At 41.7% G+C, this 72089-nt stretch overlaps 1 protein-coding gene across 2 annotated transcripts; it reads right to left on the bottom strand.

The window, feature by feature from the left end:
* Window positions 1-15688: 15688 nt before the first annotated feature.
* Rab18 (RAB18, member RAS oncogene family) lies at window positions 15689-52344 on the bottom strand. Of its 2 annotated transcripts, XM_045150675.1 has the most exons (7): window positions 52211-52344; window positions 45682-45737; window positions 35505-35566; window positions 27914-27986; window positions 24109-24227; window positions 23763-23829; window positions 15689-17409 (listed from the first exon to the last, which is right to left on the bottom strand). In XM_045150675.1, the coding sequence occupies exons 1-7, from the start codon at window positions 52276-52278 to the stop codon at window positions 17234-17236; spliced, it is 621 nt and encodes a 206-aa protein (XP_045006610.1). In that variant the 5' UTR covers window positions 52279-52344; the 3' UTR covers window positions 15689-17233. The 2 variants fall into 2 exon arrangements, with proteins under 2 accessions (XP_045006610.1, XP_045006611.1); XM_045150676.1 differs by lacking the exon at window positions 23763-23829 and having other exon boundaries at window positions 52211-52317.
* Between the last annotated feature and the right edge of the window lie 19745 nt (window positions 52345-72089).

Raw genomic sequence — 72089 nt, 5'->3', positions numbered from 1 at the left:
AAATACATTACACACATGTACAAAAATGGGAAAATTAGTTAATATTTAAGAAGACGCACCTAGCAGCATGGCAAATATGCCCAGTAGTGACAATATTTCTTGATGGTGGAGTCTGAGCTTTGAGGACTCTCATCGCATCCCCCACTGGTAGGAATTCACAGGGTAGCGAGCCTAGTATTTCCCCAAATCAGTTAAAAGCACAAGCTTGCTAATGGGTGTCTACGGCAGCTTTCTTCAGGATTGTTAAATTCTGGAAGCACACAAGCTGTTCTAGGGGTCTGGGAAGATGGCTGATTGAATAAAATGTTTGCTATGCAACCATGAGGACCTGAATTCGGACTCCCAGACCAATTTTGTTTTAGGCCAGAAGCCATGGTGGACTCCTGTTATCCCAGCATGCATGCAGCAAGAGGGGAGGCACACAGGAGAAATTTCCAGAAGCTCACAGACCAGATAGCCTGGCAAACAGAGTGCTGAATGGGACGCCCTGCCTCAGACCAAGAGGAGAGAGACCAACAGCCAGGAGTTGTCCCGTGACCTGCACACACGTGCTGTGACACACCTGCCCCTGCTCACATACATGCACACGCACGCACACACAATGTTCTGTCACATGGGATCAGACATGTAAGTATGCAGTAGAGAGAAAGGACTCAAAGGCACACACTACAGGAAAGAAGCCAATGAGAAGACTACACACTGGGCCGGGAGAAGACTCCGCGGTAAAAATGCTTGCTGCGCGTGATGGCTGAGTTCGGATCCCCGGAACCAACATAAAGCAGGACCCAGGAGCCACGGCTGGAGTCCCTGCCCCCGTACAGTGACACAGGAGCAGTGAGGCAGAGCCCTGCAGCGCCCGGGCCGGGCAGCCTGGCGAACAAGAGACTGTGCCTCAAACAAGGTGCCAGGTGAGGACCAGCCCTCTGACCTGCACGTGGGCTGGGCACTGTGGGCACCCACATTCACACACACAGACACACATGCGCACAGGAAAAAGAAAATGCTATATACTTTTACTCTGACATTTTGGGGGAAAAATTATGGAGACAGTTAAAATATCAGTGGTGGTCTGGAGAGATGGCTTAGCGGTTAAGCGCTTGCCTGTGAAGCCTAAGGACCCCGGTTTGAGGCTCGGTTCCCCAGGTCCCACTTTAGCCAGATGCACAAGGGGGCGCACGCGTCTGGAGTTCGTTTGCAGAGGCTGGAAGCCCTGGCGCACCCATTCTCTCTCTCCCTCTATCTGTCTTTCTCTCTGTGTCTGTTGCTCTCAAATAAAAAATAAAATAAAATAAAATAAAATAAAAAGAAGTTACCACAATAAATTAAAAAAATAAAATATCAGTGGTTGCCAGAGATTTAAGGGGCAGTGGCATGAACGGGCATGGAGAATGTTCAGGGCAGTGGAACCATTCTGCATGAAAGCACCATGATGGACAGATTAAACACTCCTCCAAACCCACAGAAGTGCAGCAGCAAAAGAGAAGCCGAGCACACGCTACAGGCTCTGGCTGATGACGAGTCAGCATGGAGTCATGGACTCTCACCAAGGAAGCACGCTGGCGGGGGTGCTGACAATACGGACGGCAGAGAAATGTAGGACTGTTGACTGCGTTCAATTGTGCTGTGAACCAAAAAGAAATACATTTATCTGTTAAAATAAAGTAGAAGGAAGAATCATTGTAGAGTAAAAAGTCAAGACAATGGATGGAAACATCAATGATAACAATGTTTTATCAGTAAGCCTTTTTTTTTGGTTTTTCAAGGTAGGGTCTCACTTCAGCTCAGGCTGACCTGGAATTCACTACGTAGTCTCAGGCTGGCCTCAAACTCAATGATCCTCCTATCTTTGCCTCTCAAGTGCCTGCATTAAATGTGTGCGCCACCACACCCAGCTTAAAACTATGATTTTTAAAGTGGGAAATGTGATTGTGAACTTTAACTGAAAAGACTTCCAAGCCTTCTAAAATGATTCTAACATTGCAGACATATATTTAGAATGTCTATCATTGCCCAGAAATAGCATCATTTAAGCAAAGAAAGGAAGAGAAAGGGCGGTAGTGCCGAATTCTCAGGGGAGTAAAAGGGAAGAATTGTCTTATAACTTGAAACATTTGGAAAATGAAGACTATTGGAATGAAATATATTCAATATACCAGAGTCAAAAAAAATCATTGAACAATTTAGTTTTAAAAGTTTGGTAGGGAAGTGAAGTATAATTTTAAAATTCTTGATTTTAACTGCTTCCAGAAAACAGTTCTCTCTTCTGAAAGAAGTCTGGTATAATCATATCTTTAATCCCTAAAAACAGGCTTACTGCAAAAATATAATAAGTAATTTCAAAGCCTTAAAGTACCTTGGGTTTACAAAATGCTGACATCACCCTCAGTAGAAGTAATGTCTGCTGAGTCCCTCAAACTCGCCTTAAAAGTATGTCGTAGGAAAGAACAATCTTGTCCATAATTCAAGATCAATGATGCTTCCATTCACTTAAGTTGATCTCAAGATACTAAACTACATTGTGACCGCACAACTATTGTCAGGGCCATTTAGTGACTTTAGCATGTGCAGCCCAGAACAGAAAGACCAAGATCTAATAAAAATGTGATTCATGGCTAAACTTTGACAAAAAGAAACAAAGCCACAGAAGAAATCTGGCAAAAGAAAGCATGCTCTGTAGATTCTCAGATAGACAGTGTCTGAGGCATTGTTTTGAACATGGCCTTTACCACAGGCTGACTTAGGTTACTGAAGAGCTGCTGCCACCTTGTGGTCATCTAGAAGATCTCATTTAGAACCCTTGATTGTACAATCACTTTTTAATTAGAAAAATCAGAATAGGATAATGACATGTCCTTCTTTGGTAAAGACCTCTCCTCCTGATATGTAATCTTTCTTTAAAATAACAAATTCAACATTACATGGTACCACATTAACAGACCCAAGTGAGGTCAGGGGAAGAGATTGAGTAAAGGAAAGGTGGAGGGAGGGCTAATCAAAATCTAAGAGGACAAAAATAAGTCATATGGTAACCTACTTTTTTGGACAATGGAACACTCAGGAGCCATAGATTGTTACTAGAAAATTTTCAGTTCCAGGGATGGGATACCTTCCAGTGAGTTGTTGGCCAGGGAGGTCCCTGACACCCCCAAAACATTATAGGCCATTGCCGAGGCCCTTGGTTTCCCACCAGGAATAAATGGTAAGACCTTATTGCTGAAGACTCCACATACTTGGGCTGCAGGGCCACTGAGAAATCCTGCTGGAGCTGAGCTGAAAACCTCCTCCATGTAGACCTGCTGACAGAAGGTGGAAAAAGCTACACTGCATGCAGTTCAATGGGAAAGAGAAATCACCAGTGGAGATACTCAACAGTGGACACTGCAAGCCTTAGATTTGGCCAGCCAGGCCAAATGAGCCAATGGGTGCAATAATGGCACGTCTGTTATGAGGAAACCAACCACTCTAGCTGGACTGGAGGCCCGCTCCATGGGAGAAAATACATCCTTATACTGAAAACCTACAACAGGGGTAGTCATGGGCCCTACAGGTGTAATGTCTGCTAGTGTCTGGCTAAATGTATATACTATGCTCACCAAACTGCCTGGTAAGCACTTCTGTTAATGTTCGTACCCATATATTAATGCGACTCTCACTTTTGGTTAGAGAAACTTCTCTTTTCAGATGACAGTGACCTTGGGATGACTCAGAAGGCACCATGATGCTGAGAAGTAACAGAGGAGCGCTGAAATATTTCTAACACATCTTCCAAGGCTTAGAGTCCATTGCGGAAGAGGTGGCAGAAAGAATGTAAGAGCCAAAGGAAGGGTAGTTCTTACAATGTGCTTCTCCAGACACAAAATGGCCTAGATAACCATGACCTCACAGTGCCTGACACTACCTACACAAGACCATAATTAATATGAGGAAAAGATCATGACATCAAATAAAAGAGAGACTGATTGAGAGGGGAAGGGGATATTATGAAGAGTGGAGTTTCAAAGGGGAAAGTGGGGGGGGTGAATTACCATGGGTTATTGTATACAATTATGGAAATTGTCAATAAAAAAATAAAAATAAGCCGGGTGCGGTGGCGCACACCTTTAATTCCAATTAGTTCAACGTATAATTCAGATAGCATTTACATGGGAAAGGAATAAAACAATCTCTGTCTAGGTGATTATTACATGAATTTAGGTATATAACCAACTTTGCTTCCCAATGTGCCTTGCAAAGAAATATCCTGACAGGTCAAGGGACAATTCTGCCCTTAATACACACTTTCCAAAGCTAGTAGGTGAATTTCACTGTTTGGAGAACAGAAAAATTGAAATTGATTCTGATACTTCCTGTCTATCTTTCCTGCAACATCCTGTCAAAATCAAAAGCCAGGTGTAGTGGCTCACGTCCACAATTCCAGCAGGAGAGATGCTGAGGCAGGACAATTATCACAAATTCAAGCCAACCTAGGCTACATCAGAAGACTCTGTTAATGGTTTTTTGTTTTGTTTTGTTTTGTTTTGTTTTGTTTTTTTCCCGAGGTAGGGTTTCGCCCTAGCTCAGGCTGACCTGGAATTCACTATGCAGTCTCATGGTGATCCACCTACCTCTGCCTTCCAAGTGCTGGAATTAAAAGTGTGTGCCACCACACCCAGCTAAGGGGATTTCTTTCTTTCTTTTTTTTTTAAGATGGAAAACATCCAAAGGAAATGAGCATTAACAACAAATTTAGTAAACTGTTTATGAGAAATATGCAAAATGGTACTTTTTGTTATAGGGAAAATCCAAACATGAATTCTCTCTTTTTTTTTTTTTTTTTGAGAGAGTTTTCTGTTCTTATGTCTACACTCTTAGAGTACAGGTTTACCTTTGAAGACATAGGCAAGTTACTGACCATGCAAAGCTAAAGTGGCCCTATCTGTACAAAGAGGAAGTGGATACTGTTAAAGGTTCTGGTGGAGTCCACTGGTTGTCCAGCACTGTGACGACACCTGGTAAGCCACCACCATTCAGTAAGTGTTGCTCATCATCACCCCTGAATGGTTTTTTCTTGAAACGAATACTTCACTATAAGATATCCTTCAACTTTTGAGATAACATACACTGCTAATGTTGGCTTGGAACGCTTCAGTCACTGCTGGCTGCTTCCACACCTGCTCCCGACGGTCAGTGATGCACTGTTTTAAACAAGCATCAGATCACACTGTTTCTATGGCCCAGTTGTCCTCTGCTCAGCTGCCACTCAGTAATGCTTACAGAACTTCCATGCCACTGAGGACCACAGTGTGCCCTACCTGTACTTTCTAAGTCTTCTTTTATTGTTAAGGTATAGCCAGGAGACTACATTCCAGCCACTGAAATAAATGGGAACAGACGTTTCTCTGAAAGGAGCTGTTAAAACAGTAAGGCACCCTGAGCTACTCCTTCCTGCTGCATAGAGCATGCATGGATAAGCAGATCTCTGTCGTCTGCAGCAACGGGAACCATGAAGGCACCCTGGGGAGGAAAGCTTCAGAAACGACCAATGGAGTGCCACCAAATGACCATGTCTGGCCTTCTTTCATCTACGATAACCTTTTACATGTTGAGACAAATACTTCCTTGAATCCTGTGCTATAAACAAGGCTCCGTTACTCCCTGGGATCCCCAAACTGGATCTGCTCGGTTGGGCCTCTCCTACTTCAGTCCCTCTACCTAGAATGCTCTTCTCCCGGATTTATGCATAGTTTTCTTGTGATTGGCGTCTCAGCTCAACTGTCTCTTGGCTGGAGGCAGGCTGTGCACTGTGGTTCTCTCCCTGTCCACTGCGGCTGCGTGTGGCTCACACAATTTATCTTCCCATGCCTTCTCCATGCCACTGCACAACCACCGGCACCTAGATGTGCTCTCCACTTGAATTCTAGGGCCAACAACGGCGTGGGGCGAACAGGAGGTGAGTAAACCAATGCAGAGAAGAAAGTCACTAGATTGGGCCGAATGCTTGCTAGAAGCCTGGAAAAAAATAAATACAAAAAAAGTCAAAAATCAATAAATTCCAGATAGGTTACTTACCTTGGGGTACTGTGGCAAACACCAGTAAACAGAACTATGATAGAAAACTCATAAGGATGTTTTTCTAATCTTGGATGGGGCTGACGGAAACAACATGTGTTCACCTTCAAAGGAAAAGATCATAAAAATGACTGCTGGGCACGGGCGCACACAGTGCGTGGCCCACTCTGCTCTCCCAAACACGTGACAAGAGCGCCCGAAAAGGACTGAGGAGCCCGGAGCTGTGAGGTGGGTGAAGCAGCCTGTCATGACCTCCCCAGTCATGCACACGGAGACAGGAGGAGAAGGAAGGTGAGATGTATAAGCGAAGACTTCCAAAGTGCCCGGTGGTGCCAGGTGATGTCCGTGTGTGGGCCTAGAACACCAGAGCAGGCAGATGGATTGTGGGCTTGAGGCCAACATGGGCTTCTCTCTTGAGGCGAGATCCTCTTTAAAAAAAAACTTCATCAAGAGTGGGTAATGAAGATGTGGCACATTTATACAATGGAGTTCTACTCAGCGGTAAAGAAAAATGAAATTATGAAATTTGCAGAAAAATGGATGGGCCTGGAAAGGATTATACTAAGTGAGGTAACCCAGGCCCAGAAAGCCAAGCGCCACATGTTCTCTCTCATATGTGGATCCTAGCTACAGATGACTGGGCTTCTGCATGAGAAGGAAAATACTTAGTAGCAGAGGCCAGTAAGTTAAAAAGGAGATATAAAGGGAAGAGAAAGGAAGGGAGGAGGGTACTGAACAGGTTGATATTGTATATATGTAAGTACAATGATTGAGATGGGGAGGTAATATGATGGAGAATGGAATTTCAAAGGGAAAGTGTCAGGGGGAGGGAGGGAAATACCATGGGATATATTTTTATAATCATGGAAAATGTTAATAAAAATTTAAAAATTAAAAAAAAAAAAAGGAGAAGGACCACTGAGATGACCCAAAAGTGCTAAGAAGAAGGGATGGAGGAGTGCCCAGCACTGAAACATCTCACACCCTCCAAGGCTTAGGGTCCATTGCAGAAGAGATGGCGGAAAGAATGTAAGAGCCAAAGGAAGGATACCACTCCTTAAATACTACTGTCCGGACAGAAATTGGCCTCGATATCCAAGACCTCACAGTGCCTAGAAGTATCTACACAAGACCTTCATAATAGGAAGAAAAGATGATGACATCAAATTAAAAGAGAGACTAATAGAGAGAGGGAGAGGATATGACGGAGAGCAGAGTTATGAAGGGGAGGGAAATACCATGGTTTGTTGACTGTAAGTATAGAAGTTGTCAATAAATATATATATATATATATATATATATATATATACAAAAAAAACCTCATCATCAGGTCAATGTTAGGTACAGAAGGTAGGAAGAAAAAAAAGAAAAAAAGAAAAGAAACCATACACAAGGAAACTTCTTGATGATGGGAGCATCCTGTATCTTAATTTTAATAGCACTTATACAAATATATATTTACCTAAATGTCTTTAAATATGTGTATTTTATGTAAAATTTATCTCAAGAAAGTTTTCTTTTAATTACCTTAGAAACTTGTTTACAGACACAGCACGCTCTTAAGGTTATTCCCTGGACTTTGTCATTGAAAAGCAGTAGAAAATATTCCTGGGTAGCTGGCTGAATCAACTGTATAATTCACACTTTAATGTGTAATACAATTTGTGAAACCACAAAAAAATTAAGAACTCTACATAATAATGAATCAATATTCACAGAATGTATATATACCATGTTACCTTTTGCTAATTTTCATTTTTGAAGAAAAAAAAACACTCCAAATAAACCAGGGGGTACACAGGGTGGGTGTGGGAACGCTGCAGGCGAGTAAGCGGGTGGTTATGAGAGCAGACTAGGGATAATGGAGGGGGTGTGATAACAGAGGGGATGGAGCATGACCTCCGTGACTCAGCTCTTCATACAGTGACTTTGGAGCCCTATCAGAGTTTTAATCATACAAAAGATTAAATTGTAACGGATGAAAAATTAAACCCTCTAGCTGAACAGCAGGATCAAAGCACCTAGTTTCTATCAAACTGATAACAGAACCGCATGGGTAAGAGCCTCCAAGCAACATGAACACCTGAGATTCGTGGTGAGATAACCTAAGGGAACAGAAAAGAATACAGATGTCAACATTGGGTTACGTTGTGGCTGCTGGCGGTACTGGTATTGGTATTGTTTCCAAGTTAATATTAAGTGAGCTGTCCAAGAGAGAGCAAAGCAGACAGACATGCTTGTAAACACCCATGGCAATGCTCTCTCCACTTGCTGGAACAGTATTTACCACTCTTGTCTTAGAGAAAATTTGGCTTGTTTAGCCTTAACAAGCGGCACAAGTGTGACTTGTGGGAAGATTTAACTAACAAAATTCCTAGTGAAAGCCGGGCGTGGTGGCACACACCTTAATTCCAGCACTCAGGAGGCAGAGGTACGATTATCGCTGTGAGTTCAAGGCCACCCTGAGACTACAGTGAATTCCCGGTCAGCCTGGGCTAGAGTGAGACTCTATCTCGGAAAAAAAAAAAAAAAAAATCCTAGTGAATAAATATAGCAAAAAGGGCGAATGTCTTCTGGCCTGCAGCCTACGCTCTTCCGACGCCGGGGAGCTCCAGGCGCCCCGTTCCTGCCACGCAGCTCTTAGAGTGCTCAACACTTGGGGTGTGTGTAACTTCAGAGGCTATTGGTTGTCAATACCCAGGTTTTTGCAGTGACAGAAACCTGGCAGTGTTTTCAAGATTTGTTGCCTAGTGACAAATAATATTGTCAAAAAGACCAGATACCTTGCAAAAGGAAAAAAAAAAACCATAGATATAGTAATATGTGCTGAATTCACAAACTGTACTTCCAGAAAAAAAAATTGTTTTCCCTATGTGAATTATGAACATTGACTTATGATGCCCCGGTCTGCTGATGCCAGTAGTGGCTACACACGCTCTCCCTCATTTCCTGCCCACAACCCTATGACATTACTGCGCCTATCGTTACACCCAGCTTTCACTGTAAAGAAATGGGGGCTTGGAGAAGCTAAGAAAGATTAAGTTAAACTAGCGCAAGACTTTGCAACAGTCAAGCTTTACCACCCTGGAATACAGGCCCAATCTGCTTCCAAGAGGACATACCGAGGCATTTGGCTACACTGACTGCTAGCAAACTTGCAACAAACTTATATCCGTTCTTTAAAAATCACATATTCTAACATGCAGAAACACAGAGAAACCTCTCCATGTGGCCAAACATGGGAGCTACAACAGCAGGAAGACAATGACTCAGCCTCCCTCGGAGTAGTAACACAGTGATAGACACCGCAAGGGGCACTTCAGCCCTGAGGCAGGACCCAGGCCCAGCCACGCAGCAGGTGGTACTTGAGAGGTTTACTCCAAGTGCTTATCATAGACCTGACTCAAAATGGTATCAAAGAAAATAGTTATAACTGCTTCTATATAAATAGCTAAATATTTTAAATAGAGGTCACATGCTTGGTATTTTACTGAGAAAAATTTTTTTTAAAAAAACTAGTTTAAACCAAAATATCAAATTAATCTATGAGGTGTCTGGAAGGACCTAAGTCAAAGGCTCTGAAATGAAAAAGAATCTTCATTGTATTCCCACTCATGATAAATTGTTAAAAACAGCATAGAATCCAAATAAAAACAGCCATGTATTCGAATCATAACCCTAGCCATTAAATTAGTAGTTTTGCATAATTAATGGAGAAGCTTGTGATTCCAGTTTGAATGCCAAAATTAAAATGATCACATTTTATTTTTAAAACTTTTGTAGTATTTAGTATTTCAAAATAAAAGTAACAGGGCTGGAGAGATGGCTTAGCGGTTAAGCGCTTGCCTGTGAAGCCTAAGGACCCCGGTTTGAGGCTGGATTCCCCAGGACCCACATTAGCCAGATGCACAAGGGGGCACACTCATCTGGAGTTCGTTTGCAGTGGCTGGAGGCCCTGGCGCGCCCATTCTCTCTCTCCCCCCCCCCCCCCCCCCCCGCTTTCTCTCGCTGTCTGTTGCTCTCAAAGAAGTAAATAAAAATAAATTAAAAAATTTAAAAGTAACAGACTGGGTGAGGATTATCAGAAATACTTATAAACAAGACTATACTCATATCAGATCTAAGAAAAGACCTCTTTCATGTAAATATACTTCAAAAAGACTCAACAGAAGGGAACACGAGTGAAAGTAAAGTCGTATCGAGAGCCCCACCACAGGACAGTCATTACAGCACTCCTGGGATCTCATCTACATAGATGCAGTCTTCCAGCTCAATGGGAAATGCAACTGGCTACTGATAAGGAGAACGAGATGGATCTGCATGCACGAGAGGGAAGTACAAGTTATTACAGCATTTGAAAAATATAAAACAAAAATCTCCAAGATTTGGGAGACTCCACGTATTACAGTAGAAAATCTAGGATATGAAAACCTTTCTTGAGGCTGATGCAGGGAAAATGATGTCAGATATTGCTCGCAGAAATGTATTGATGTTAGGCAAAGTAGTGCACCCTGTAACCTAGGACTTGCGAGGCAGAGGCAGGAGGAAGCTGAGTATGAAGATCAGTTGGCTCCACAGTGAGGCCTGTCTCCAAACAAGCAAAACCCAATAAAATGTAAAATCACAGACTTTTGGAAAACTACTGGCAAAATTAAAACACATACACAAATCTTCTTTTGTCTCATGAATTCAAATCTTATATATCTTACAGAAATATTGGTACAGGAGTATTTGCTGAGGTTCCATCTGCAGTAGTGAAGAGAAAGTAAAGCACGTCAATGCCTCTTACTAAAGGGAAGATTTGATAAACTGCGTGACATCCACACAGAATATCAATAATGCACAGTGAAATGAACGTGTGGTGCACATATGTGCCAGAAGGGAGTTTCACAACCTGAATTAGTAAGAAAAGCAACATGCAGGCTGGGGAGGTGGCTCAGCAGTTAAAGACTACATTTTTACAAAGCCTGACTTTGTAAGTTTTTCTTTTTCTTTTCTTTTTACAAAGTTCCATTCTCCAGCATCCACGTGAAGCCAGATGCACAAGGTGGCACATATGTCTGGAGTTCATTTATTATGGCGTTAGGCCCTGGCACACCCATTCTCAATCTCTGTCTGCTTGCAAATAAATAAAAGAGCAACATGCATAAAGAAACCTCATTTTATAAAATAAGCAATATAGCCTTTGAGTAGAAACAAAGCTTTAATGTGTATAAGATATATATGTAAAAATACATGTTTATCATTACAGAAACATGGAGAAATGCACAGGGCACACATAACAGGTTCTAACCCTGGTGCCTTGAAGAGGGAGAGGAACAGCAAATTAAACAAGCCTATAAATCTAACAGTCCTTAAAATAGCATGTATAAACTTCACAGTTCATATATATCTAGAAAGAAATACATGAAATAATTTTACTGAAACATTAATACACACTTAAGATTCACTTTTTGTGTTTAGGGGTGCATACATGTGTGGATATGTGTGCATATACACGTGTGGAATGAAAGAACCTTGAGTGTCGTCCTTAGGTGCACCTTGTACACCACCTGCCTTCTTTCAAGACGAAGTGTCTGCTTGGCCTGTGCTCACTGTTAAACTAGATGGGCTATCAAGAGGGCATTACACATCTGCCTTCCTGCCAAGCACTGCAACGGCAGGTGCCCATCTTCATGCCCACCATTTATGTAACTATTAGGGATCAAACTCAGGTCCTCGGGATTGTGAGGCAAGAACTTTACCAACTGAGCCATCTCCCTGTTTGTTTTTTCAAGGCAGGGTCTCACTCTAGCCCAGGCTGACCTGGAACTCATTCTGTAGACTCAGGCTGGCTTTGATCTCACAGCAGTTCTCCCACCTCTGCCTTCCAAGTGCTGAGATGCATTGATTCTTTTTACACGATATTTACTTAGTTCTTCCTAATACATATAAATATCAGTGCACTGAATATGATGTATAAAAGCCTTAACAATAATATACATATTATTTAATATATAACGTTATATATTATCTATAACAATACAACCACACATACACTTGTATTCACATAGCACACATTTACTTGCCAAAAAGAAAATACAAGTCAAACTGGCTTAAAGAGGGAATTTAATTTGTAAACATTATCCAAAGTCTAGAAACATATTTCACTTCAACTCAACTGGATACGGAGGATCCAGACTGCCTTGGGCTCCAATCTGGACTCTGCCATTCCCTGACTGCTACTCCATGTTGGCTTCCCTTTCCTTTTCCAGAACATTATCTGAAGCAATAAATACTCCTCCTTAGGGAGCTCTAGCTTCAAGAAGGCATCCTTTCGATACCGAAGAAGTGCAGCAGATGTTTCCTTGCATCTCAGCAGCCCAATCTGGGTTAGATGCCATCCTATACCTTTCCTTTTGGGGAAGAGAACACTGCTTAAAAGTAACTGGGCCAGTCTGGACAGCTGAGGGGTAACAATGTCTCCCAAACATGGGTGACTGTTTAAAAGCAGACACCTAAAGAAAAAGCGGGTGCTGGTGTACAGTGGTGAAAGGTGGAAGCAGACGCGATGGGTAGCCACAATGTATATGAACAAAGGCTAAACACAACATAAATGTAACAGCAATCAAATAAAATGGCATCATGTGGTTAATAGGTTAAAAAAGAAAGAAAACCGCCTGTGCGTGTGGTTAAGAGACAAGTGAGGAGGCAAGACTTGGATTAGCACTCACAGGACTGCTCAAAGTAAGTGAGTGCGTGTTCACAGATCCACTTACGTGCCGAAGCTTCCACTGAGAAGCACATCAGCAACCTGCACCGCAGCCAGAACATTATCTCGTGTGTGTGTGTGTGTGTGTGTGTGTGTGAGAGAGAGAGAGAGAGAGATACACGTTTATGGGTACTTCTGTGAGGTGTGCATGTGCCATGGCATGAATGTGGAGGTGAGAAAACAACGTTGGGTGCCTTGTTTGAGGCAAGGTCTCGTTTGGCACTGCTTATGGCAAGTCAGTTGGACCACACCCTTCCCTCTCCACCTCTCCGCTCCACACCGTGGAATTACACACGTTCGTGCTACTGTGTTCAGCATCACATGGGTTCTGGGGATCCAAACTCAGGTCTTCACATTTTACTCAGTGAGCCATCTCCCCAACCCCAGATACATTATTTATAATTAAATATAGAACTAAAACCAGCAACAAAACAGTAAAATTTCAAGGCCAAGGATAGAAGCTGAAAATCCTTTTTTCTTCCAACTAAGTAGAACATCCCATTTCTACAAAGATTCCTCAGTGATTTTTCATACTTCATCCCCATATTTTGCCTCAGTCTATTTATGTTCATATAATCATCTTCAACATTTTAGACTAAACCTAAGGTAGTGTATCACTGACCACCTGCGGCAGAGTTGGCTTGAGTTAGAACCATAAAAATGTCTTTGGAGGGAGCTGGTGATGTAGCTCAGCTATTGGAGGGCTGGCCTGGCATGCTCAATGCCCTGAATTTGATATTTAGCACTGCACAAACCAAGTATGATGGCACATACCTGTAATCTCAGCACTTGCAAGACAGAAGCAGGAGGATCAGAAGTTCAAGGTCATCCTTGGCTATAGGGAATGTGTGAAACCAGCCTAGGCTACATGAGATCCTATTTCAAAAAGAAAACAATGGGCTGGAGAAATGGCTTAGCGGTTAAGCGCTCGCCTGTGAAGCCTAAGGACCCCAGTTCGAGGCTCGGTTCCCCAGGTCCCACGTTAGCCAGATGCACAAGGGGGCGCACGCGTCTCGAGTTCGTTTGCAGAGGCTGGAAGCCCTGGCGCGCCCATTCTCTCTCGCTCCCTCCATCTGTCTTTCTCTCTGTGTCTGTCACTCTCAAATAAATAAAAAATAAAAATTTAAAAAAAAAAAAGAAAACAATGTATCTAAGATATTAAAAAAATAAAAACAAAATCATCTTATAAAAACTGGGCACATATTTTACTCCTATACCTAACTAGGAGAAATATGTGGACAAAAGAACATACTAAGAATACTACTGAAATGGATTCACAATCAGAAACCTAACCTCGACTACTGAAAAGACCTTTAAATCATAACCATAAAGACAAAACTTGTCCCAACTCACTTAGAAACTACACAGAAAGGGCTGGAGAGATGACTCAACAGTTAAGACGTTTGCCTGCAAAGCCCAAGGTTCCAGGGAAGTCAGATGCACAGGTGACAATGGTGCAAGGTCACAAATGCCCACAAGGCGGCACACACGTCTGAAGTTTAATCGCAGGGGCTGGAAGACCTGGTGCACCAATTCACAAGCTCTCTCTCATAAAAAAATAAAAAATACACAGAAACATACAAACCTAAACAATACTTACAGATAAGGCCAACTATGAGGTAAGTCTATCCTTCACACCATTAACACATAAAGGATTGTTGTCCTACCTCATTTAATAAGTACACAGAAGGGCTGGAGAGAATGCTTAGTGGTTAGCTTTCCTGCAAAGCCAAAAGACGTTCCCCAGGACCCACACAAGCCAGATGCACAGGGGAGTGCATGCATCTGGAGTTCATTTGCAGTGCCTGGAAGCTCTGGTGCACCCAATTCTCTCCCTCCTCTTCCCTCCCTCTCACTCTCCTTCTCTCAAATAAATAAATAAAAATAAAATATTTTTAATAAAAACACACAGAAAATACCTAGAGTTAAAGGAGATCTATGAAGTAAGTCTGTCCTTTCTTCCTGCTGACATGACAATGTGATGCTAGCTTCATGCACCTGCCAAGCCTTCCAGCTATGATGGACTGCAATCTAGAAGTGCAAGTGAAATAAACCCTTCCTCCCTTTAACTTATTTTCAGGTATTTTTGTCCCAGAAGTGAGAAAGTATTTGCCATGTCAGCCTAAGCTACACACAGAGACTGTGTTTCAAAATAATATGGGAGTCAGAAGGGTACCAAGCCAAGGAAACTTCCAATAAATGTTAACAATGAGTGGTTTACGTCTATGCTGGTACTCCTGGAACTCAAACTACTTATTCTAGTACCATTTGCAAAAGGCTCAAGGTTCCTTCAAATAATTCTGAAATTAAAAAATCTTGCCGTGTGTGTGGCTGATTTTAGATACCAAAGTGATCAGTTACAAAACCTCTACTGGGAAACAGTAAGCTTACAACAAAATAGTGCAAGGAAAGCCACAGCAGAGAACTTGAATAGAACTCCACCACATGCTCCACGGCGTCGGGAGAGCAGCAGGAGGCACACAGCATCACCTGCACGCATCCAACCAAGGCAAGCAAGCTGCAGTTATCTGAAAACCCTAAGTCGTTATAATATAAACCTATGAAAAATTAACTTAACTTTATATAAGAGACAAAAAGAGATGGAGAGAATGGGTACAAAAGGACCTCTAGCCACTGCACATGAACTCCAGATGCATGTACCACTGTGTATCTGGCTTTATGTGGGTACTGGGGAATAGAACACAGATTATTAGGCTTTGCAGGAAAGCACCTTAACCACTGGGCAATCTCTTCAGCCCAAAAATAAATTCTTAAGTTATATTAGAGTTATATTAGAGTGACTCATTTGTATTAAATTCTTCCAAGTCAACAGACCAATGCACACAAAGATGATACAAACTCAGAGGAAAAAAAGAGACTCTAAACAGATACACAAATCTAGTTTAATGTAACATGAACAAATCATAAGTACATGTGTGGCTACCTTTTTCTATTATTGAAGCAAAAGTTTTATATTCAATAAAAATATACAGAATGTATAAAATGTTTAATCACATGTCACTAACAAGTGTAAACAAAATAGAATGTGAGACTTTCATATGTGAAGAAACACATTTTGGAAGGAACCCAATTTGAAGTAAATCCATTAGCACATATATTGCAAGGGTACACAAAAATGTTTATCATTTGCAAATATACACAGAGAATAAATGTCCAAAAGTTAATACTGGAATCTAAGTGAGAGGTATTAAAGTGACTAGCCTCAAAGGATAAATTATTTATTTGGGTTTAAGGTAGCAGAGGTCCATGTAAATTAATTAACAACTGAGTGAGGAAACATACAATATGCCATAGCAAGAAGTTAGAAACCTGAATACTGTGGAAAAGATTAGTCTGTACAAGTTGGTTCTGATAAACTATTGACTATTTGTTACAGTTAATTATTAGATTTTCGTTACAACATATTTCCCACACATCAAAATTTGGAAGCAATATGCCTTTCCTTAAATTATCAGTTAGTGTTCTCCCCCCACCCCTCAAAACAGAGAAACGGGTTTCTGAATATCAACTAGCCATTTATGGAAGCCATAGATACAGAAAATCATAAACATCACACAAGCTACAACTGAAGTATATGGACAAACATCACCAACATTTATGACAAAAGATGTTGGTTTAAAAGTGGGAGTACTAAAAGAGTTACTATGATCACACCATTCATGTCCTTCCGAAACCAAAATGAGGGAAAACTTTATTGCCATTCTGCCCAACCCCACATAACTAAAAACAGTATCAATGGATCATGAATCCAATGTACATATCACAGGATTAAAACTCCAGTTAACTGAGCTAAGCACTGAAGTGAGTTCAAAAGTAATACTAAACTTTGTTAACATGTCACTACCATTTTAGAGCATCATCAGAACAAAGAGAGTTAATTATGAATTGGTCTGGCTACATTCTGTACTGAGAATTTTGCTTCATACTAAGAGAATCCCAAATGTCCCAGGAAAGTGTAAAATCATGCTTTGTTACTTCTCAAAGGAAATCTGACCTGTTTGATGATACCTGAATACCTCTCCATGGTTCTAGGAGTTCTACATGCCAATTCATTCAGCAACTGATAAGAATATTTAAGCAAAAAGGAGACAAAAGGCAGACCTGTAGCAACATATACTAGACAGATGGATGTTTTTTAAAAATTACATGATAAATGTAAATCATAAAACAAAATGTACTTATAAAGGTACACCTATTTTATGTTACATAAAAACCTATAGACTGCAAACTGTGCATGCTTACCATAACATTTACCTGGGAAAGCCAATGAGTGGGATTTCTTGCAAATATTCACTGCCATGATAAAAACAATTCTGTGCAAACTGCAAGGTCCCTAAGATAGCAGTTAAGAGTTTATATACAGAAAGATGTCACTATCTGATGAAATATGCAAGAGATGGAATTTCCCAGAGTTTATAACACAGAACAGTAACCACCGCAGGCTCCTCCTCCATGGCTCTCATCCCTGTGTGACAGTTTGACTCCTTTACTCTGGCTCTCGCTTTCCCACAGTCCCGGCGTCTGAATGATCTTTTCAACAAGCTCTTCAAAGGCACACTGAACACCATCGCAGGTTTTTGCGCTTGCCTCTGCAATTGAAGATGAATTGAAGATCATAGCACATTCCTTCCAAACATGCTCCCCTGTGTTTCTAGGATTTGATGTAATACAGGCCTATGAGGTACTGAAAATCAAATCAGCAATTTCTCCTTAAGGATTACTCAATTTCTTCTAACCCTGCAAACTGAGCTACTTAAATTTGATCCATTAAAATATTGGGGGCTGGAGAGATGTCTTAGAAGTTAAGGTGCTTGCCTGTGAAGCCTAACGATCCAGGTTTGATTCCCAGTACCCATGTAAGCCAGCTGCACAAGGTGGTACATGCACCTGGAATCCATTTGCAATGGTGTACCTATTCTCTATCTGCCTCTTCCTCTCTCAAATAAATAAATAAAAGATTGGTATACAAACCCAAACATCTGTTGTAAGGATTTTAACTTGTAAGGACCTAATCAAATATCTTACCAGGTTTTCCTAAGATTTTCAGTTAATTTAAAAAATATGCCCCCAAAGAACATATTATTCCTATTTTTAAAATAAGGAAATCCACACTCCAAGTTAAAATTTTAACCTAATTGTGGAGGTGGAGAGATGGCTTGGTGGTTAAGGCGCTTGCCTGAAAAGACTAAGGACCCAGGTTCAATTCCCAGAACCCATGTAAGCCAGATGCACATATTGCACATGCATCTAGAGTTTGTTTGCAGTGGCTACAGGCCTTGGCATGCCCATTCTCTCATCTCAGTCTTTCAAAAATAAATAAAAAGTAAAATAAAATTATTCTAAATATGCAAGTAACACAGGTGACCGAATAAAATGACAGGAACCATGCCCACTGGTGTAGCCCTCGTTTTCTCAGAGCTTAGCTTTCTCACTGTAGGGTAAGCCTCACTCCTTGTACTTTATCTTAGCGAGGAACTACCTTTATTCTACTTCATGCTTGGTGTATGGTAAGTGATCTGCCACAAGACCTGGTCTAGCTTCCTGCTGAAGACACAGAAGAAATCTGCCAAGAACCAGCGGATCAGCCACTGTCACGTCACCAGCTGTCTCCTGTACACCCTCACGCGCTGCCTCCACTCGCGTTCAAGAACTAGCGGATAAGCCACTGTCACGTCACCAGCTGTCTCCTGTACACCCTCACGCGCTGCCTCCACTCGTGTTCAAGAACCAGCGGATCAGCCACTGTCACGTCGCCAGCTGTCTCCTGTACACCCTCACGCGCTGCCTCCACTCGTGTTCAAGAACCAGCGGATCAGCCACTGTCACGTCACCAGCTGTCTCCTGTACACCCTCACGCGCTGCCTCCACTCGTGTTCAAGAACTAGCGGATCAGCCACTGTCACGTCACCAGCTGCCTCCTGTACACCCTCACGCGCTGCCTCCACTCGTGTTCAAGAACCAGCGGATGAGCCACTGTCACGTCGCCAGCTGTCTCCTGTACACCCTCACGCGTGCCTCCACTCGTGTTCAAGAACCAGCGGATCAGCCACTGTCACGTCACCAGCTGTCTCCTGTACACCCTCACGCGCTGCCTCCACTCGTGTTCAAGAACCAGCGGATCAGCCACTGTCACGTCGCCAGCTGTCTCCTGTACACCCTCACGCGCTGCCTCCACTCGTGTTCAAGAACCAGCGGATCAGCCACTGTCACGTCGCCAGCTGCCTCCTGTACACCCTCACGCGCTGCCTCCACTCGTGTTCAAGAACCAGCGGATGAGCCACTGTCACGTCACCAGCTGCCTCCTGTACACCCTCACGCGCTGCCTCCACTCGTGTTCAAGAACCAGCGGATGAGCCACTGTCACGTCGCCAGCTGTCTCCTGTACACCCTCACGCGCTGCCTCCACTCGTGTTCAAGAACCAGCGGATCAGCCACTGTCACGTCGCCAGCTGTCTCCTGTACACCCTCACGCGCTGCCTCCACTCGTGTTCAAGAACCAGCGGATGAGCCACTGTCACGTCACCAGCTGTCTCCTGTACACCCTCACGCGCTGCCTCCACTCGTGTTCAAGAACTAGCGGATCAGCCACTGTCACGTCGCCAGCTGCCTCCTGTACACCCTCACGCGCTGCCTCCACTCGTGTTCAAGAACCAGCGGATGAGCCACTGTCACGTCACCAGCTGCCTCCTGTACACCCTCACGCGCTGCCTCCACTCGCGTTCAAGAACCAGCGGATGAGCCACTGTCACGTCACCAGCTGTCTCCTGTACACCCTCACGCGCTGCCTCCACTCGTGTTCAAGAACCAGCGGATGAGCCACTGTCACGTCACCAGCTGCCTCCTGTACACCCTCACGCGCTGCCTCCACTCGTGTTCAAGAACCAGCGGATCAGCCACTGTCACGTCGCCAGCTGTCTCCTGTACACCCTCACGCGTGCCTCCACTCGTGTTCAAGAACCAGCGGATCAGCCACTGTCACGTCGCCAGCTGTCTCCTGTACACCCTCACGCGTGCCTCCACTCGTGTTCAAGAACCAGCGGATCAGCCACTGTCACGTCACCAGCTGTCTCCTGTACACCCTCACGCGTGCCTCCACTCGTGTTCAAGAACCAGCGGATCAGCCACTGTCACGTCGCCAGCTGTCTCCTGTACACCCTCACGCGCTGCCTCCACTCGTGTTCAAGAACCAGCGGATCAGCCACTGTCACGTCGCCAGCTGTCTCCTGTACACCCTCACGCGCTGCCTCCACTCGTGTTCAAGAACCAGCGGATCAACCACTGTCACGTCGCCAGCTGTCTCCTGTACACCCTCACGCGCTGCCTCCACTCGTGTTCAAGAACCAGCGGATCAGCCACTGTCACGTCGCCAGCTGTCTCCTGTACACCCTCACGCGCTGCCTCCACTCGTGTTCAAGAACGAGCGGATCAGCCACTGTCACGTCGCCAGCTGTCTCCTGTACACCCTCACGCGCTGCCTCCACTCGTGTTCAAGAACCAGCGGATGAGCCACTGTCACGTCGCCAGCTGTCTCCTGTACACCCTCACGCGCTGCCTCCACTCGTGTTCAAGAACCAGCGGATGAGCCACTGTCACGTCACCAGCTGTCTCCTGTACACCCTCACGCGCTGCCTCCACTCGTGTTCAAGAACGAGCGGATCAGCCACTGTCACGTCGCCAGCTGTCTCCTGTACACCCTCACGCGCTGCCTCCACTCGTGTTCAAGAACCAGCGGATCAACCACTGTCACGTCGCCAGCTGTCTCCTGTACACCCTCACGCGCTGCCTCCACTCGTGTTCAAGAACCAGCGGATCAGCCACTGTCACGTCGCCAGCTGTCTCCTGTACACCCTCACGCGCTGCCTCCACTCGTGTTCAAGAACCAGCGGATCAGCCACTGTCACGTCGCCAGCTGTCTCCTGTACACCCTCACGCGCTGCCTCCACTCGTGTTCAAGAACCAGCGGATCAACCACTGTCACATCGCCAGCTGCCTCCTGTACACCCTCACGCGCTGCCTCCACTCGTGTTCAAGAACCAGCGGATGAGCCACTGTCACGTCGCCAGCTGCCTCATGTACACCCTCACGCGCTGCCTCCACTCGTGTTCAAACACCCCACTCCTGGGACCAATTTCTGTTTAGTCAGCATCCTCACTGCTACCTAAAGCCAGCCCCTTTGGGAGCTCCCAGAACACTGTCCTTCTCAGGGTTTATTGAAGGATAATGTATTCTATCTCTACCAATCAGCCTAAATGCCAAATTATTTTCCATTTTATTAACAAAATGACCACATATGCCCTATATCCCACATATTTTCACATAACCATCCAGTGTTTCTTGAAAATTATTTTATGGTAACTTATATATGTCAATTTCACTGTGTTATTTGACATGCTCTCTTCAAATGGCAGCAGCCAATCTCCTCCAATGGCCATATGAACCAAAACATCCCTACAAATATTTTTTATGTATCCATTTTTTAATAAGTATACCTATGATAAAGTTGAATTTATTAATGAGCATAGGAAGGGATTATAAATAAAACAAAAATTAAAATAATATACTACAATAAAAATAATTTAGGCCAGGTATGGTGGCACACACCTTTAATCCCAGCACTTGGGAGGCAGAGGTAGGAGGACCGTCATGAGTTCAAGGCCACCCTTGGACTATATAGTGAATTCCAGGTCAGCCTGAGCTAGAGACCCTACCTTGAAAAACCAAAAGAAAAAAAATTATTTAGAATAATGGATTATTTCTAAATCTTCGTTGTCCATGGGGACTGAAACTGAGAATGGAAAAAAGCATGTGGAAGTGGTGGGTATTACAGTTAATTAGGCTTCTGTCCCCAGCACTCTATTAAAACCATTCAAGATCATCAACACCCTTTATCTTGTCAAGCACCCTGCCCTCACCTGGCATCTATGGCATTTGATAAACTAGACATTTTAAAAATACTCTTGTTCCTTTGTCTCCCAGGACAGGGAACATTCCAGTAATCCTTCACCTCATCGGCAGGTCAATCACAGATCTATGTGCTTGCACCTCCTCTTTCTATTGATCTCTAATCACTGAAGTACCATCCATTTAGCCTTTACCCTTTCTCAATCTATATTCTTTTAATGACTACTCCCATCACAAGACTTTAAATGGTACCTAAATGACCAGTGTGACTCCTGAATAGCTGAAAAATATCTCATTCCCCACATCTTTACCCCAAACCTACCTTTATCTCAATCTTCCACACTCCAATTAATGCTGTGGAATCCACCTGCTTGTGTGTGCTAGAACATAGAGTTGTCTTTGTCCTCTTTCCTTAGATTCTTCATTCAATTTAAACACATATCTTAACAGTTTTACTTCTACAGAATCTCCTAGAACTGTCAACTCTCCAGTACCAACTACTGCTATAGTCAAAGCTACCAGCTTCATTCAAGTGAGCCACGGCAAGAGAATAACCAGCCTCTTGCGTCTACTTCTCACAGCTCACGTATTCTTTCTACACAAATGCTTCTAGCAGCATTAGTCTTCATTCTCCCCAACTCATGCTAATTCTCTAGCCCACAAGCTTCCTCCTTGTCCTCCAAATACTAAGCCAGTTCCTGCCTTTAGAAAGATTCACTATCCTCTTAGCCTTTGGATCCCCGCACTGACACATTTCTGGTCAAATAGCAGTATAGTACTTCCAAGAACGTTTTTCTATTTAACCAGCACACACATCATTCACTCTCCTCTTACATTTCTTTCCTTCATAGCACAAATATTTAAATCTGCAATGCTAGAGCTGGAAAGATGGCCTAGAAATTAAGGCACTTGCCTACAAGCCTAAGGAATTGAATGTTGAATTCCCCAAGTACACAAGATGTGGCATGCACAAGATTATACATGGCACACAAGGTGGCAAAGGCATCAGGAATTCAACTGCAGTGACTTGAGGCCCTTGCATGCCAATTCTTTTTCTCAAAATAATGTTAAATCTAAATATTCCATAAAAAAGGGGGTTTGTTTACTTTTCACACTGTTCTTATATTCTATGTTCAAGAAATATGGTATATGTTAATGTGTAGAAAGGAAGAAGCAGTAAGTCAACAGTATATCCTTTCTGAAAATTCTCATATTTTCACCTATACTGTTTCTGTCTATATATGATATTTTCTCAATTCCTTCTACTGATTCCTAAAAACGTTTAATAACATGGGGTAGTCAAATCAGTAATTCCCAAAGTGGCTTCCATACCAGAATCAGCTTAGGTACATCTAATGAACTGCCTTTTAGTCTGATGATAAAAACACAGGGACCAGTCATTTTAAAAAGGGATTCAAGGATAACCACTTTTCCAGATAAGGGCTGGCAGTGGTTTTCTGTAAAGGATCAGAGTAAATAGAAAAGGATCAGAGAGTAATTATGTCAGGCCATATAGCTTAGTAGGAAGTACTGAACACTGCCATGTAGCCCATGAGCAACCTCAGGCTGCATGTAAATGAATGACCATAACTGTGCTAAATGCAGTTATAGGAGACAAATCTGATCTATGCTTTGACAACCTATTGTGTTATGTGCCTCAAATATCAATACACCATTTGAAGACCATGGTCAAATGCAGATTTCAATTCATAAAGTGTAGGAAGGGTCTGAAGTAAAGCATTTCTAACCAAGTACCAGGGGTGCTGATACTACCAGCACATGGACAGCCAAAACTTCACTGGGTAAGCTGTGCTGAACGCCCTTGCGTACTGAGGGGATAATCCATTTGTACTCTACATGGCTCCACACATCCTGTAATCTTATTCCTACAAAAAGAAAAGGGATCTTATTCTATTTAGATTTGGTAACAGAAGAGAATTATAAACTGAATATATTTTATAGGCCCTTAGGAAACAAGTTTAGCAAAACTTCCATTTTAAAATCCTACCTTAAGACTGAAAGACTCATTTCACATACTTACCTATAAATAACATGGAATGCTTCCGTGCAAATTTCAGACCTTCATTTCTATCAACTTCACGATTTTCCTAAAAGATGAGTGCAGTGATTAAGAAAAGCTGTCACTTGAGCATGGCAGTACATGCCTGTAATCTTAGGATACATGCCATAATCCCAGCTACTCAGAAGGCCAAGACAGGAGGATTTTAGGTCCAGGATCAGCCTGGCTAACTTTGAAGCTGTCTCGGAATAAAAATGAGAGCTTCGGGATCTAGTTCACATGCAGCCAGTATGTGAGAGGAGCTACATTCAAGTCTCACTGATGCCATACTGAGAGCACTGCTAAATGGCAAGTGTTTGCTTCTTACCTTATCAATTTTATTTCCAACTAGCATGTTTACTATGTCGTTTCTTGTACAGTATGTTTCCAATTCATTTAACCAATTATCCAGTTTAACAAAGGTGTCTCTTCTTGTGACATCATAGACTAGAATAAAAGCAAAGCTATTCAAGTAAAAAGCATTCAAAACCAAAGGTAATGATTTATTTCTGATATGCACCTAGAAGCTAACCTTACTATTTAAGCAAGTGTGCTTTCTGTTAAGCCTTCAATGCTTATGAGGGTTTAAAATAATCTAACAAAAATTTCAATTTTATTAACATATGTAATAGGAAATTATATTTTGTGTGATAACTTAAACTCATATATAGCAAACAACAGCTTCATCATAAGACATCTGTCCAAACATGAGCAGAGTCAAAATTTGACATGTATTTAACTTTAAACATATACGACCCTCTTAACTTGTTTAGTACAAGGACGAACCAGAGTCTGCAACTGTGAAAAAAAATGGCAGTCTAATTAGTAGATGAGTCCTGTCAGTTTTCCTGTTATTACTTTCCTCTTGCATCATTTTGTATTATAACATTGTTTGCTAACTTCAGGACATACTGATTATGCAGACTTACTATATGTGGTGGTTTGATTCAGGTGTCCCTCATAAACTTAGGTGTTCTGAATGCTAGGTCCCCAGCTGATGGCAATTTGGAAATTAAATCCTCCTGAAGGTAGCGTATTATTGGCGGCAGGCTTATGGGTGTTGTAGACAACTCTCACTTGCCAGTGTTTGGCACACTCTCCTACTGCTGTTGTCCATCTGATGTTGGCGAGGAGGTGATGTCCACCCTCTGCTCATGCCATCGTTTCCCCCTGTCATCATAGAGCTTCCCCTGGAGTCTGTAAGCCAAAATAAACTTTTACCCCCACAAGCTGTTCTTGGTCTGGCGTTTTATGCCAGCAATGCGAACCTGACTGCAACAATAAAGTTGGTACCAAGAAGCTGCTTGAAACCTGACTGTGTGGCTAGGCCTTTTGGAGCTGCTAAGCAAGAGGAATGTAGAAATCTTGGCCTAAGAGACACCAAGTACAGCTTGATGGACTATTCTGGTCAGAGTTAAAAAACCTGAATGCAGTAAGAAGTATGGACTATGAGATTTGGCTTGTTATGGTGAGAAAGAACTTTGCTTAGACTGGGCTATGAGAGGCTTGCTGTTATGCCCATGTCCTGAGAACTTGTGCAAGGTTACACTGCATAGAAATGGATTGGTGTGAACAGAGGAATGGGGTACAGTAAAAAAAAAAAAAAAGAAAGAAAGAAATCTTTGGGCTGAACCTGCTGCCTGTTCAGCTCCAACTGTATGAGAGATTATAATCACTGAGATTGGGCCAGCTGACCTGCATTGGGACAACAGAAAGAATACAGTCTTTTGAAAGGGGCCTGAATACTTAAGGAGTGTCCTATTCTTCAAAGTCAACTTTATTCTGCCCTGTATTAACATATTGGCACCTCACCTAGTATTTTGGAGTTTAAGAAATGCAGGAAAAGACCAGGTCATTAAATTTGCAACACAGATTTGTATTTTGTAAACAACCACAGGCATTGTGAAAAGCAGGTTTGCTGGAGGCCTGCATGAAGATCCCATGGAGCCATGAGGATGGACTATGGGTTGTAGTGGAGACCCAGTGGAGATGCTGGGGCCTCGGGATGGTTGCTAAGGAGAGCTGTTAGCCCCAGATGAAGCATTACAGAACTGAGTAGCCTAGTTGGAGGGGCAGAACTAGAACTCCAGAGACTTGTTGCTGATTAGAATTATTGGACTTGGAGACTTGTCACTGGCTAGAGTTGTTAGACTTGGAGCTACAGAGTCTGATGTTTGCCCTGGGTGTTTTAAATCTTGTATTGGTTGAATATTTCTTTGCTATACCCAATGCCATCTTTTGCAGTGTGAATGTTTATTTTATGTCATTATGGGTTTTGGTTTTGGTTTTGTTTTGGTATTATGGCTCAGTTAAAAGATCTTGGAATGCAGACTAGCTGACAGAAAACTGGAAGAAGCCATTGTGCATGCAGTTCAATGGGAGGAAGAGATACCACTAGTGAAGACACTCAACAGTGGACACTGCAAGCCTTGTAATTGGCCAGCCAGGCCAAATGAGCCAACGGGTGCAATTGTGGCATGTCTGTCAAGGTGGAAACCAACTGCCCTCCAACTGGACTGGAGGCCCGCTCCACGGGGGGAATACATCCCTGATACCGCAAACTTAAAACAGGAGCGCTAAGGGTGTAACATCTGCTGATGTCTGGATAAGTATATATACTATGCTTACCAAACTGCCCAGTAAGCACTTCTCTTAAAATTTATACCCTTATATTAACACTACTCTCACTTTGGGTAGAGAATCTTCTCTTTTCAGATTGCAGTGACCTTGGGATGACTCAGAAGCTATCATAGTGCTGGAAAGAAGTGACTGGAGTACTGAGTAACATCTTGATCACACCTTCCAAGGCTCAGGGTCTAATGCGGAAGAGGTGGCGGAAAGAATGTGAAGGGTAGGACTCCTTACAATGTGCTCCTCCAGACACAAAATGGCCTGCATATCCATGACCTCACCGTGCCTGACACTACCTACACAAGACTATCATAAGAGGAGGAAAAGATCATGACATCAAAATAAAAGAGTGATTGAGATGGGGAGGAGAAGGAGAATGGAATTTCAAAGGGGAAAGTGGGGGGGAGGGAGGATATTACCATGGGATATTTTTTATAATCATGGAAAATGTTAATAAAAAATTGAGAAAAAAAAGATCTTGGACTATGAGGATGTGTGAACATCATTAGGGTTGACAAACCTATGGGGACTTTTAAAGTTGGACTGAATACATTGTATTTTATAGCATGTATGGTTATCAGTTTACGGGGGCCAGGGGTGCAATGTGGTGGTTTGATTCATGTGTCCTCCATAAACTTAGGTGTTCTGAATGCTAGGTTCCCAGCTGATGGCAATTTAGAAATTAAAGCCTTCTGGAGGCAGTGTATTGTTGAGGGTGGGTAATGGGTGTTATAACCAGCTTCCTTCTGCCAGTGTTTGGTACACTCTCCTACTGCTGATGTGCATCTGATGTTGGTCAGGTTATATCCCCTTCTGCTCATGTCTTAATTTTACCCTGCCATCATTGATCTTCCACTTGAGTCTGTAAGCCAAAATAAAGCTTTTTTCCCACAAGGTGCTCTCAGTCGGATGTTTTCTGCCAGCAATGCGAACCTGACTTCAACACTATAAATTCATGATACAACTATCTACAGCTGATCGATATTCTTTCCAAACATTTTCCAGGAGTATGAAAAACAGTATTTCTCAACAAACCATACTGATTTAGTTTTCAAATTTGATCTTATTATGAATCATCAGAGTTAAATATTTTGTGCTATGTTATAAGATTACTAACTCTGATCTCATATTTAGTAATAAATACTATTCTTGATTTACAAATTAAAGCAAATATTAATTCATGAAGATGGGTTTACTATACAAAGACAGACTAAAGCATGCAGATTTCCAGTTTATGTCTTCATCAATACGTACTTTCAAACCATTAACAATTTTATTTTCACTTTTGAATTTCCAGGCAAGTGGTTAAAAATTTATAGTTATAATATTAATATTCAATGAAGTCACTGTAAGTTTAAAAACCATGCATACATACATACGGACATACACACACAAAAGTAGCACTAAAGAAAATTAAATTTAAATATTGACCTTCCTAGACTAAGAAAACAAAAATTCCAGTGAGTACTATTTTACACAGAATATCCAAGTAAAAAACTCACCTAATATAACACCTTGTGCACCTCTGTAATAGCTGGGAGTTAATGTTCTAAACCTCTCTTGACCAGCAGTATCCTAAAAGTGACAATTATTATTAGGTAAATCAAAGTATAAAACATCTTTCAATGCAGTAATTAAAGAGAAGAAATTTAAATCATATTATTGAAATAGTACCAGTCTACAAGCTCATCAAATGACCTGGAATTTAAATGATGTATTTTATTGGCAAGCGTAAGATAAATAAAATTAATAAATACTATATCATCTCAAGAAATATGAACTAAGTAAAGGCTTTATATCATTTTGGACTTAAGATTTTCATAAAACACATTTCTTCAAGGCCATAAATCTCAACTTCAGCAACACAGTCAAATTTTGAAATCTTTGTGTCCAATTCCCAAAGATTCTGACTTAAGTGATCTAGGTTAAAAACAGGAATTTAAAAAAGAAATCTTCCAGATTATTCTGAAGAGAGAATGAAAGCTGAAGACACTGATTTAAAGAAATACAGAGGTGTCTTATTTTAGGGAAGAGTATGTGCAAGCAAGGGGGAGGGGGAGAAAAGAAGGGAGCGAGCTAGATGGAGCCTGTGTGTGGAGATCAGAGAACACCTAATGTTTTCTCCTCTATCACTGTTAGCCTCATTTCCTGAACCTGGAGTTTATGGCTTTTCAGTTTGACTGACTGGGCACTGTGCCTCAATGATCCTCTTAGTCTCCCTCCCTACCCCAAGCGCTGGGGTTACAAATATGTGCGGCCATGCTTGGCTTTCTAGGTGAACGTTGAGGGTCTGAACCAGGTCCTCATGCTTGCACAGCAAGTGCTCTTAGCTGCTAAGCCATCTACCTAGCCCCAGGGAAGAATTGGGCTTTTAATGTATCTTCTTTTAGAAAAATGCAAACTACAAACCTACTACTTTAATAAGAACAGAAAGAAGAGGCGGGAGTAACAAGTGTGAAAAAGAATGGAAAAGAAGGGAGGAGGAAGGAGAGGAGAAGGAACAACTATTAACAAGCCTCTGCCTGCTTCTAGGCCTGGGTCCTCTGTCTTCCTTCTAGCACTGTAGACTGGGCTCCAGGGCACCTAAGAGCACAGAGCAGCATTTGGCAGGTTGCTGCTTCAGCCCATCATCACCTGTCTTACTCTGCAAGGGTTTACTGTATAAAGTTGAAACACACCCAGGCCCATTCATTCACACACTACCATAGGACCCATTTAGGCACTGGCCTAAATATTTACTATGTGGCTTTTGACAAAATGTTTGCAGTCCATTGATGTAAAGTAACCTATATACACCAAATTTCATCTTAGCTACAATTGCCACATGCTACTGAAAAGTTAGCTGTGGGAAAAGCAGAAACTTCTGCAGATAGGTATCAATTACCTCTAGGAGGTTTGTAAGACTGGAGAGGAATTTTAAAACAGTGATGAGGGGATCCAGCAACAGGGAGTTTCTTTGTCTGGCCAAACAAGGATGCCATAAGGCAATAGAGTAGTGGAGGGGATTTATAGCCCAGAAGGGAAACAAGAAGAAAACAACTCAATGGGAACTGCCCTGAACTTCCTGCACAGAGGCAGGGAGGCACACAGCCCTTGCTTCCAGACTCCTAGCACCATAGAGACTAACCCCAACTGCCTCTCACTGACAATAATGACTCAATGTGCACATGAGCTCAACTTTTCAAGAACAGTGTAAATTAAAAGCTACATGAGACAGGCTTACTGCTTAAAACAGATTATAATTAATATGAGCCAATATTTTAATAATCATGACACGACTATAATCAAGAGATCAAGACTCAAGTCTGTAGAGAAAGTAAATCAACTGGAAACCATAATGATATAATTGCAGTTAAATTTTGTTACCACTTTGGAAAGCAACTATCAATCCATATGTTAACAATGAAATATTTTCTACCATTTTATATTTAAGATTTTTAATCAATCATGAAATATACTTCATTAAAAGCTATGAAAATGTGTTCATAGTATTAAACCAGTATCAAATTGAAAACCCCAATTCATAAATATTAAATAAAAATGATGTAAGAGATGAGTCACTGTAAGAATCTTTCTAGTCATTTACTTACATGTAAATAAATGGTGAATTAGCATTTAAATTACTAAGTATCCCCACATATTATAACTGAGAATTCCGTCATGGGAAGCATTTGAAGACTATAGCTTTGTTTTGTTTTTTAAGAAAATGAGAAAAGAAGGAAAAGCTATTATTCAAAGATAAGACTCAGTTGTAGAACAGAAACTGGATATTTAAGAAGTTGCTGTTTTAGCCAGGCATGGTGGCGCATGCCTTTAATCCCAGTACTCAGGAGGCAGAGGTAGGAGGATTCCCGTGAGTTTGAGGCTGCCCTGAGACTCCATAGTGAATTCCAGGTCAGCCTGGACTAGAGTGAGACCCTACCTTGAAAAAAAAAAAAAAAAAAAGAATTTGCTTTTTTCCCCATAAGTGGACCACTGCTCTAGTTTATAACAAGAACCACAGGCAAGGGCCAAATCTGAAATAACTTAGTTCTAAGCATTGTTGTTAGGGCAAGAAAGAAGTCAAGTAATTTGTGTAATGCAACTATTTCAGTACTTTCGAGCTAGCAGAAAGCAAACGAATATGAACTTTTGAGATCAACTTCAAAAACCACCTTAGTTGAGCTTAGCCCCAGTCACTCCAGGGAGTAAGGCAAGAAGACTACCAATCTCAGTTTTACCTGGGCTAAACAGCAAATTCAAAGCCATTTGGGATAACTCAGGACAACCCTAAAAAGAAAAGTCTCTCTCTTGGTCTGTCTCTCGAGCTGGGTATGCAGCTCAGCAGTAGAGCACTTGCCAGCATGCATCAGGCCCAGGTTCAATCCCAGTACTGAAAACGACAGCCGTCTTGATGAAATACAAAATAAAAAACAGAACTATAAACGCAGTTACAATATCCATGAAGACTATGCTTTAAAAGTGAAGACAGGCCTGGGAAGCTGGCTCAGTGGCTAAAACCCTTGGCACAGGCATGAGGCCTTGGGCTCGGGTCCCCGGCACCTGCACCTACACTGACAAGCGGCATCTGTCATCCAGCTGCACCTCCAGTGAGAGGAGGGAGGAGACACAAGCCACAAGGCCGCCAGCCTGGGGAGTGCAGTGGAGAACGAGGGAGCCCGGCTCACACCAGGGGAAGGCAAAGGCCAACACCCAGAGATACCCTCTGACCTCCACAGGAACACCACAGCATGTGCACCCCACATGCATACACCTGAATACACACACAGTTATCATACACAAACACACATACATGCATACATACATACACAAACCAGAAAAGACATGTGCAAGAAATGTTTTCATGTTAAAATGTTGAACATAATATTGATACTTTACATGTGAAAACTTAATTAAACAAGTTATTAGTCTTGATATTTTAAATTTTATTCATTTTTTGAGAGAGAGAGAAAGAGGCAGAGACAGAATAAGCACACCAGGGCCTTTAATAACTGCAAATGAACTCCAGACACACATGCCACCTAGTGCATCCAGCTTTACGTAGGTACTAGGGAATTAAACCTCGACCCTTAGACTTTGCCAGCAAGTGCCTTGACCATTAATCCATCTCTCCAGTCCAGTCTTGATATTTTTGGTTGACTCATAAATGTTTAGATATGATAATTTTGAAAGAAAAATTCCAAGGTTCTGTACCATAGCATTGGAACAGGATTTACAATAACTATACATCAGACATTATTATTTTTTTAAATTTATTTGAGAGCGACAGAGAGAGAGAGAATATGGGTGTGCCAGGGCCTCCAGCCACTGCAAACGAACTCCAGGTGCATGAGTCACCTTGTGCATCGGGCTTATGTGGGTCCCTGGGAATTGAGCCTCGAACCAGGGTCCTTAGGCTTCACAGGAAAGCACGTAACCACTAAACCATCTCTCCGGCCCCAGACATTATTCTTTTGCTTGTGTTTGTTGTAAAAACCAGAAATATATGTTAAATATAATGATATCTTTATAAGATGAAACAGGTAGGTCTTTTGTATATCTTCTGTAGTTTCAATTTTTTGATGGGGTAAGTAAGGAAAGATTACTGAACAGTTATGGACATACTAGGTGCTAAGGAAGATCTAAAAAGGCTAAACAGCAGAATGCAGGGATTAGCAGTGAGGCTATGATGTAAATCAGGCACAGAGGCAACCCACCTCACAAATTCTGTGTGGGTGAGATGGGTGTGCACCTTCAGAAGGCAGTGGAGGTGGGGCTAAGCTCAATTACTCTACTTGTCCTAAGAGCAGCTTTCAAGTGGGAGAGGAACGCATGGTGTTTCTATAAATAAAACCACAGCAGAATTCAGTAAACTCTGCACATGTATTTCTAAAGCTGATGTGAAAGGCCCTCCTCTACATACATGACAACCAGATGCCATGAAGAACGTCCATGACCTAATCTTTAAAAAAAACTGTGGTATGGCAAGAATATCCCAGCAGTAACCTTCCCATCCACCTCACCTTTAACAAGATTTAAAAGTCTGACAAAGTGCAAAAAAAATTGCAGCACAACGCAAGAGGTAATATTACACATGACAAGAACACAAATACATGCTCATCTTAAGCAAAATTTTAAAGATAAATGATGGAATAAAAAATGTAACAAGATGAACTAGTATCAAATAAATACTGCTCATGGAAAAGATGAGTGCTAATATAAAATGGCTATGTATATGAAAATTCACTTACAAATACAATCAATGAGAAAAATTCAAAATACAAGTAAGTTAAAAAGTTATTACATGAGCTTGAGGCCACCCTGAGAACACAGTGAGTTCCAAGTCATTCCTGGGCTAGAGTGAAACCCTACATCGATAACCAAAAAAAAAAAAAAAGTTATTACAGATACATAAATAAGAAAGGCCAACAATATTCAGTACAGATTAAGATGCTGGAATATGAAATGAATAAGAAAATACAATTGAGCATATATCTGAAGGAATCATCTCATTTCCTTAGAGGTATGTGTTCAACTATGTTTATTGCTGCTGAATTGATAATAGCTAGGAAATGGAACCAGCTTAGGTGTCCCTCAACTGATGAATGGATAATGAAGATGTGGCACATTTATACAATGGAGTTCTACTCAGCGGTAAAGAAAAATGAAATTATGAAATTTGCAGAAAAATGGATGGACCTGGAAAGGATTATACTAAGTGAGGTAACCCAGGCCCAGAAAGCCAAGCGCCACATGTTCTCTCTCATATGTGGATCCTAGCTACAGAAGATTGGGCTTGTGTGTGAGAAGGAAAATACTTGGTAGCAGAGGCCAGCAAGTTAAAAAGGAGACATAAAGAGAAGAGAAAGGAAGGGAGGAGGGTACTTAGTAGGTTGATATTGTATATATGTAAGTACAATGATTGAGTTGGGGAAGTAATATAATGGAGAGTGGAATTTCAAAGGGGAAAGTGTGGGGGGGAGGGAGGGAATTACCATGGGATTTTTTTTTATAATCATGGAAAATGCTAATAAAAATTTAAAAAGAAAAAAAAAAGAAAGAAAATATAATTGATGAGAAAAAATTAAGACTTTGGGGATTACATCAATTCTTCTGGTTTATATCACTTTCTTTAAGCCAACATTTCTCCTCTAGACACAACCTAATATAATCAGGTAAGTACATGCAGATGTATAAATCGGGATACTTATGAAAACAATATTTAACCTGCAAAATTCTGATGTTAATTTAAGCACTTTTATTAAAACGCAGCCATGAGACGGAGTATCCGAAGGCCACAGAAGCTGATGCACCTCTACACCACTGACACATTCACATGTGAGGGGTATGGGAGGAAAGAGAAGCGGGTGGAAAAAGAAGGTGTAACTTACTTCTTTTGAAAATAACATATAGACATGTTTATAACAGTGTCCATATAGATGGGTTTATTATTTTTAAGTATGTTCACTAAAAAAGTACACATTAACTGAAGATAACCTTTTGTTCCTACCAATTTCTTATTCTGTCAGCTAGCGCTGTTAGAATAAGCCAGTGTTATTTTGTCAGAGAGAAACCTCACATTAAAAAATATCCATAAGCCTAGGGTAAAAATGCCTCTTCAACAGTACCTGCCAACCTTTTCAATAAGCAGGAAGTAGAAAGAAAAATTCAAATAAAAATAGCCTTCCTGTATAAGAGAAAATCTCACTGCAACCATCAATGGTCACATCCCATTCTTGTCCATGTATTTCACAAAGCAGTATTCAAGGGCAGAAAGAGACCACAAAACAACCATGAAAAGCATGTAGAAAGTTAGACTCCACTTGAGTGCACAAGCCAGTATTCTTAAATTGTCCAATATACTTCACTATGGTCAGTCTAACATTTTCCAAAATTACTGTTTGCATTGGCACTAAATATATTTAGGAGGGAGGGACAAATAGCCTAACATTTATTTAAAATATTATATGCTAGAAAGAAATGAGGAAGAAACCCTGAACACACGTTGTAGTGAAACATACCCTAGAAATTCGGCTCCATTCCGAGAATGTGAAGAAGGTGAATGCCACCATCCACATAACCCATGAACACTTGCTCAATCTGCAGCCGCTATGGAGGCAGCATTCACCGCTTAGCCATCATGTGCAGGTAAGTCTCAATTTCATGACTGCTCTGTGTGTGTGTGTGTGTGTGTGTGTGTGTGTGTGTGTGCGCGCGCGCGCACAGAACATCTGGGCTGTTGTTCAGACACTATCTACCTTTCTTGAGTCAAGGCTTCTCACTGACCTGGAACCTGCCAGGCAGACCAGGCTGACTGGCCAGTGAGCCCCAGGCAGATTCAGCACTGGACTGCAAGTGCGGATCACCACGGTTCTGGGGATCTCACGGAGGTCTTCATGCTTATAAGGCAAGCACTTTACCAACTGAGCTATCTCCTCGGCCATACTTAACAGTTTAATACTATTCAACAGTATTTATTATGTCATAAAACACAGGCGTGCACTTGCCATAGTTTCGAAATTAACATGTATGATGGTGCATTTTATGAATAATAGGCATAATACATATTTATATATTAGTAATTACATTTAGAGACTAACACACACATTTGGCAGCAATACTGCCTTATTCAGCATTAGCACAAAGTGGTCTAGTTAACACAGATATGAAGATCACAATGGGAAAAATTATACACAAATGAACAAACAATAGTAAGGAAAGACAAGGAATTAAAAAACAAATTCCAAGTTGGGAAATCTAGTTTTATAAATGTCTGTAATAAGAGAAAGGAAAAAGAACTGGTGCCCTGAGACAGCATATCCAGTAACAATAAATTTTTCTGACATATTAAGTAAATTTTTTAATACTCCATTTTAAAATATTCTGAAAGGATTATACATATCAAAAACTTAAGGAAAATAAGCCTCTGCCTAATTACCCATTTGTAAGATAAGCTACATACTGCATATCCTTGGAGCAATATCAAATCTCCAAGAAAGGTAAATTACAAGTACTCATTTAATACAAGTTGCTCTCTCACCTCTAGAACGCAATTAATTTCTGCTTTGCTTTTAAGTTTTACATTTGTAAAAAATACATATCAAAAATGCTTACCCATATTGCAAGTTTAGCCTTATTTCCATCCACAGAAATTGTTTTCACCTTAAAGTCAACACCTTGAAGAAATAAAAATTTGGTAAGTCGTTCAGTAAAACAGACTTTTAAAATCCACTATAAAGCAAGCTAGTAAAAAAAGAAAAGCTACTTAATCAAATGTCCAAATTCATACCCAAAATTCTTAGAATTCTCAATGTGAAGATAAAATAGAAAAAGGAAAATTCAATTTAACTGACAACTAGGAATGCTGAGAATTCAGCGTGGAAATAAAAGTGCTAATGAGGAAAGGAGTCCTTCTGGCTCGGTGGACCCCGGCACATTCCCAGGTGAAGCTCCACACACTGTTAACACTGTCTACCTTGACACACCTGCTGAGTAAGAGCTTGGCTGTCTGTAAGTGGCTACCGAGACTAATCAAAATTTAAAAGAACTGTTCATACCTTGTCTTATGAACTATTTGTTTTTAATCCTAAAAAAGTGTTATTTTACATAACTTGTCCAATGAACACTTGCACTACTTCAAAAAGTTTACATATAGTCATTTATGCCCAATTCTCTATTAGTCTTGATAAATAAAACAGGGATGTCCAGCATTCTCTGAAAAAACTTCTATGAACACTAAAGAGAGCTCCATATAAGAAGTCACAGAAGGTTTAATTACAACAGGTCACAAAACCTCCTCTCCTTTCCAAGAAAAGAAGTTGACACAGCCATCTGGCCTAAATGACCAGAACTGCCCACGTGTTCTTCAAAGCGCCTCAACAATGATGTGCAGTCTATTCCACCAGCAGACGGAAAACATTAGCTCAAGAAGTTTGGAAAGAAACTTACAAAAGATCTTATTAGCTTGTCACAATTAATTCAAACAGTTCCAACTAAAAGAAACAGCACCCTCACATACTAAATGCTTTCTAAAAAGTACAAATTTAACATTTATAAAAAGTATATCTGTCACCAATATAGAACTACATTAGTACTCTTTGGATAACTTCTGGTAACCCATTATATATACAACTTAGGTCATGAAAGTATACATTCAAAATACACATTATACCTTGTCTCCCTGTATGCCAAAGATGTGTGACACTTGGTAGGTTGGGCTACAATGATAAAGGTGATGAAGCTATTCCTAGAATGACAGGCGACTATTAGTGACAGGAACATCTAATCACGTAGTCTAAGGAAAACCCAACTATAAAATTTCTTTGCAGCCAACCAAACAAAATCCATATCCCAAATATCTTTAATACACTAGTTCTACAGAAGCAGTATGCCCCTTTAAAGTAGAAGCAGTGATATAAACAATATGAAATTACTTTCATTTTCTTCCTATTCCTTTTGTAAAAAGATTAAAATTTGAGAAAGGAAATGGTTTTGATTTGGTTCAGGTACTGAGTTATGACAATTACTAGACACTGCACAGAGATAGCCTGTTGTGGATATCTTTTTTTTTTTTTCTTTTTTTTTTCTAAAAATAATATAGTCTTCACTGACATGGACTGTTGTGGATATCTTAAAGTTAAATTCTTAAGGTTTTTCAAAAAGTATATAAAGATTTTTTTAAATATAGAAGACACAACAGAGAAGATTCAATCTGCTTTGTCTGATAGTTAAAAATACAATGGAAACAGCAACAAAAATAATAAACTTTAATTGTAAAATATGAAAAAGTACAAAAAAGCCAAACTGATTCTTTTTAATATTGGCATATATTCATTGTACATAATACTGGGCTTCAAGGATATTTTCATATAAGTATATAATGTACTTTGCCCATGTTCCCCTTGAGGACCCTCAACCCTTCCTTTCCTCCACCCCTTCCTGCTAATCCCCTCTGTTCTCCTAAGACAGCTTTTTATTAACTGCCATGCCACACACCATCTACGTATCACTAAGATCTACAAATGACAAGAAAACATGCATTATTTGTCTTTCTTAGTCTGACTTAACGTAGCATTATAAATCTGTTGTATCCATTTTCCTACAAATGACATTAACGTCATTCTTCTTTAAGACTTAACATTCTGAGCCGGGCGTGGTGGTGCATGCCTTTAATCCCAGCACTCGGGAGGCAGAGGTAGGAGGATCGCCATGAGTTCGAGGCCACCCTGAGACTACATAGTTAATTCCAGGTCAGCCTGAGCTAGAGTGAGACTCTACCTTGAAAAAACCAAAAAAAAAAAAAAAAAAAAAAAAGACTTAACATTCTAAAGGAAGGGAGGAGGATACTTAATAGGTTGATATTGTATATATGTAATTACAATGATTGTAATGGGGAGGTAATATGATGGAGAATGGAATTTCAAATGGGAAAGTGTGGGGGTGGGGAGGGAGGGAATTACCATGGGATATATTTTATAATCATGGAAAATGTTAATAAAAATTTTTTAAAAATAAATAAAATAAAAAATAAAAATTGAGAAAAAAAAAGAATGCTCACATTTAAAATAAATAAATAAATAAATATACACCAAAAAAAAAAAAGACTTAACATTCTATTGTTCACATGCACATTTTCGTCATCTGTTCTTCTGTCGAAGGACACCTAGCTATTTAATAATCTTTTAGCCACTGTGAACAGTGCTGCAATAATAGTGTTACACTCAATACTCAAGGATCTCTTTGATATGCTGACTTGGAATCCACTGGATAAATTCCGAAGAGTAATACAGCTGGGTCATATGATAGATCTATTTTCAGTCTGAAGAACCTCCACACTGACTTCCATAGTGGCTAAACTAATTTACATTCTCGCCAGCAGTACACCAGAGTTTCTTTCTGTACCACTATTTGTTATTTGTTCTTGTATTTGCTGTTCTAACTGGGGTAAGTGGATTCTGTGGAATAAACCTAACCAAGGAACTGAAAAAACATCTATAGTGAAAATCCAAAACGCTGCAGAAAGAAATTGAAGACATCAGAAAATATAAACACTTTCTACACACATAGATTGGCAGAATAAATGTTATAAAAAATATATTACTGAAAGCAATATACAGATTCAACACAAACCCCATCAAAATCCCAATGAAAGGCTGGAGAGATGGCTTAGTGGTTAAGAGTGCTTGCTTGCAATATCTAACAGTCTGGGTATCTAGTCCCCAGTACCCACATAAAGCCAAATGCAGTAAGCAGCACATGCATCTGGAGCTGGTGTATGCAGCAGTAGAAAGCCCTGGCATGCCCAATCTCATTCTTCTCTCAAATAAATAAATATTTTTTAAAAGTTCTTTCAGGAACCAGGCGTGGTGGTGCATGCTTTTAATCCCAGCACTTGGGAGGCAGAGGTAGGAGGATCGCCATGAGTTTGAAACTACATAGTGAATTCCAGGTCAACATGAGCTGAAGTGAGACCCTACCTCGGAAAAAAAAAAAAAAAAAAAAAAAAATCTTTCAGGGCTGGAAAAATAGCTTAGCAGTTAAGGTGCTTGCCTGCATAGGCTAAGGACCCAGGCTCAGCTCAGCAGAACCCATGTAAGCCAGATGCACAAGGTGAAACATGTGTACAAGGTCACAAATGTGTACAAGATGGTGCACATGTCTGGAGTTCGACAGTAGTGGCTAGAGTCCATGGTTTGCCAATAACCTCTCTCGTGCTCTTATAATTAATTAATTAATTAATTAATTAATTAATTAAATACCTAAAATAATTTAAGCTAGGCATGGTGCTGTATGCCTTTAGTCCCAGTACTCAGGAGGCAACGGTAGGAGGATCTCCATGAGTCTGAGGCCACACTGAGATTACATAGTGAATTCCAGGTCACCCTGGGCTACAGTGCAACCCTACCCTGAAAAACAAAACAAAACAAAAAATTCTTTCCAATTCCAATGACAGTCATCACAGAACTAGGAAAAGAAAAAAATCCTTAAATTTCTATGGAAGCATAAAAGACCACAAATAGCCAAAATAATTCAAAGCAGAACCAGCAATGTTCATCTCAAGTTAAAGCTGACAGCCATAGTCACAAGAACAGCACTGTATGGGCACAAAAAAAGACCTGCAGAACAGTGGAATAAAGGACCCACACAGCTACAGACACTTGAGGTTTTAACAAATGTATTAAAAACATACACTGGAAAAAAGATAGTCTCTTTAACAAATGATAATGGGAAAAATGGGATTTCTGCTTGTAGAAAAACAAAACTAGATCCATATCTCTTACCTCGCACAAAATAAAACTGAAAATGAAAGACTTTAGGGTAAGACCTGAAGATTATAAACTGCTAAAGGAACACACAAATAAAGCACTTCAAAATATAGGTATTGGGCAGGACTTTCTGAAAAGCCTCCACTAAGGAAATAATGCCAAGAATTGACAAGTGGGATTAGGAAACAATAAAAATAGCTAGCAAAATGGGGTAAATCCACCCTTGCTTATTACACATGGAACATAGGGTTCACATCTAAAATATATAAAGAACTCAAAAAACCACAGACTATAAAACAAGTAACCCAATCAGTGGGCTAAGGAAATACACAGTTCTCACTAAGTAAACTAAAAATGGTCATTAAAAGCTGGGTATGATGTGGGCTAGATGGCTTAGCGGTTACAGCATTTGCCTATGAAGCCTAAGGACCTCAGTTCAATTCCCCAGCACCCATGTAAGCCAGATGCACAAGAGAGTGCATACATCTGGAGTTCGTTTACAGTGGCTAGAAGCCCCCTGGTGTGCCCATGCTCTCTCTCTGACCCCAAAATTAATTAATTATTTTTTTTTGAAAAGCTGGCTATGATGGTGCCACCTTTAATTCCAGCACTAGGGAGGCAGAGGTAGGAGGATCGCTATAAATTCATGGCCAGTCTGGCATTATGGAGTGAGTTCCAGGTCAGCCTGGGCTACAGTGGAAAAAAAAAAAAAAACTAACTAAAATAAAAGGTCATTAGATATATGGGTCACCACTAGCCATCAAGGAAATGCATCTTAATGAGTCTTTCCAACCCGAGATGCATGTTCAGGGTGGGGCTCATCTTCTTTCTTAAGTTACCACAAGTGAAAAAACTGCCTTGTTTCCATAACATCTGTTTTCCTTTGTCTCCCATCACCTTTCTTTTATTTCTTGTTTGTTGCACGCTATCTCTGTCATATTTAGAAGTCTACTGTGTGTTTCCTTAAATTTTATTATTTATTTGAGAGAAAGACACAAGGAGAAAGAGAGAGGGAGGAGGGCGGAGAGAGAGAGAGAGGGAGGCGGGGGGGGGGGGGGGATGGACTCCAGCCACTACAAAAAAACTCCAGACGCATGTGCCACCTTATGCGTCTGGCTTACATGGGTCCTGAGAAACTGAACAGATGTCCTTTGGCTTTTCCTAAGCCATGCCTTCAGCCCCCTATTGTGCATATTTTAACTCAGCAAGAAAACAATCAAGCTGATTCAACATGCAAGAATGCAAGGATGGGCTGGAGACATGGCTTCGTGGTTAAGCGCTTGCCTGTGAAGCCTAAGGATCCAGGTTTGAGGCTTGATTCCCCAGAACCCACGTAAGCCAGATGCACAAGGGGGCACATACATCTGGAGTTCCTTTGCAGTGGCTGGAGGCCCTGACACACTCATATATTCCTCCGGACTCCCTCCCCCTCTCTCTGCTTCTTTCTCTGTCTGTCACTCTCAAATAAATAAATAAATAAATAAATAAATGCAAGGATGGATGAATATAACCAAAACCACATTAGTACAATGGAATAGAACAGAACACATTACCATCTTAATGCAAAAAAAAAGAAATTTGTCAAAATTCAATACCTTTTCATGATAAAAACATGTAACAAACCAGGTGTCAGTGTCAGAGATTCCTCCCTTTCCAAAGTGGGATATTCCTCCAAAGGGCCTTCTCTAGACAACCTGGCTCCCTGAACTCACACCTCCTTCACTCCCTCACCTCCTCCAGCCCTATATATGACAAGGAGTATAAAAACCTGCTGGAACTAGGCACACTCTTTCCACTCCTTCTGCCCCCACTTCACTATGTGGGCGTATGTATATTCCCTGTGTCTTCCTGCTTCTTCCTGAGCTCACAGATATTGGTCGATCTCTGCTTTCCCCACTTACCTGTGTGCCTTCTTTCTTTCTCTCCCATTTCTCTCTCCCTTTCTCATATTTCCCTCCCTTCTGTCTCTCCTCTCTCTTCCCCTCACACCTCTCCCTTACTTCCTTCTTTGTCCACGGCCACCTACAATCAGAGCCCACCCAGACCCCTTCTGCCATGTGTCACAGGCCCTGGCAGGAATTCTGCCAAGTCAACACCTCAACTTCCACAAACTGGCACCTGCAAGTTCCCACTTCCTGCTGGCAACGTCCATAGCCACAAACACCTGAGCACTGGCTCTCAATTTGGGGTACATTAATAAAGAACATTAATTTATAATACCAATGTATGTTTCTGGTCTCAATCTCCCATTTTCTAAAAAAAGTGACACTTGGAATAGAAGGAAATTTGCTTAAAATTCGGGCATTTGTGTTCATTAGATTTCGGTTGCTATGACAAAATACCTGAAAAAACAACTTAAGAGAAACAGTTTTGGAGGGTCCATGGTTGCTTGCCCCTTTGTGGCTGCTGGCTGCCTCACTGCTGTAAGCCTCTGGTAAGGCTGAGCATCATGTCAGGGAGAACACAATGGAACAAAACTGCTCAGCTTCTGGTAACCAGAAAGCAAAGGGAGAAAAAGAGAAAGGAGACCAAGACAAAATCTCCTCCAGTGATGAACTTCCTTCAGCCATGCTCAACCTTCTAAAGCTTCTATCACCTCCCACTAACACATCTAGTTATCAATCCACTATTTCATCAATCCATTCACTAGGTCAGAGGCCTCATGATCCAAATAGCTCCTAGAAATCCATTAGGTAAAAACCAAGTCTTTAGCATATGATATCCAGGGGACACTTTTAACTCCAAACCATAAAAGTCTCTGAACAAGTATTTTAGGAAGATTCGCAACTACTATCATACTCAATGTTGAAGAACTGAAAGATTTCCTCCACAGATTATAAGAACCCTGACTTACCATTTTCAGTATGCAAAGTAAATTAAATTATCTTTGTTAATGGATGACATAATAATATATTCAAAAAACATAATGTACATGCATGCATACATACACACATATATATACAACCAGAAATAATCTTTTCAGCAAAGCATGACTTTCAAACTCATACAGAATTAGAGGCACTGAATAAGAAAATGATTATTTTTAATATTATGTTAAAGTTTATGCATTTACTTATTTATTTGCATGTGTGTATGTGCACACGTGTGTATACAGACATGCCACAGTCTCTTGCTGCTGTAAACAGGAAGTTGGGCTTTGCAAGTAAGTACCATTAACTGCTGAGTCATCTCCCCAGACACCAAAATGATATTTAAAATAAATTAAGCTTTTAAGATTCATACTTCCCAAACTACAAAGCCACAATAATTAAAAATAATAACAACAACATTAGAACAGAGAGCCCAGAAAGAACCCTCACACCTACATATCATTCTTTGTACATTCTGCAGTGCAGGGGATCAAATCCAAGGCCATTTGTATGCTAGCCAAGTCCTCTACCACTGAGCTACATCCACAGGACAAGTGTTTCCAACAAAAGGTGGGGAAAAACTGAATGTCCATGTTCAAAACAATGAAGCTAAAACCTCATACTGTGTAGTGGTTTGAAGGTAAAATTGAATTCAGAAGTAATGGACTGGTATATTTGACAGAAGAAAGTACAGAGCAGAAAGATATAAAAAATATAAAGCTTAATAGAGAAAGAAATATAATCAAGTCTGAAGTCCCAGGCCCAGAGACTCTAACTGTCAAAGAGATGAGCACTGTTAAAGACGGGCCAGATATTTTGCACTGGGCCATTTGGGAAATGCCCTGAAAGGAACCCTAACCTACAGAAGGAACAAGCACACAGAAATGCACATTCCTTTGAAAGGAGGAACACTAAAGGAGTTGCTGCTCCTCAAGACCCAACCTCATACCTCCCCCACCCCATTTACAAATTTGATGGCAAAGTCCACCTAGCACGGGTTTAGAAGCATGAGAATGCAGGAGCTAAGGTCATGAAGGGCACACGGTTCTGAAAATGGCAATGTGATTCAAGGTTGAAATCTCTGCATGGAGGTCCTATGAGTCCATGGCATGGAGCTGTGAAGATGAACTGTGGTTTGTGGTGGAGACCCCAGGATTTTGGAGATGCCAGGACTGTGGTATAGCCTCCAAGGAAAGCTGCTGGCTGGGGGGGATCTTCCCAGGCTATGGGCAGCACAACTGGAGGGAGCTACTTGACTCTTTGGAGCATGACATCAGAGGTCCCAGGAGCCAGACAGAGCTGCAGGACTTGATGTATGTGCCCTTGTGGTTTTCTATCTTGCATTGGTCCAGTCTTTCCTCACAATGCCTTCTTTTGTCGATGGGAATGTTTATGCTATCGTGTGTTGGAAGTATTTAACATGCGTTCTGATTTTACAGGCTCAATGTTAAGAGACTGTCTTCATCCTCATATAAGATTTTGGACTTTACAATAATGTTGCAATTGGTAAAGACTATGAGGACTTTTAAGTTGGAGTGAATGCATTTTGCATCAGAACAAATGCACACATGCCTCCTGACAGGCAGAAAGTCAAGAATGTGTAACTACAATCTAACCTCAAGACTCACTGGACAAGTCAAATCAAGAGTGTCTACAAAATCACGGGCCTGTGCTCTTCCATGCTGTCAAGGACATGGCAGAACAAAGAAAGACTCAGCCTTATTCAGACTAAAAAGAGAATGGAGAGAGCAGGGCAATCATGGTATATGCCTATACTACCTGAGAGGCTGCCAGAAGTCTGAGGCCATCCTGGGCTTTAATAGTTCATTCTAAGCCTGTGTGTGTGTGTGTCTGTCTGTCTGTCTGTCTTCCCCTCCCCTTCCTTCTCCTCCCCTCCCCTCCCTCCCTCTCTCCCTCTCTCTCTCTTTCTCTCTGAGGGAGCATAGATTCTGACTGACTGAAGAAAGACAGTAACTAAATGTTTGACCCTCAACAGGATCCTAGACCAAAGAAATTTTCTGTTGTTGTTGCTACATATGTTAATAGGATTAAGGCTGAGACCTGGCCAGACACAGTAGTTGTATCTACAGTCATTTAGGATAGGATACAGTAAAACACTTAGATGTTAAGACATTCTTGTGTGACTTATGCTCAAGCAAGTCATTAAGATAGAAGAATATTGTGTGTAATGCAGCACAAGAATGATACAGAAAATGTGATAAATATTAAATTTGAAGAATGTAAGAACTTGCTACTTTGACAACTTATTTTAAAGCCTGAAATTATTCGATAATAAATAAAAACAAATAAAACTAGCTAAAAGGAACTGTTTATTTGTTGCTAATTATACTTAAATCATCTTTTACTATAGCCTACTAAACAGATCATAACAACTTAGAATTGGATGAAAAATGTATTATCTCACCCTGACCTCTCAATTTACACATAAAAATGAAATCAGATGACTTGCTCAAGATACCTAGGTCAAGGCAAAGCAAAGACAGCTTAGATTTAGACAACTCTAAATCACCTCAGCTATCTTTCCACCATCCTATCATGTCTCTTGACACCTTTATATTGCTGTCTATCCCAAAGTGTGACACATAAAACTAGTTCCCTATATCCACTCCCACATTCTAATTTTCTAGAATGACACACTACTTTCAGACAATCTAAATTTTATTCTTAAAATGAGCCTAAGTATCACTGCTCCCAAAACCTTTCCCTACTATTTTCAACAAGAATGCAGAGACCAAAATGTACATCAAATACTGTAGAAAATGTTAAAAATACAAAATTAACACACTTTGCTGTGAGATCTATGATGACAGAGACCAAGTCTGTACTATCCATCACTGATTAGCACACAATAAATACTCAAATTATTACTGGATTTTACAAAATAAAAGATAATCCACTGTGCAGGAACAAAACATGTACAAATAATCATATCAGTAATGGTAACAAAGTGCCACAGATAAGGAGGCTCCTTTTGCAAAATGAGATCTGAAAAGTCTTCAGAGATTTGTAGATAGAAGATTTCAACACTCAGCAGACAGTGGAGGGTGGTGGGAAGTAAGTATGGGAATTTAGATATAACATCCAAAGGCAAGAAAATATGTGTCATTTCTACAGAATTTTTAAACTTGGGCTTACCTATTGTTGCTGCAAGTTCTGGATCAAAAGTATCATCTGTGAACCTCAAGAGCAGGCTAAAAGAGAGTTCAAAACACAAATTAGGAACATTTCTAATCATGTGATGAATGTGTCCACAATTAATCTACTTTGTTCTTAAGTAAATAAGGAAAGCTAATGGGTCTGCACCCAGGAATACAATCACCTCAGTGCAGGTGTATGCAGAGGATCTAAATTACTGGGAAGGCAGTAACTGATTTGAAAATCCCCAAGAACAAAAGAGACTACTAACAATACATGCCCTATACTCTCCTACATGTTTACCCAGGGTGACAAATTTTGTTTTTAAAGTCTGTGTTGGCTTGCTTCTGAGAGGTGATCCTGGGACTGTGGAGGAAAGTACAGCAGTCTCTCAAAATGCAATAAACTCAGTTCTTTCCTTCTACATTCCCTAAAAACTGTGGCAAAAACACAGCCTCTTATAACAGTCTGGAGACCATAGGGATAGTAAAACAGAAGACAGAAAGATCAATGAAGCCAGGCAAGTCCTAGGTAAGGCCAAACCAAACAGGCAATGAGGAGTGGGAGAAGGCTTTTAAGGAAAGGTGTACTAAGAACTGCTCCATGTTTTGGAAAGTTGATGCCAAAAAGGAGAAAAATCAACAGAAGACAACTGCCATGGTAACAGTGAAAGGAAAGGAAAGGAAGGAAGGACTGAGGCTGATAATTGTAAAGTGGGAAAGAAAAGGCCAGATTAGAAAGGTGCACCAAGAGCTGGAGAAATGGCTTAGCAGTCAAGATGCTTGCCTATGAAATCTAAGGACCAAGGTTTGATTCCCCAGGAACCATTAAGTCAGTGCACAAGGTGGCACATGCATCTGGAGTTTGTTTATGGTGGCTAGAAGCCCTGGTGTAGCCATTCTCTATCTACCTCTTTCTCTCTCTCAAATAAAATTTAAAAACAGCAAAAAAAAAAAAGTGCACAAAGACTTTGTGTCCCACAGTATTATTTACTGACAATGAGGCAGAACTGTCAGTGATCAGACACTCTTCTCTCACACTGATGTCACTGATGTCTAACATACAAGATTAGACTACTAGCCTGTTGAAATTCAAGGAAATATCTATCCAGCATCTGAATTAGTGAAAATTTATTAGATTATTTCTGCTGGTTGTGACTATTGCTACTGGAGATATTTCTTTTGTCCCAGAATAAATGGCAAAACACAATAGCCTCCTGGTAGTTTCCAAATCCAATGTTACTAAAGACATTTAAAGAATTAACTCTTCATTTCTTATATTTCCAATAAGACTGTCACTGCAGAATCAAAGTATCACAGAATTAAGTTTCTATTAACATCTTGACTTAACTTCTCTACCTTCAATATTAGTTAAGCAACAAAACTAAAAGGACTCTTGATGAATACTTATATAAAAGAAAATCCTGGACTGGGATGGCTTAACAGTTAAAGCGCTTGCCTGTGAAGCCTAAGGACCCAGGTTGAATTTCCCCAGAACCCAAGTAAGCCAGATACACAAGGTGGCACATGCATCTAGTTTGTTTACAGTGGTTGAAGGCCCTGGTGTGCCCATTCTCTCTCTCCTTCTCTATCTCCCTTTCTTTCTCTCAATAAAATGAGATAATAAACTTTTTTAAAGATTAAAAAATTCTTTATGGGGCTGGAGAGATAGCTTAGCACTTAAGGCACTTGCCTATGAAGCCTAAAGACCCAGGTTCAATTCCTCAGTACTCATGTAAGCCAGATGCACAAGATGGTGCATGCATCTGAAGTCTGGCTGTAGTGGCTAGAAGCCCTGGTACTCCCATTTTCTCTCTGTCTCTCTCTAATAAATAAAATATTTTAAAAAATTATTTTGTGGGCTAGAGAGATGGCTTAGTGGTTAAAACATTTGCCTACAGAGCCAAAGAACCCAGGTTCAATCTCCCAGGACCCAGGTAAGCCAGATATACAAGGAGGCACATGCATCTGGAGTTCATTTGCAGCAGCTGGAGGTCCTGGCATGCCCATGTTCTCTCTCTCAAATAAATAAAAATAATTTTTTAAATTATTTCGTTACAGTACACTCAGTTATCTATCATTTAAGACAGAAAAGCCATGTATCTATACTCAGTCATCATTGAAAACATTGCTACAAAAACACAGGTTAAGGGCTGAAAACAGCTCCCTGGTAGCGCACTTGGCCAGCATGTGTTAGGCCATCACTGCAAACAAAAACACAGATTAACATAACTGTGTATAGCAATGGTAACAATACCACAAAAATATAAGCAATAAACTTGACTATGTTTTATAGAATGTAACGACAAGGCCAAGACAGTCAGCCAGAAACCTTTTTTTAAATTGATAATCCTTACAACAGCCCTCATTATTAATGGTCCATTGTTAGGAAAGAGGGAAGTGGTAATATTAGTATGAAGCAACACATTTTAGTACAAACTCTGAGTTCACATAGTTATCTTTGTCAGGAGTACCCAGGCACTCTAAATGTATTCTAAACTCCATGTAAGCATTTTTCTAGGTGGAGTCTATTACAACTTAAAAGGTATCCACTATCCGAAAATGATTAAGAATTGCTGTTTTGTGGGGAGGGTGTCGTATGCGCTCGTTTATATGTATGTTCGTGTGTGTGAGTACAGGTGTATGCTGGTGCTTATATACACGTGCTCAAGTGTAGAGGTGAAAGGTCAATGTCAAGTGTCTCCTTTGCTCTCTGCCTTATTTACTAAAGCAGGGTCTCTCAATGAATGGAGCTCTCTGATGGAGCTGGTCCAGCTAGCAAGTTCCCCACCTCCTGCGCACTGGATTTATAGGTATGCTCCACCACACCCAGCATTTACATGGGCATTTGGGATCCATGGTCAAGTCTTCACACTTGGGCAGCTGTCACTTTACCCACTGAGCCACTACCCCAATCCCAAGAATCACTGTTCTTATGGTGCATATTTATACAAATAAATCTATATTTTCAAAGTTAAAGCAGCAAAATATTGCTCATGTAGATGGAAGGAGCAACTACCACTATGCCATTTAGATAAAATTTTAATACACAATGTGAAGGAACCTAATCTTGACACTTGAGAAGCTGAGGCAGGAGGACTGCTGTGATTTCAAGGGCAACGTGGCTAATGAATGAGTTCTAGGCCTACCTGGGCTAGCAGAGAGATTCTGTCTTTAAAAAGAAAAAACTCCACTGCTGAAGGCACATGCTTTAGCTGCAGGACAGAGAAATCAAGCTGAATGAGATCTCATCATGTTGGAGGGTGCTATGCAAGTCGCTGGGGGAGAAGCAATATCTCCAGCCCTCAAAATATTTCTTAATTTAAAAATAAAATTAGGGCTGGAAAGATGGCTTAGCAGTTAAGGAGGTTGCCTGCAAAGCCTAAGAACTCATGTTCAAATCTCCAGGTCCCTCTACAGTGGCTAGATAGACCACAGTAGCCAGACTAGAGAGACAAGCAGACAATGTCGCACATGTGCCACAAGGGGGAGCACGTTTCGGGATCGTGTCCACAGTGGCTGAGGACCCTGGCGTGACCATGCTCTCTTTCCACCCCCACTTCTCTTACAATGAGTGAATGAATAAATAAGTAACATTTAGAAATGAAATTAGCCTGAAAACAGAAATGGAAGTAGACTGTATGGTAATTTAAGATAAAAGAAGGTATCTATCTACATTCCAATGCAGTTCTTGATGTACTCTGCTGTACTTTTACTTCTCCAAGCTAGGTTACAGAATCATAGACTATAAATTTGACAGTAGACAGCAGTAGAGAAATTTATGTTTGAGGCCCCTCAGTTTCCCAATGAAGTCCACATGTTCAAGCATCACATACAAGGTCACACAAGCAACAGCACTGGTTTCATAACCCCAATGTCAAGGTCTTTCTAACACTCTAACAGCATGAAATAAACTAGAAAAACTCACTACTTCAAGTTAAGTTATCCTTTGTTACAATAATTTCTCAATATCACAAGTGCCATCTCAACTGGTCTAGCTCTGTTAAAAAAAAAAAAAATGAGTAGTTACAACCTTCAAGATCATGTCTATCGCATTGTATTAATTTGCCTTAAAAGATGTAGGCTTCTTCTACAAGTATCTTTTCTTCTTGTCTTGCCCACAGAGATAAGGGCTGTCAAAGATGTTCTACATAGCTCATCACAAAGATATGCTAGCTTCCTGGATCTAACTTTTTTTTTTTTTTAAGTTTTTTGGTTCATTTTTTATTTATTTGAGAGCGACAGACATAGAGAGAAAGACACATAGAGGGAAAGAGAGAGAATGGGCGCGCCAGGGCTTCCAGCCACTGCAAACGAACTCCAGACGCGTGCGCCCCCTTGTACATCTGGCTAACGTGGGACCTGGGGAACCGAGCCTCGAACCGGGGTCCTTAGGCTTCACAGGCAAGCGCTTAACCGCTAAGCCATCTCTCCAGCCCCTAACTCTTTTTTGAAGATAAAGTTTTGTTAAGAGTAGTTCATACGTCATCATTAAGTATTGAAGACAATTTTAAAACTCATGTGGTCCAAGTTAAGATGTCTTGTCTAGGGGAGTGAATACAGGAGACAAGTCCACTTAAATAGACTTTAGAAGGGGAATTACAACCAGGTCTGGTACCACATGTCTGTAATCCCAGCTCTTTGGGGGGCTGAGGTACGAGGATTATAAATTCCAGGCCAGTCTTGGCTACATAAGTATCAAGTTCCAAACCAGCCTAGGTTACTTATCCAGACACTGTCTCAAGAAATAAAATACAATAATAAAAAAGAAACTTCAACTATGTGGTGACATTCACTGACCCTCCAAATAACACTACATAAAATTCTAACATACCTCAATTCATTGTCCATTCAATACATGTAAACATATATTTGTATGTGTATGTATATATAGATATGGATATACACATACATATGTACACAAAGTATCAGTCAACCACATATTGGGTTGAAATGACAATTTGTTATTCCTGATTTCAAAAACAGCTCTCTTAATCGGGCAAAGCAGTGCATAACTGTACCCAGTACTTTGGAGGTTCAGGGAAAAGGATCCACACATCCAGACCAGCCCTGACCACATAAGACGACCCTGTCTCAAAAACCAAAAAAAGACAGTAAAACAAACAGCAATCTCACATGCCTTTATTTTAATGAGGGTCCTAGGCCAAGGAAAAATGGAGAAAAGATCATGAGGCTACAGAATGATCAACATACTTTTAAACAATTATGTACAAAAAATAGCAATTATAAACATTTTATTCACTACTTTCACATACCATACTATTTTGGTGTGTTTAATTTATTTGTTGGAATATTGAAATCTTTTGCTATGGTATACAAAGAATACACATTTAGTGAGAAAAACTGAGAAAAATGCATTGTCAAACTTAAAAAAAAAAACAAACATAAAACTGCTGGGTGTGGTGGCTCACGCCTTTAATCGCAGCACTCAGGAGGGAGAAGTAGGAGGATGATTGTGAGTTTGAGGCCACCCAGGGACTACATAGTGAATTCCAGGTCAGACTGGGCCAGAGCGAGACCCTACCTCGAAAAATAATATATATCTTCAGGATTATTTAATAAGGTTGCAAATCCCTGAATGGATAAAAATGTAAAGATTTTATGAAGCTTTAAAAGTGAAACAATAGTAAGTCAAACAGACGGAATCATACCAGGAGGTAAAGTCACAGATGAAATGGCTTACAACCCCTCCCCGCTCCCCGGAGCGTAAACACTGTGTGAAGAAGGAGAAAGCGAGACGACGACGACGTAGCCCTCGGCCCTCCCAGGATGACTTCACCCGGAGAGCTCGGTTCAGGCCTGGAAGAACGCACAGCCCTCCGGCGGCACCACCGAGACGCCCCTAACTCCCTAACTCCCCGCCCGGGCCACCGTCAACCGTGCCAAGAACAGGGTCAAAGCAGAAAGCGACGTCGCGGGGTTTTTCCCGAGGCGCCGACAGCTCGGGCCTCCCTCAGCCCGTCTGCCTCCCAGATGCACTTTCGGGAGCGGGTGCGCTTTTCCTCCGGGCACGACCGGCGCGTTCCTCCCGCTCCTGGCGAAGGCGCAGCCGCCCAGGCCCTCGCCCGGCCGGCGGGCACCGCGGAGGAAGCGCCCTAGGCCGCGCGGCAGGGGCCGGGGACGCGACCCGAAACTTCGGCGGCAGAACGTCCTTACGTCGTGGAGGAATCTCGGGGGGCGGAGGGCGGGGAGACAGGCGCCCCGAGACCCGGGGGCCGGGGGCGAGGCCGAGGGACAGGGGGCACGGGGCCCGAGCCGCCGCCCCGCCCTGGGGAGCGCGGAGGACGGGGAGGACCGCGGAGGACGAGAAGGAGCGGCCTCCGCGGAGGGCCGCCGGGCGAAGCCGGGCCTGGCGGACGGAGGCCGCAGCCCCGGGGCGCGGCGGCGCGGGAGCCGGCCGGGGGCGCGCGCGGCCCGGCACCCCTCGGAGCGAGCGGCGCGGGGCGGGGCGGCCGAGCCCGCCGTTGACCGTTCCCTCCGCCGCCTCCCAGTCCCCGCGGCCGCCTCACCTGGACTTGCCCACCCCGCTCTCGCCTATGATGAGGATCTTCAGCGTGGTCAACACGTCCTCGTCCATGCTGAGCCCGCTCCGCTCCGCTCCGGCCGCTCGCCCAGCTCGGCGTGCCCCGACCCGTCAGCGCCGCCGCGCATGCGCCGCGCCGCGCCCCGCCCCGCGGCCGCCACCTTCGCTCCGCACGGCGTCTGGAGGTTGCGGAAGCCGAGGACGCCCCACTTCCGCCTGCAGGCCGCTCTGCGTCTGCGCACGCACAGGCTGTGTGTGTTTTTTTCCCTGGGGGCGTGTCCCTCCTCTGCGCAAGCGCAGATGGGGAGAGCCGTGAGCAAAGTCCTGAGCCTCAGACTCCACCCCCGACGCTAGCTCTTCGCTCCTGACGGCGTAATCTGGACGTGACTGAGCTGGGGGGCCACAGACGTGAGCACCTGATTTAGCAGCTGCCCTGGACAGCTGTGCTGCGGTGCATATTGCGGGGTCTTGGGGTCTGTTTTTGAGTGGGTCTCACTCTGGCCCAGGCTGACCTGGAATTCACTATGTAGTCTCAGGGTGGCCTCGAACTCACGGCGATCCTCCTACCTCTACCTCCCAAGTGCTGGGATTAAAGGCGTGCGCTACCACGCCGGACTCACATTGCGTTTTGAGGCAGATTTAACTTAAATGCAGGTCCAACGCTGCCATAGGATCTCTCTTGTCATAGTATCTGGTCTCCCCAGCCTGTTGCCCCATCTCAGAGACAACTGGCCTGTCATATTACCTACCTACCTTCTTCAGCCCGTTTCCCCATCTCTGAGACAATATTCTTAGAAGACTATCTTTCTTAGAATTGTTAGGAAAACTGAGTTAACTAACATGCTCTACGAGGGCTGGAGAGATGGCTTAGCAGTTAAGGCGTGTACCTGTGAAGCCAAAAGACACAGGTTCAATTCTCCAGGTCCCGCATAAGCCACATGCACATTGTGGTGCATGCGTCTGGAGTTAATTTGCAGTGGCTAGAGGCCCTGGCATGCCCATTCTTTCTCTTCCTCTCTCTGTCTCTAATAAATAAATTAAAATTTAAAAAAAGCATGCCGTATGACAGGTTGTGACCAGGTATAAACTTCCTAGTTCTGTTAGACCTAAGACTTCCAGTCACATAATAATTTATCTTGAAAAGAGGCCCCTGATGCCCCACCCAAAATACTACAGGCTATCACCAAGGCTCTTGCTACCCACCAGAACTAGATGGTAAGGTGCTATTGCTGAGGGCTCCACGTGCTTGTGCTGCAGCAGGTCACTGGAACACCCAGCTGGAGCTGAGCTGGATGCCTCCTTCCTGTACACTAGCTCTGGCAGCCTATCGCAGGGAGAAGAGTCAACAATGATCTGAACCAGCAATGGTCCTTGAAAACTTCATGGCTAGACAGCCAGGCCAAACGTGCCAATTGGTGCAATGGTGGCATGTCTTTTATGGGGGAAACCAACTGCTCTCTGATTCTACTTGAGACCCATTCCATGGGACAGAATTCATGCCTAATACTAATGAAAAGCTTATGGGTATGAAGTGATAAGCTCTGGAGTGGAATCTACTATTGTTGTCTGGCTAAATGGTTATATTATGTCTACCAAACTGCCCTTGTGTGTATGCTCATATATTAATGTTAATCTCACTTTTGGTTAGAGAAGCTTCTCTTTCCATATGGTGGTGACCACTAGAATTATCATACTGCTGAAAAGTAGTAACAGTGGTGTATATTCAGCTCTAAGTACAACATCTCTATCACACCTCCCAAGACTTAGCAACCATTTCAGAAGAGGTGCCAGAAAGCATGTAAGAGCCAAAGAAAGAGAACAGCTTACAATAAATAGTGTCTTCTAGACACAACATGGCCATGGTATTTATTTTCTCACAGTGACTGATGCTACCCACACAAAACCTGCGTCATAGGAGGAAAATAATAACGACATCAAAGTAGAAAAGAGACAGAAAATGGGGCTAGGCTGTAACAACTTAAGGCCTGCGTCCAGTCATACACTTCCTCAAGCAAGGCTCTACCTCCTAAAGGTTTTGCAGTCTTCTCAAACGTGTCACCACTGGGGATTAACTATTCAAGCGTATGAACCTATGGGGGACATTTTACTCAAACTACCACAGTAGGGCTCACTAACCAGACAGTCTAGCCTAACTGGTGAGCTCCAAACCAACAGCGGTAGATAACGTCCCTGGGGATGACAGCAGAACGTGTCCTCTGGCCTCTACATGCATGCTCAAACATGCGCACTTCTACCTGCACACACACAAACATGCACATGCATGCACACATGCATTAAAAAACTATTACTAATATTAAAATCCAAAATTAGCCTCAGGAATTTAGAACAGTGTAATTTGCTTACTGTGTGTTATTTATATAGGTTGGAGTATCTCTTAAAAAATTCTATCTTAGACATTAGGATTAGAAAAAAATTCCTCGATAACTTTTAGTGCACACTTATTACTGGGTACCTATAAGATGGAAAGGAAGCAGGTGTACACAGATAAGGTAGTGTTTTACATGCTATATTGGTGATATAAAAACAGTAAATAGGGGCTGGAAAACTGGCTCAGCAGTTATGACAATGAGCTGCAAAGCCTAACGACTGGAGTTCGATTCCCCAGTACCCATGTAGATTCAGATGTACAAAGAGAGGCGTGTGTGTTTAGAGTTTGTTTGCAGCACCTGGAGGCTCTGTTTTGCCCATTATCTCTGCCTGTCTCTCTTCTATTCCACCCCCCCCCTTTGCAAATAAATAGATAAATAGTTTGGGCTGCAGAGATGGCTTAGCAGTTAAGTGCTTGCCTGTGAAGCCTAAGGATCCCAGTTTGAGGCTCAATTACCCAGGACCCATGTTAGCTAGATGCCCAAGGAAGCACACGCATCTGGAGTTTATTTCCAGTGGCGGGAGGCCCTGGCGCACCCATTCTCTCTCCTGCCCCCCCATCTCTCCCCCCCCCCACATCTATCTCCCTCTCTCTCTCTCTCTCTCTCTCTCTCTCTCTCTCTCTCTCTCTCTCAAATAAATAAATAAATAAAAATTTAAAAATAAGTTATTGTCTCATATATGGATCCTAGCTACAGATGATTGGACTTCTGTGTGAGTAGGTAGAAAACTCAGTAGCAAAGGCCAGTAAGCTAGCAAATAGATATCAAGTGAAGAGAAAGGAAGGGACGGGGTACTAATAGGGTAGTATTGTGTGTATGTAAGTAGAAGAATAGATTGATTTGGGTGAAAAGGCCCAAGTGAGGTCAGGGGAAGAGATTGAGTAAAGGAAAGGTGGAGAAAGGGCTAATCAAAATCTAAAAGGATATAAAAAAATCATATGGAAACCTACTTTTTTGGACAATGGAACACTCAGAAGCTGTAGATTGTTACTAGAAAATTTTCAGTGCCAAGGATGGGATACCTTCCAGTGAGTTGTTGGTCAGGGAGGTCCTTGATGCCCCCAAAACATTACAGACCATTGCCGAGGCCCTTGGTTTCCCACCAGGAATACATAGCAAGACCCTATTGCTGAAGACTCCACATACTTTGGCTACAAGGCTACCAAAAAATACTGCTGGAACTAAGATGATAACCTCCTCCATGTAGACGAGCTGACAGAAAGCTGGAAGAACCCATTCTACATGCAGTTCAATGGGAGAGAGAAAAATCACCAGTGAAGATACTCAACAGTGGACACTGAAAGCCTTATATTTTGCCAGCCAGGCCAAATGAGCCAATGAGTGCAATAGTGGCACGTCTATCATGGTGGAAACCAGGTGCCCTCTAATTGGACTAGAGGCCTGCTCCATGGGAGGGAATACATCCCTGATACTGAAAACCTAAAACAGGGATAATCATGAGCCCTAGGAGTGTAAAGTCTGTTACTGTCTGGCTAAATGTATATACTGTGCTCATCAAACTGCCCAGTAAGCACTTCTCTTAATGTTCATACCTATATATTAATGCTGCTGTCACTTGATAGAGAACCTTCTCTCTTCAGATGGCAGTAACCTTGGGGTGACTCAGAAGGCATCATGGTGCTGGGAAGAAGTGACAGGAGTGCTCAGCATTGCAATATCTCTATCACACCTTCCAAGGCTCAGGGTCCATTGCAGAAGAGGTGGCAGAAAGAATGTAAGAGCCAAAGGAAGGGTAGGGCTCCCTACAACATGCTCCTCCAGACACAAGGCCTGGATATCCATGACCTCATAGTGCCTGACACTACCTACACAAGACCATCATAAGAGGAGGAAAAGGTCATGACATCAAAATAAAAGAGAGACTGATTGAGAGGAGGAGGGGATATGATGGAGAATGGAGTTTCAAAGGGGAGGGGGGAAGCAGGGCTCCCATGGGATATTGTTTATAATCATGGAAGTTGTTAATAAGAAAAATAGTAATAAATAAAAAAGTACTCTACTTCATCTCTTCTACTATAGAGAGAAGTCATATTATGGCCAGTAGTCTTTTTTTTTTTTTCCCTTTGGTTTTTCGAGGTAGGGTCTCACTGTGGTCCAGGCTGACCTGGAATTAACTCTGTCATCTCAGGGTGGCCTTGAACTCATGGCAATCCTCCTACCTCTGCCTCCCGAGTGCTGGGATTAAAGGCATGCGCCACCACGCCCGGCTCCAATAGTCATTTTGACAGATGCAAAAGTATGTGTTCTTGTACACGAGAAGTATTAATAGAGCTAATGATGCAGCTATTAGCAGTATTCATGGAAAATAATGGCTAGTATTACTTCATAGGAGATAGTTTATTGAGCTGTTTGTAAGTCTCCAATCAGTGTGTGCTTTAAGTTAATGTTCATCCTGATCATAAGATGGACTACTCATGGGCTAGGTGTATCTCACATAAACAGGACAGTGAAATTCTTGTTAATTAGTGGTTGAGATATAAGAAGTGGGGTTCATCTAAAAGTCATTATAGGAATTAAGTTCGGGACTACTGTTAAAAGTAAAATACATAAAGTTAATGACTGTTTCATTGCATTAGCAATTGGTTGGTGGAGGCGAAAGGCCCCCACAACATTAGATATTTTATGTAGTTATATATAGCCCAATATTTTTCATTTGTTTAAGTAAGGAATGCTTTAGCAAGAAGATTCAGGATAATTAATAGTTGGAGGTTAAAGCCATGGTGCTAAGGACAGTAATTGAGCCCCTGGAAATAAAGTTTTAAATTTTACATGCTTGCTAGACACCTAAGCACACCCTGATCTGAATAGAACTTCAAGTAAATTTACTAGATTAAGGTAATTTGGGGACTGGAGAGATGGTTTAGCAGTTAAGGTGCTTGCCAATAAAGTCAAAAGACCCAGGTTCAATTCCCCGGTACCCAAATAAAGCCAGATGCACAAGGTGACGCACACATCTGGAGTTTGTTTGCAGTGGCTAGTGGCCCTGGTACATTCCCTCTCTCTCTCTCTCTCTCTCTCTCTCTCTCTCTCTCTCTCTCTCCCTCTTTCTCTCTCAAATAAATAAAGATAAAGTATTTAAAAGATTTATGTTTATTTGACAGACAAAGAGAGAATGTGCATGCCAGAGCCTGTAGCCACTGCAAACAAACTCCACATACACATGCCACCTTGTGCATCTGGATTATCTGGGCTTCACAGGCAAGTTCCTTAACCTCTAAGCCATCTCTCCAGCCCTAATTTTTTTTAAAAAAAAGATAATTTCACCTATTTGATTGAAGGAACTTTGATCAGTTGATTCTATTTCTGTTGTATCTTTTAATTTGTTAATTTATTTTATTGATATCGAGAGGGAGAGAGAGAATGGGTATGCCAGGGCCTCTAGCCAGTACAAACAAGCTCCAGATGCATATGCTGCCACCTTGTGCATCTGGCTTACATGGAACCTGGAGAATCAAACCATGGGTCCTGGCTGGATAGATAGCTAAGCTTTAAGGCACTGGCCTGTGAAGCCTAAGAACCCAGGTTAGAATCCCCAGAATCCACATAAGCCAGATGCACAAGGTGGCACATGCATCTGGAGTTCATTTGCAATGGCTGGAGGCTCTGGTGTGCCCATCCTTTCCCTCTCTCTCTTTCTCACTCTCTCTCTCTGTCTCAATAAATAAATAAAAATATTTTAATCAGATGGCTATAGCTTCATTTATATCTGGATCTCCAATTCTGTTCCATTGACCTATATATCTGTTTTGTGCCAATACCATGCTGTTTTTGTTACTGTTGCTCTGCAATAGACCTTAAAAACAGGTGCAGTGATGCCGCCAGCCTTCATTTTTGCTCAGCTTTGCTTTGGTTATCTGAAGTCATTTGTGCTTTCAATGAAGAATAACATTAGAATTTCAATGGGGATTGCATTAAATATGTAGGTTGCTTTTCAATAAGTTACCCATTTATGTGATATTAATTCTTAATATCTATGAGCCAGGGAAAACTGACAGTTTTCAGGAAGTGTCATTGGGGTTCTCTCTTGTAAAGAATCATAACATCTGCAAATAAAGACAATCTGATGAAATTTAAATCAGTTGTCCACCCCCCCCCCCTAAAAAAAAACCTCATATTTTGAATGGATGGTTCTCCAGCTGGTGGCTATTTAGGAGGTGGAGCCATGCTGGAGGAGGTGTGCTGCTGGGGTGGACTTTGGGGTGTTATAGCTAGTTCCTCCTTGCCAGAGTGCAGCTCCCTCTCTTGCTGCTCTTTTATGCCTGTTGTAGCAGGAGGTGATGTCCGGCCTCTGCTATATTATCCTTTCTTGCCATTATGAAGCTCCTCTCAAGACTAAACCAAAATAAACCCCTTCTCAGCAGCTGCCTTTGGTCAGGTGATTCACCCCAACATTGTGACGGTAACTACAACATCCAACTTCTTTCTCTTCTATTTATAGTCCTGTTATTTGCAACTCTTGTTTTACTGTCTGGCTAAGACTTCCAGCACTAGGTTGAATAAGGATGAAGAAAGTGGACAGCCTTGTCCTGTTCCTATTTGTAATGGAAATGCTCTGACTTTTTCCCATTTAGAACAATGTTGGTAAGAAGCTTGTCTTATAAATACCTTTATTATGTTGAAATATGTCCTTCTATTCCCAGTTTCTTCAGGACTTACCATGAAGGCAAACTGCATTTTGTCAAATGCCTTTGTATTTATTGAAATGATCATCGTGATTTTCAATCTTCTGTTGTGTATTACACTGATCAATTAGCAGATATGAGCTTGTATTTCAAGAATAAAACCATCTCAATCATGCTAAATGGCCTCTTTGATGTGTTCATGTATTTGGCTGAGAATTTTTTCCTCTTGTTTCATGAGGCAGTTTTTTTTTTTGTAATGATCTTTTTTGGCTAAGATTTGATCTGGTTTTAGTAGTGGCATTAGAAAAGGAATTTGTGGGGGCTGGAGTGATGGCTTAGCAGTTAAGGCATTTGCCTGTGAAGCGTAAGGACCCAGGTTTGATTCTCCAGGTCCCATGTAAGCCAGATGCACAAGATGGTGCATGTATCTGGAGTTCATTTGCAGTGACTAGAAGCCCTGGTGTGCCCATTTGATCTCTCTATCTGCCTGTCTTTCTCATAAATAAATAAATAAAATATTTTAAAAGAGCTGGGTGTGGTGGCACATGACTTTAATCCCAGCCCTCAAGAAGCAGAGGTAGGTAGATCACCATGACTTCAAGGCCACCCTGAGACTAGGTAGTGAATTCTAGGTCAGCCTAGACTAGAGTGAGACCCTACCTTGAAAAACCAAAACAAGCAAACAAAAAAAATATTTAAGAAAGGAATTTGTTAGTTTCCTTCCCTACCTATTTTATGGAGTAATTGGAGAGGATGGGTATTATTTCTTCTTTAAGCCTTGATAAAAATCACCAGTGAATCCATCTGGGGCTTGGACTATTTTCAGTTAGGAGATATATATGTGTGTGTGTATATATGACTGCTTCAGTCTCATTGCTTATTATAGGTCTGATTAAAAGGTTTATCTTATTTTCGTTTAATTTTGGTAGGACATATGTATCTAGAAATTCATCTATTTCTTTTAGATTTTCTAATTCAGTGGAATATATCTATTTTTTTTTTGAAAGAGTGTCCCACTTTACCCCAGACTGACCTGAAACTCACTCTGTAGCCCAGGCTGGCCTTCCACTCATGACAAACCTTCGACCTGAGCCTCACAAATGCTGGGATTAATGACGTGAGCCACCATGCTTAGCTTGAGTATATGTTTCTAAGGTATATTCTTTCAATTTTCTAATATTTTTTTTCAAGGTAGGGTCTCACTCTAGCCCAGGCTGACCTGGAATTCAATATATACTCTCAGGCTGGCCTCTAACTCATGGAGATCCTCCTACCTCTGCCTCCTGAGTGCTGGGACTAAAGGCATGTGCCAGCTACCTGTTGTGACAGCTTCTTTTTCATATCTAATTTTATCAATTTCATCTTCTCTTTCTCTCCTTTTGGCTAGTTTTGCTAAGAATTTTTCAATCTTGTTTATCCTTTCCAAGAATCTACTCTTGTTTCATTGATTCTACTTTTTGTTTCTATTTAATTAATTTCTTCTCTGATCTTGTTTTTCCATCTATTGATATATGATTTCTTGTTTTGCTTGTTTCTTCTTCCAAGGCCCTATGGTGTATCATTAAATTTTTTATTTGTGACCTCTCTAATTTCTTATTATAGACTTCCCTCTTAGGACTACCTCCTTTGTATCTTCTGTAATGTTGTATTTTCATGGTCATTTAATTCTAGGAATTCACTGATTTCCTTCTTGCTTTCTTCAGTGACTCATTCATTATCTAGTCGTGTACTTCATGGATTTGTGTGTGTTCACTCTTTCTGTTGATTAGTAATTTTATTCCAGTTTTCTGATGGAAAACAAGGAATTATTTGGTTTCCTATATTTGATAAGATTTGCTTTGTGCCCTAATATATGATCTATTTTAAATAAAATTCCAGCTATGCTGAGAAGATTGTATATTAAGTAAGTGTTTGGATGAAATGTTTTGTAGATGTTTGTTAGGTCCATTTGTTCTAAAGATGCCATTTAAATTAGTGTTTCTCTGTTCATTTTTTGCCAGGATAACTTGTCAGTTGGTGAAAATGAGGTATTGAAGTTACCCACTGCTATTATACAAGGCTGAATCTGTGACTTTACCTCTAATAATGTTTGTTTGATGAAATTGAAATCAACATATGATTATTTCCACTTTTGCTTAAAACACCACTTTTCATCCTTTCACCCTAAGGTATCAGAGATAGAGAATTGGTGCACAAGGGCCTCTGCCACTGTAATCGAACTCCAGGTGCACACACCACCTTGTACACATGTGCAACCTTGCACACTTGTGTCACCTTGTGAACCTGGCTTACGTGGGACCTGTAGAGTTGAGCATGGGTCCTTAGGTTGCACAGGCAACCACTAAGCCGTCTCTCCATCTCTAGTCTGTGTCTTTTAACTGGACTATTCAGACCATTTAGATTCAGAGTCATTACTGAAATGTATGAATTCCTGTCATTCTTGTTGCTTTTGTAGTACATGCTGTTTTTATTACTCTCCTTTTGACTTTACTGTTATTCAAGAATGGCTTTATGTTTTCCCCCCTGTGGCCTCAGTATATGCTTTTACTTCTCAGCAAGCCAAAGAATCACTTCAAGTATTTTCTGTAGAGCTTGACTAATGGTCATAGTGGTCCAGTTTTAGCCTGTTTTTGATTTTTCTTTCTCTTTCAATTATGACAGGTAACTGTGCTGGGTATACGATTTTGGGTTGGCCAGCAGTTATCTCTCAGAACTTGGACTGCATCTTTCCAATCTTTCCTGGACTTTAAAGTTTCTGTTTTAAAACAATCTACCAAAAGAAATCTGTTTCCAGGCTAGAAAGATGGCTCAGAAGTTAAAGGTTCTTGCTTATAAAGCCAGATAGACCAGATTCTCTTACCCGGCACCCACACAAAGCCAGGTGCACAAAGCAGTGTGTGTGTCTGAGTGCATTTGCAGCAGCGTGAGGCCTAGAACATCCCTACTCACTCTCTGTCTCTCCCCAGTGCAAACAAATAAGTAATGCTTTAAAAAAGAAATGTGTTTCTATTCTGATATGAGATGCCTTTATAAGTGACTTGGTGTTTCTCTTTTGCTAATTTCAAGTCAGTTTCTTTGATCTCCATTTCTAGTAGTTGAATTATAATATGATGAGAAAATTTACTTCTCTGGTCTTGTCTGCTTGGTGTTCTATCTCCTGTATCTATCTACATTGGCCTAATTTTGGGTAATTCCTCTTTAATTTGGGGAAATTTTCTTCTCTGATTTTATTAAAAATTCTATGCCTTTAAACTGAAATTCTGCTCATCTTCCTACTCTCTGAAGTTTTAATTTGACCTCTTCATAGACAGCTGAATATCTTTTAAATCCTGCTTGTACCTTAATATTAATTTATCTTTCTCCTTGTTGAAATGTTCTGATTCCTCAACCTTACATTCAAGCTCAGATATTCTGTCCTGTCCTTGATCCATCTCTTTTCTTGGTGTAGCCCTCTATGAATTTTGTTTATTTTATTTTTATTTATTTATTTGAGAAAGAGGCAGAGAGAGAGAGAGGGAGAGGATGGGCACACCAGGGCCTTTGGCTTCTGCAGATGAACTCTATATGGATGCACCACCCGTGTATCTGGCTTATGTGGGTCCTAGGGAATTAAACCTGGGTTCTTTGGCTTTGCAGGCAAGCACCTCAACCATGAAGCCATCTCTCCAACCCTATGAAATTTTTATTCTGATTATCATTTCCAATATGTTAGATTGGCTTTTGTACAATTGCATTAACCCCTCCTCTTATTCAGCAGATCTTCTGTGTTCTTTTGGGCTTTCCTTACAAATTGACTTTCTTCTTTGATTCCTTTATTTCTTAATTAATTTATTTAAACATACTTATAGTCACTCCTTTGTTTTATCTGACTTTTTGTCTACTTCTCACTGAAAGCCATTACAACCTTTGAAGGAGTTATATTGTCTTGATTTTTCATGCTTCTTCTATCATTACCACAAAATTTGTGTCTTGGTTTCTTTCATTGCTTAGATTTCCTGTTTCACCAGCTATCTTCAGAAGTTATAGCTTCTCAACTATCATTTGTACATATTTATATGATGTATATGCATAATATCATACATATGTATGTGTATATACGTATATATACATATATATGTATACATTATATAGATTATATATACATATATATGTACATATAATCTTTGTTCTCCACTGTCCACTTCAATAGGCCATAAGATATTGATGGATGGGTAGAAGTAAATAATAAATTCACTGCTAATTTAATAGCATTTCAAATTTTGTTCTTTTTTAATTTTTTGTTCATTTATTTTCATTTATTTATTTATGATCAACAGAGAAAGAGGCACATAGAGAGAGAGAGAGAATGGGTGCACCAGGGCCTCCAGCCACTGCAAACAAACTCCAGATGCTTGCACCCCTTGTGCATCTGGCTAACGTGGGTCCTGGGGAGTTGAGCCTCAAACTGGGGTCCTTAGGCTTCACAGGCAAGCACTTGACCACTAAGCCATCTCTCCAGCCCCCAAATTTTGTTCTTTCCTAAACCATGCACTATAATTTATTTTTTAAACTTCTCAAATAAGACTCCTTATATTCTTTCCAGGTTTTACAGCTTCCTTTAGTGAGAAACATAGGAGAGGATGTATTTATTACACATCACTGTTACAAAGCACCAATTTTTGGGTAACTTTTAAGTGTTGACCTCTGGTCCATCCGCTGGGCTAGATCTATCGAGTAACAAAGAATGAACTACCATGCCAAAAGTTCAAGCTTGCACAGACAGTCTTTCATTAAGACATTTAAGACAATGATTCATTTTATATAGAATCCATGATCTTTGATACCCATGGGGAACAGTACCAAGGCCTGGCCTATGACATGCTTGACCCAATTAGTCTCAAAGGAATATCTTTCTTCTGAACAAGCTCTCCTCTCTACTTGCAGAACCAGGGATGGGTGAGTCCAGCACCACATCAAAACTTCTTGTACATCTACCCTCACCCAAGTGCTGATGGGAAACATACGTACAACTCCAGTACACCATAGGTGTTAGCAGATGCACATGGTCTGAGGCTTTCCTGTCTTCCTTTCTCCTAGCACCCAGGCTTCTCTTGTCCCAGTGCTATGGTTTCACTGCCCTGTGGATCAAGCCACCTGGCTCGAACCTGCTTCTAAGCTCACTCCTGCCAGCCCTGGTGCCAAGGAGCTGTGTCTTCTTCTGCAGTTCTGAGATGATTCTTAGAACAACCTGGCTGTGTTTTTAATGCTTCTCTGTCCCTGTTCCAGGGAAGCCCGTGTCCCTTGTCCCTTGGAACAGATTCTCCTTGTCAGTAAACTGGACTAAATCTACCTGTTAGTTTAGGTATTTTGTTGGGAGAACAATTCTCCCACATGTTATTTTTTATATCTGCTCTCTTCCTTTAGCATTCACTAACATTTTAGGGAAACATATTAAATAGTAATGTTAATAATAATGAATTTCATTGTTCTGGTTTTCTTTTTTACTTTTTTTTTCTTTTTTGTAAGGCACAGATCTTGTTATGTTGTCCAGGCTGTCTTCAAGCTCCAGGAAACTCACATGATCTACTTGTCTCGACCTTCTGAGTGGCTGGGACTAAAAGAACACGGTCTCCCTCCCCAGATTTATTGTTCAAAATTTTAATAGAAACAACTATATAGATTCACTCACTATTTCTTATAATTCATTTGTGTAATGTATTCTAATAGTTGATTTTGTTATATTATTATATTCTTAGAAAACAGATTTTGATGAGTTATTCCTGTTCAGTTACCTTTTCTGGCATTTTACTTATGAGCTTGTATATATAGTGGTCACTTAGTGCTTTTGCTGTTCACTGTAACCATCATTGCTGCACATGAGCGGGTCTTGGTGGAAGAACTCCTCGTGCTTTTGGTTGTTACCCCAAATATTTCTCCTTCTGAAGTTAGTTTTCTTTGGAAATGCCCTCCCTTCCTGTCATTTCAGGGGAGTTTATCCTCTGTTTCAGCAATTCAGGAATGGCGCAAACCAAGCCGATCAGCTCCCCACTCCCTCAGTAAAAATGGAATTAATCCAAAGAAGGTTCCTCAGTTACTGCCCCCGGCGTGCCCAAGAAAAATAATAATGACACCTGAAAGAAGCAATTTAAGAAGGAAAGGCTTATTCTGCCTTACAGTGTGAGAAGCTATAGTCTGTCATGGTGGAAAGATGCAGAGACAGAAGCACAAAAGCCACTGGTCATGCTTAGTCCACAGTCACAAACTTCTGTGTTTGTTTTAAGCACTCCAAGACACCAGCAGATGGAATGGCACCACACACACTTAGGGTAGGTCTTCCCACCTCAACTACCCTAATTTAGAAAATTCCTCACAGACATGTCCAGAGATTGGTTTCCACGATGATTATAAATCCTGTCAAAGTGACAGATGAGATTAACCAACACAGAGGGGGCATGTGACTCAATGGAATGAAATTCTCAGATCCTTACTGAATCTGTTAGACATTTGGGGGCTTGGGGAGATGAGTCGGTGGGGAAAATTGAGGACCTGAGTTTGACAAAATTTACCTGTAATTCCAGTGCTGGGGAGGTGGAGAGAGCACGATGTCTGGGGCTTGCTGACAAGCTGGTCTGACCCAGTCAGTGAGCTCTGGAGTCATTGAAAGAACTCAACTCAAAAAATAACATAGTGAACAATTTGAGGAGGCGCTCAATGTAAACCTCTAGCCCCTATGCACATATGTGAATACAGAGAGAGAGAGAGAGAGAGAGAGAGAGAACTTCATTTTGCAAGAGATGCCAAAAGGTTAAGACTGAAGCCTAGAGGTGCTAGAAGCCCTCATGCTTCTATGAACAACAGACCGCAACAAGCACAGGACCTGAGAGAAGGAGGGCGGCCACGGGGTGAAGGCAGACAGCTTCTAATGGCACCGTATATCCCTCTTGGCTGAGCCAGACTCACAGATAGTTGGTGGATATGAGCCAGAATGTTTTTATGAACTATTTAAACATCCCCATTTAAGCAGAGAGTGACAGAATGAGCACCCAGGTTTTTGTTGTTGTTGTTGCTTGGTTGGTTGGTTGGTTGGTTTTGGTCTTTTCACGGTAAGGTCTCACTATAGCCCAGGCTGACCTGCATTCACTATGTGGCCTTGAACTCAAAGTGATCCTCCTACTTCTGCCTCGCAAGTGCTGGGATTAAAGGTGTGCACCACCACGCCTGGCTGAACACCCCATTTTATCACATGTGTTAAGCATCTCATGTTACATGTTTTTGGATGAGGTATTAAACACTAAAGACAAGTTCAATAGACTCTGGTCTTCTTCCCATCCAGATAAAAATTATTCCTGTCATAAATTCAGTGTTTATTATACTTAATGTTTTATTTTAATTTTTTTTTTTCATTTATTTGAGAGAGCAACAAATAGAGGCAGAGAAAGACAGAGGAGAGAAAGAATGGGCACTCTAGGGCCTCCTGCCACTGAAAACAAACTGCAGACCCGTGTGCCACTTTGTGCATCTGGCTTTATGTGGGTATTGGAGAATCAAACCTGGGCCATCAGGCTTCGCAAGCAAGTGCCTTTAACTGCTAAGCCATCTCTTCATCCCCTGATGTTGTATTTTTGTTTCCTACTTACATATCATTAAATTTGTTCTACAGAATTTTAAACCTCATAATGCCAGATTATACATATCTTTCATAGCCTGGCTTTTTCGTCTGACACTAAATTGGTAGAATTTAACTAAATTGAGAGACTTAGCTGGAGTTCATTTAAATGCCATATTCTGTGTTCCATAAAACTATGTAGTTATCAGTTCTCTTTGTTTTTGATGTTTCTGTAGACGATCAAAATATTCTATCCTGGGCTGGAGAGATGGCTTAGTGGTTAAGCGCTTGCCTGTGAAGCCTAAGGACCCCGGTTTGAGGCTCGGTTCCCCAGGTCCCACGTTAGCCAGATGCACAAGGGGGCGCATGCGTCTGGAGTTCGTTTGCAGAGGCTGGAAGCCCTGGCGCGCCCATTCTCTCTCTCTCCCTCTATCTGTCTTTCTCTCTGTGTCTGTTGCTCTCAAATAAATAAATAAAAAATTTTTAAAAAAATATTCTATCCTAAAATATGCCACTTGGGCATAAGGATTATTTTGAACTGAACACATCTGGGATTCAACAGATATATAAAGAGTCCTTCTCAGAGTTTCTCATATTGAAAACAGATTTTTGGGAAATGAAGGCTGCTATAAATACTCTTCCTGGAGAAGTCTTAAGAAGTCCAGGAGAAAGTTGCATAGTCAGGGTTTGAGGCCAACACGCAAAATCAACAATCCAAACAGATTCCATATCGAGATGCCCATAATTTCAGCCTCCCAAAGCTTTCCCTTTGTAGTCTTGCCATCTCACTGCAGACTCATTGTTCTTATTATGATGTTACACAAATAGCCTCTAATCACCCCTGTGAATTACTCATCATTGAGTTTCTTTTCGTTATATGCCCATGCAAGGTGTTAATAAATTCTGTTTACCTCTTGTTAAGCTCTCTTTTATCAGTTTCATTCCCAGGTCTCTAGCCTAGAAAGGTAGGGGGGGAAAGTCCCCTTCCTCTACATATCCAGTATCTTGCTAATTACCCTTAAGACAGGTTGAGTTTGGGCACCCTTTCTCCAACCAAAGATTCAGAAATGCTCTGGAAGGGTCCCACGTATCTACTTTCACACTGCCTAAAATCCCCAGGACCAGAGTCAGTCTTGGCTCAGGGCTTGTCTCCAAAGGCCCTCATAAAACGATGTTATCCAGGAAGAACTAAAAGGGAATTGATGGTGTCACACAGAGCACACATTTCTGTCTCTTCATGGCGCCTTGCGTGGAGAACAGTGAGTAACTGTCTTTGGAAGCTATAGAGCAAGCCTGAGCTGGACTGTAGCCAGAGCAGATGCTGTAAACCCAGGCTTGGTGTGAAGCACACCGGGCCCCTGAGAAGGGCTAGCAGCTTTCCCTTGAGACAGAGCATGAAACATCAATTTCACTGGAGGCAGCAGTGTCTTATCAGACGGACTGATTGCGAAGCTTCACTCATTTACTGTTTGTGTGATCTAAGGCAAGCCATTCAAGTATTTGAGCCTTGAAACGTTCATTTGTGAAATGAAGTGAATTATCCCTGTCTTTTTGAGAGCTGATTGGCTGCACGGTGAGCATACCCAGTAAGCAGCTGGTCCTTGGGAGATGACAGTCATTCTTACTAGTTTAGCAAGTCATGATTTTCTTAAATGGTGGTGATTCTCCATGGGTCTCAGTATGAAGAAATAAGAACTGTTGGCCTTGGAACCAGTTTTTTTTTTTTAATTTCTTCTTTTTTTTTTTTTTTAATTTTAGAGACAGAGAGAATTGGTGTGCCAGGGCCTTAGCCACTGAAATCAAACTCCAGACACTTGTGCCACCTAGTGGGCATGTGCAATATTGCACTTGTCTCACCTTTGTGCATCTGGCTTACGTGGGATCTGGAGAGTCAAACACTGGTCCTTAGGCTTCACCGGCAAGTGCCTTAACTGCTAATCCATCTCTCCAGCCCCTTGGGGCCAGTTTAAAGGGAAGAGGTGTGTTAGGGGATATTCTTTTTCTAGCATGGAAGTCGGGAGTGTGGATTGAACCACCCAGTGCAGCATCCACACTCCTATTCTGAACACACACAACTCCTAGATTCAAACAGTCCTGAAGAGCAATGGAAACTGAAGTCAGTAGCCTGAAGAGGGCAGAAGGAAAAACAGTATAATTTCTAAATAAGCTCCTTGAACCCATACATCACTACAATGAAATACTGATAGCTATTTATGAAGAAGAAAAGGTTTATTTGGTACCCGGATTTGGAGGTTCAACGTCCAAAGAGCACAAGCTAGGCTGCATGGCAAAGCCATAGCTGATGGCGCAGGCGGGAGGCAGCAGGATCGCACCCGAGACAAGGAGCAGGGCTTGGCATTGCTCCTTTTCTACCAGAGGATTCACATGGGAAATGCCAAGGGGCTGCCTGGGAAATGCCTCTCCGTGCTCCTCATAACTCTCACCCACACACTCCCACCTCCCAAGGGTACTGCTGTCTCCCAACAACACTGCCACAGAGACCAAGTATTCAACCACAGTGGATACTATGGGCCTTTTAAAGGTTGAATGAATGCGCTTTACATTTTGAGGTGCCTATGAGTCTATATGGGCAACGAGGGGAATGTGGCAGTCTGAATATGGAGAGGGAGAGGGAGAGAGAGGAAAGGAAATGTGTTTGTGGTTGAGCCTCATATTTGGTCCCCAGCTGGTTTGGGAGAGCTATGGAGCTTTTGGAAGTTGGAGCCTTGCTGGAGGAGGCGTGTCACTGGGGAAAGACCTCGAGGCTCACTAGCCCAGCCCTCTGCATGTTCAGAGCTAGCTCACTCTGACTACACCCTCCTTGCTGATAGGTGACGATGGGAGCCAGCTTCCGCTCCTGCTGTGCGGCCCTGCCCTGATGAAGCTTCCTCCTGACACAAAGAAGAAATAAACTTGGTTTCTCTAAGTTGCTTCTGGTCCAGTGTGGAGAAGGTAACTACAGCGGGGGGAGATGGGGGGCAGCCATTGGATTCCAGCCTCCTTTTCATTCTTGGCTGTCATGAGGTGAGCAGCCGTGTTCCTCCATGGTACTGTGTCTGCGTAGACACAAAAGCAACAGCGCTTATTGCCTTGATGTAAGGTTCATAGTGCTTCCCACTCAACCAAAGACCCAGGAGACAAAAGGTAGTGGAAGAAACTAGAAAACACTGCTGTGTTTCCTTCAGTGCTTCCTCTATTGAACAAATCTATCTCAAATATCCATTTTGAGGCTTAAGGCTTCAAAGAGCTGTTATAGGAAGAATTAGGTATATGTGCAGTGAGCCTATGAGTATGAAATCATGCATTGAGCATCCTGCAATGGACTTTGATCTCCTAAAACTAGCCAAGTAAAATCCAAGGAAGGGCTTCTCTACAGGAGAGGGGAAAAAAAAAAAAAAGGACAGTAAGGAGCGAGAGGTAAAGAAAGGAAAGGGAAGTAAGGGGCCTGCTACAAGCAAACTGACCATCGGCAGAAACCACTTTCCTCCTGTGTTGGTTCTGTGGTGCTTCTCATGTTCCCTTTCTCATTCCAGGTAGAACGCTGACTAAGAGAACCAGAAGAAAATTGGTAGTTCTTAAGTGACTAAGAAGGAGCTCCACCTAGGATTGTCTGGTGGAGGCTAAGAACCCCCAGTATCAGGGCCTCTGAGGCCTCTCTTCTTGATCCCCTCAGCCGCAGTATTAACACAGTCACTGCATGTTCCATTACTTGAATACAAGCTAATGTGAGCAACCGTGTTCCGTGCCTGTTTGTAAACACAGTCTCTAATTACACAGCCCCAGCTGGCCTAGAAGTTGTGATTGGATGCAGCACAGTAATAAAACCGCATTACTCACTGCGGAGCTCTTGGTGAGAAAGCATGTGCTAGCATCTGCACACTCTGCCCTTGGAAACACTGCACTGACTGGTAAAGGAACAAAGGGCTTTCTCCGATGCTTGCAATGTTCTCTTTCTTGTTCTGGGTGCTGGTTATACAAGTGTGTCCAGTTGGTGGAAATGAGCAGGCATGTGCGCATATAAACTGTACGCTTCTCAGCCTGTCTCTTACACTTCAATAAAAGGAATTTTAAAAACTAGGGATGGAGAGATGGCTTAGTGGTTCAGGCATTTGCCTGCAAAGCCAGAGGACCTTGTTTCGATTCCCTAGGACCCACATAAGCCAAATGCACAAGGTGGCGCATACATCTGCAGTTCATTTGCAGTAGCTGGAGGTCCTGGTGTGCCCATTCTCTCCCTCTCCCTCTCCCTCTCCCCCCCTCTCGCTCTCTCGATCTTCCTCTTTCTCAAATAAATAAAATACTTTAAAAAACTATTTAAAAATTAAAATTAGAGGCTGGGTGTGGTGGTACACGCCTTTAATCCCAGCACTCAAGAGGCAGAGGTAGGAGGATCGCTGAAAGTTCGAGGCCACCCTGAGACTACATAGTGAATTCCAGGTCAGCCTGAGCCAGAGAGAGACCCCACCTCAAAAAACCAAAAAAAAAAAAAAAAAAAATTAAAATTAAAATTAGGAAGGTGTAGATGGAGGGCAGATAGGTCATTCCGATCAGTGGAAATACCAAGCTCTCCTTGCACAGCTCGGAAGGAGCACACGGAGGTGGGTTGCACAAGCCAAGCAAGTAGCAGTTGTCAGTGCTGCCCAAGGTGAGAAGGTGGCATTTATTTGGCAAAATGATGAAGTGGTCAGACACTCAGAGGTAGATCACGATGGGAGGAGGGAGTGGCAAGCTCGCTTCTCCCATGTGGATGAAGGAGCTCTAGTTCAGAAAGGAATTGAGACCAGGGAAGAACTGGGGCAATGAGACAGGAGGGGAGAGGAGAGAGAGAATACCAAAGAAGTGCACCCAGGAACAAGATCTCAGGATCTGAAACACCTTCTGAAGACATGTGGCCACAGGACTGTTAAGACAATGAGTGTCTACAGTGGAGTTTCATTGAACTGTAGAAAAAATGAAATCATGACATTTGTAGGAAAATGAATGCATCTGGAAATCATTATGTTAAATAAAGTAAGCCAGACTCAGAAAAATAAACAAATACTATGTCTTCTCTTGTATGTTAAATCTACATCTAAAATTATATATATATATATATGTTTGTATATGTTGTGTGTATTTATATATGTGTGTGTAGGTTATGGAACTACAAAGACAAGTGTGAAAAGGAGGGGAGGGAAAGATTTCAAGGGAAGTGAGAAATGCATGTTATAAGAATGCAGAAGGGGCTGGAGAGATGGCTTAGTGGTT

Source organism: Jaculus jaculus, chromosome 5, assembly GCF_020740685.1.
Source record: "Jaculus jaculus isolate mJacJac1 chromosome 5, mJacJac1.mat.Y.cur, whole genome shotgun sequence".
Classification (NCBI taxonomy): domain Eukaryota; kingdom Metazoa; phylum Chordata; class Mammalia; order Rodentia; family Dipodidae; genus Jaculus; species Jaculus jaculus.
This window is presented reverse-complemented; position numbering and strand designations above follow the sequence as displayed.

Excerpts from the sequence above, each read along its gene's own strand:
- Rab18 (XM_045150675.1), bottom strand. The coding sequence starts at position 52,278 with ATGGACGAGGACGTGTTGACCACGCTGAAGATCCTCATCATAGGCGAG. Across the intron at positions 45,738-52,210 it reads AGCGGGGTGGGCAAGTCCAG|CCTGCTCTTGAGGTTCACAG; the intron begins GTGAGGCGGCCG and ends ACTCTCTTTTAG. Across the intron at positions 23,830-24,108 it reads TTGGAAATAAAATTGATAAG|GAAAATCGTGAAGTTGATAG; the intron begins GTAAGAAGCAAA and ends CTCATCTTTTAG.